The 72,089-nt window shown below is 50.5% G+C and overlaps 1 protein-coding gene across 1 annotated transcript; it reads left to right on the top strand.

Moving 5' to 3' along the window:
- Positions 1 to 12,581: 12,581 nt before the first annotated feature.
- On the top strand, positions 12,582 to 64,977 carry LOC123768273 (protein PIF-like). Its single transcript, XM_069307150.1, has 2 exons — positions 12,582 to 12,605; positions 63,790 to 64,977. Exons 1-2 carry the CDS (start codon positions 12,582 to 12,584, stop codon positions 64,975 to 64,977), a joined length of 1,212 nt encoding a protein of 403 aa, XP_069163251.1.
- Positions 64,978 to 72,089: the final 7,112 nt, after the last annotated feature.

Raw genomic sequence — 72,089 nt, 5'->3', positions numbered from 1 at the left:
ATTCAGAGAAAACCTTGTGGATTCTCACTGAACACTCATATTTTCTTCTATCACCCCTATTCCTTTTTATAATATATATATATTATATATATTAATATATATATATTATATATATCAATATCCATTGTTTCGTGTTCTGTCTTGTGTTGATGAAATTAATACCCTATTAATACTCTTGTTCTGTCTTGTGTTGATGAAATTAATACCCTATTAATACCACATCTTGTTCTGTCTTGTGTTAATGCCACATCACCCCTTCCACCTCACTCAAATGTAGATATAATATCGGAGATGCGTAAGTTCTATTCAGTTGTGTATTTGTGAACTAAAGTCTTTGAAAATGTTATAAGTTTTACGAAACGCGCTCGTGTCGCGTCAGACTAGAAATAAAAATGAATTTTGGAGAATTGATTTTTGATTTACCTCCAACAGTGAAACGAAATGTACGAAAGATTGAGAAAATTCGTGTTAGAATTATTAATCTTACTTTTTTGGTCATATTTAATAATATATGTCTACAGGAAAGACTGCTACCAAAATATACTAATATATATATATATATATATATATATATATATATATATATATATATATATATATATATATATATATATATATATATATATATATATATATATGTATATATATATATATATTGTTGGGGGTATCACAGTTCTCTCTCTCTACTCGGTGAGCAACCTTAACTGTACTTTATCCTGGCAAGGTCGCCAATGTTGGGGTTATCACCTTTACCTGTTGTTCCTCGGTAAGCAACAGTTATGCTCAAGGTCACTCACCGTAGCCCTGCGGGTCTTCACTCTATTCCTCTCGGCGCCACTGCACGCCCGGAGAGTATCCCAGTCAATCCCAACCGGCCTCTGATTGAGAAGGAGTGGGAACACACTTCTTGTTCACTTAACTGTTGTGTGGCCCGCCCCAACAATAGGGCTTTACTATTAACCACAAGGTCGCCAACTGGTGTTTTCTGTGTCCAGTAACACGTCAGTGGACTGGTTGAATTAGTGGTAACCTTGGCAAGGTCACACTCAATAGATCAGGAATCAGGCAGGTACTTACTTTTATCACTCTTTGCTTTCCAGTATAATATAGCCACAAGATAAATGGAGGGGATGATATAAACACAAAAGTATTTTGTATTTTACTTAAAATTCATGAAAGATGTCACAAGGTCATATCAATAAATAAATCAGCTGATCCTGGCAGGAGTCGCTCGTTCCCATGTATATTATGCACTCACTAAGTGGCAACACCTCCCCCCTCTCGTCAATGTCACGATCAGCTGAGCGCCTGGCTCCGCGCGAAAGTTTATTGCTTGTTTATCTGGCGTCACGCGCGCTGTTTCTTTAAGTTCTCAAAGATCACTAGAAGCTCGCACACTCGATATTTGCAACAATAGCACGTATTACTTCGCTACACTGTTCTCGGGCTTAAACAATCGTTTCTATAATAAATGCAACAATAATTCACTGTAACGGTTTTACACTGCCCTTCATTCAATGATATCTTATGAAGTATTTAACACTGGAGTTCTCAGTACTTCCTTTCGTGGGCGATAACACAATAAATCACTGCACTCGCAAATGAATATTCAATGCATGAACATAGATATATATAATATAGATAAATCAGACATCAATAAATGGTAAATAAATAGTTACTGGGCACATAGCCTAACTTCCAAATACTGGCATAATATTATATATAATTTCTCACTATATGTTCACATTAAAGTCTCCTGTAAGACATACAAAACACAGTAAATTTATCACTTGTTCCGGGTGCCTGTACACACCAATAATAAACATGAATATTATAAGTACTCTTGATAGTACTATTCTGCACACTGGTGCCTTACTGTGACATGGGTGAGACTTGCTCACGACATATAAAATCCTCAGGCTAGATAATATAGCCGAATAGTATAGCTGACTAAAGGGGAATGGGGAGGGAAACTAGAAACACCTACTTCCACCTATCCTCCGATGAGAGTTGAGTTGTAGCTCCTGGTCCTGGTGTCGGGAACACCCCCACACACACACGTCGTCGTGTCCTCCAGGAACTACTCGCCGTCCCACCGTTTAGCGCGTCGTCTCCGTGCCTTCTTCCCTGCAGGTCCGTGCTCCTCCTCGACTTCTTGTAGGGTTGGAGTCGGTCTCCTGACCGTCGACTTCTCCCAACTACGGCTGCCCGCCTACTTCTCGGCTGCAGTTATCCGGATTCCCAGCTAGTCCTCTTCTTCCTCTGCTACCCAGTGGCTCTGGTCAGCCACTACGCCATCACGAATGGGTGAACTGTCTCAGACGTCGCCTACGTCACTGCACAGACTTCACTTCCTCTTGCACAGTACCTGTCCTGGAGCACTTGTTGCTCAATAACCGTTGATTCCCTCTCTGGTTCAACACATGAACTAGGGAAGACCTCACAGAGTACTGGCAGACTTCAGGTGACGCGTAAATCCACGGGAGCGGGAAACAACTGTCAAACTGACAGGACCAATCGTCGCACGTCCAACCTCCTTGACGTGTCGTGTCTGACTGATGGCGCCAACGCGGCGCGCTGCCCGGACCCCCCTTCCTTCGTGACGTCACTTTTACCACGGGGGGTTTTCATTGGCTCCCTGTGCCACATTGCTGTCGGTGACCAATCCGGTGCCACTGACGTCACACAGTTTTGGCGGGGAAACAGGAGAGCCAGCGCCATCTTGGCTTCCTAAAGGGCCTAAACCACAGGCCAAAATATTATTGTTTCACAAGTTTCTCGGCTCTCCGAGAACACTCCACTCTCCCACATATATCAAATTGATGCCTGCGACGTAGAGAACGCTTGGGTAAAGTGGACATGACTCTTACTGCAGGCGTGGGAGAAATATAAGGGGGGGAACACCGTCACATAATATATATATATATATATATATTGTGACGATAATCTCCTTCAAGAGATTGAGCCTGCTCTTCCCTCCATAATTACGTCTTCACAATTATATAAAAGACTATGGAAGAAATGTCCAACAACGACAACAACACCAGCAAGGCTTGCCAGGGTGAGCAAAAACGTATGCAGCCAGCCACCTGTTCGGACCCAAATCACCAAACTACATGTTGATCGCTGCCGGCTGCGCTGATTGGTCGCCGGTCTGGCTGCACCTGCACTCGCCCCCCATACTACCTGATGTCTGGGGTCGCCCCAACATCAGTCCTCAGAATGTTCAGTGCTTTCGTGGCCATCACACCTCACAGCTAGACGTTAGCGTGTACTGAGAGAGGTGGTGGCTTTAAGCCAATATTCCAGCACTTCCCACTTACCTTTGTGTTGCACTTCTTGTTATTTTGCCTTAACGTAACTTTTCATTGTGTCATTTAAGTATTCTTATTATTTTGATTCATTGATTTTATTATAAGAATTTGTTTGTGCATTATTTTCATGTTTTGATTTATTTAACGTAATTAAAATTTCATTGTTAAAGTTTTACTTGTGTTTTGTGTGTCTTCTCCTTACCTTACCACAGACGAAGTTCCAGTTTTTCTATTTTTTTTTATAACTATGTGACGAGGCCATACCCCTAGCCTTAAACAGCCGAACACCAACGCGTTACCGTCACAAGTTATATGGGGGCCTGTCCTAGGAGCTTCACTCAGGTACTGGTGCCAAGTGGTAATTGATGGTAAGCGTATTTAACTTTGTTAACGTAGCTTTACTATTTTTCATTCAATTTCATTTTTATAAGGTGCGGTGTATTGTGCATTACGAGAGTAACATTAGTGAAGGTGAGACAACTTTGGATTACGTGGTGACTGTAGGCCGCAGTCATACTCTTAATTGGTCATCTCTCCCTCCTTGTTATTACTCGTGTTTACCATCTATGTCCCTTGAATATTTCTCATTCTGACAGATCATCATATTGGTACCCTGGTACTGTGGTCTGCCCCGGGTCAAGAGTACCCAATCTTCTGCAATCTGACTGTAGGAGGACAAAGAGGGCCATAGTTCCTCTAGCTCGAACTTTAGTTGCTGAATTGGGACCTCAGCAGCAGTTCTCGTCACCAGTTGACACCTCGCACCCCTACACGTCAGTCAGAGATGATGATACATACAACGGTAGGGAATTAGCTTATTTTTTCAGAGCACAAAAGTTCGCTAATTCTGTAAGTATCATATTAAATTCAGTAGGAAAAACTTGCTTTATGTCCTATAGAGACTTGGCAAGGTATGCCTACATCCTTGGACTACCAATTTTACTTTTGAAGCATTTAACTGTTTCATTTGTTTTCGAAACTTTGTTTCATTTGTTAGTAGGATATTCTTGCCCTTATTCTCTTACATGAGTACCGGGTACAAGATTTCCTGCGCCCTTGATTTAATTTAATCATTTAATATCTTTCACTTAACGTTAATTGTTAAAGATCACACAGGATAGGTGCCAGTTGCCACGTTGTCCTGTTTCTGACATTTCATTATTGAATATTCGTGTACCTTTATTTGCTAATTTCACCATGTTTCGTCTCCAAACTTTCCGTGCAAATCCAGCAGGTGAAATAGGGACTTTAAGTCGTGCCAAGAGGACTGAACTACAAACTCTTGCACATGAGTATCAACTAGAAGTTCCCTACCAAGCCAACAAAAATGACATACACAACCTGTTGCTGGATTACTATTTAGAGCAAGGTAAGATAGACTCTGAAACTCATGAAACTTATTATATTGCAGATAAAACTGATTTGGCAACGCTGAAACTCAAACTAGAGCTGGCCAAGATTGAACGTGAGCAGCAAAGGGAAGCCCTCGAACAACAAGAACGAGCAGCTGCCATACGAAGGGAAGAACAAGAACGTGAGGCTGCCTTAAGAAGGGAAGAAATCGCCCTCAAGGAACGTGAGTTTGCAATGCTCCGTGAACGTGAACGAGTACAGCTTGAAACACTCCAGGAGCGGGAACGCTTACAGCTTGAAACCAAACAACGCGAGTTGGAAATACAACGCGAACATGACAAGCAACAAGCGACTCTGGCTCTTGAGTGTCGTCAACGGGAATACACGTTGGAAACTTCACACCTCGCTCAACGCCAGCAAGCTACTGCCAATCTTCCCATCAGTTTTAATATATCACATGCAAGTAAGTTAATGCCATCCTTTGTAGAAGCAGAAGTTGATGTGTTCTTTACCACCTTTGAAACCCTTGCTAATCAACTCAGTTGGCCTGTCGACCAATGGGCCACACTTCTCAGAGTCCATCTTACAGGTAGAGCTGCAGTCACACTCAGTACTTTGGCGTCTGAGAATGACTACTACACTCTGAAACAAGCAGTGTTGGACGCCTACCTCCTCTCTACTGAAAGTTATAGAAGGAAATTCCGTGACCACCTGAAGGCAAGTACCACTACCTTCCTCGAGTTTGCTAACACGAAACGGAGGTATTTCATGAAATGGCTGGAAGCAGCACATGTCTCTACTTTTACAGAACTCGTCAACCTGATGCTTGTTGAAGAATTCTTGAGACGTGTGCCACCTCCTGTCCGCCTCTACTTAGCAGATAAAGAAGAAACCGACTACCTGAAGTGTGCTAAGTCGGCTGACACTTACAGCCTCATCCACCGGCTGACACCTGAACCATCCTCCAGTAAGAAGTCGTGGTACAGTTACGAGAAGGTGAGCCCCGATCAAGCTGGTTCACAACTGTACTGCAAGTATTGTAGACTCTATGGACATACCATAGACAAGTGTGGTAAGTCTCAATACAAGGGAACCACTGACCAACAGAGACCCAAACCAACTCCTCCTAAGTCCGGTAAGCCTGTGATGAATGTTGGTGTTGATGTTAATGATCTTTCTCTTTTCAGTAACCACCTGTATACTGGAACTGTCTCTGCCAACGGTTCAAATCCGGAGGGACGTTTCAAATTGAAGATCTTGAGGGACACAGCGGCTCTACAATCGATCATCTTGAAGTCGGCTGTGCCCAACATAGTCTACACCGGGGAAACAGTCTTCATCACTGACCTCACTGCTACCACTCCATACCCTCTCGCCAGAGTCCACCTGGATTGTCCCTACGTGAACGGGGAAGTCCAAGTCGCCGTCAGGGAAAAGCCTTTTCCCATGCCTGGAGTGCAACTTCTCCTAGGCAACGACTTGGCAGAAGACCTGCAACCGACCAACCTGATCGTCATGGACAAACCCCAGGTGTGTAACTCTGTGCCAATAAATCCTATTCTTGAGTATGTTCCAGCAGAGGTTCAAGAGAGTGATGAAGTTTCTCCTCCGGTTCTCGTGACCACCCGTGCACAAGCCGCACGTCCACAGCCAGCTGACTCTACTGCTACCGCTGTCCCTCAAGACCCTCAGAAACTACCCCCGCATCTGACCAAGTTGGAGTTCCGTAAGTTGCAGAGGGAAGATCTTACTTTAACACCATTGTTTTTCCAGGCTGAGACTCAACCCGACAGTATTCCTGGGTTCTTCCTAGAGAACGACTTGCTCTACCGCAGATATAGACCCAGTAAACTGAAGGAGGAGGACGATTGGGCCAACACCGAACAACTTGTGATTCCCACCAGCCTGCGGCCCACTATTCTACACCTGGCCCACGGAGCATTCTCCCACTACGGCTTCAACAAGACTTACCATGGGATTCGTCAAGACTACTACTGGCCAGGTATGGTAAACAACGTCAAACAGTACGTAAAACAGTGTCATACATGTCAGATGGCAGGCAAACCGAACGTCTCCATTCCCAGAGCACCACTGATTCCCATACAGGTGCCTGCGGAACCTTTCCACAGACTCATAATAGACTGTGTTGGTCCTTTACCTCGGACCAGTTCAGGTAACGCCTACATCCTAACCATCCTGTGTCCTACCACCAGATTTCCCATAGCAGTTCCAGTGAAGAACATCACGGCTGCTACGGTTATCAAACATCTATTGAAGATCTTCACTCAATACGGATTTCCCAGGGAGATTCAAAGTGACTGTGGCACCAACTTCACCAGTGATCTCTTCAAAAGGACACTGGAGGAGTTCAACATCAAACAGGTATTGTCCAGCCCCTATCATCCTGCTTCACAGGGTTCTCTTGAACGTAGTCATCAGACCATCAAAGCACTCTTGAAAAAGTTTTGTAGTGAAACCTCAAAGGATTGGGATAAGCAGATTGACCTAATAATGTGTATTTTCAGAAGTCTCCCCAATGAGTCCCTAGGAGTATCTCCTTATGAGATGCTCTACGGCCGTAAGTGCCGTACTCCCCTTAAGGCTTTCAAAGACTCTCTCAGAGATGCCACCTTCAGTGAGCATCAGAATGTGCCCCAGTTTCTTCAAAACCTTCAACACATTCTAGAGAGAGTCCACCGCTTTGCTCATGATAATCTATTGAAAGCCCAGGTGAGAATGAAGACTCATTACGACCAGACCAGCAAAGTAAGAAAATTCAAGCCGGGAGACTTCGTCCTTGCTTATTTCCCTATCCCAGGTTCACCTTTACAAAACAGATTTTCAGGACCCTACTGCGTCAAAGAGTGCAGGAATAATAATAATTATGTGATAGAGACTCCAGATAGGCGGCGGAAGACCCAGCTGTGCCACGTCAACCTCCTGAAGCAATATAATGGTACTCCTCCCACTGTCTTGACTAACTATTCCACATTCACAGAACCCTACATCCACAGTGAGACCTTCCCAGCTTCTCCTCCCGAAAGCACTGACAAGGAGTCGGCGCTTTCTAATTCCAAAATCCTTAATGATCTTCCCAAATGCTTTCAGGATAATACTCGTGCTCCTATGCCCTCTTCTAATTCCACTCTCATCTCGTCAGATAAGCCCTACATCCTCCATGTCGACGCCAATGGTACCGACGATGGTGGTGTCGTGATGCAGCAACGAGGCGAGAAGAATACACCTGTCAGCGACTACTGCTACAAGGAACGACGGAACAATTGGCAAGGAGCTACTCTTCCTCATCCTGAAGCTTCAGCACTTCACTCCACACCTGAAAAGTGCTCGGTCCACCATCAATACGGACCACACCACCCTACACCTCCTGCAGCACGCCCACTTCTCATCTCAACGTCTTCTACTATGGGCTTGCTAACTGCAGAAATTCAACCTGGAGACACGCTATACCAAGAGTCTGACAACATCTTAGCCCATGATCTCTCCAGAGTTTATGAAGTAGAAGCAACTCCATCTAATACTCCACCACATAACGACGTACTTCTTCCAGAACCGCAGGCTTCGGGGGAGAGTTGTGACGATAATCTCCTTCAAGAGATTGAGCCTGCTCTTCCCTCCATAATTACGTCTTCACAATTATATAAAAGACTATGGAAGAAATGTCCAACAACGACAACAACACCAGCAAGGCTTGCCAGGGTGAGCAAAAACGTATGCAGCCAGCCACCTGTTCGGACCCAAATCACCAAACTACATGTTGATCGCTGCCGGCTGCGCTGATTGGTCGCCGGTCTGGCTGCACCTGCACTCGCCCCCCATACTACCTGATGTCTGGGGTCGCCCCAACATCAGTCCTCAGAATGTTCAGTGCTTTCGTGGCCATCACACCTCACAGCTAGACGTTAGCGTGTACTGAGAGAGGTGGTGGCTTTAAGCCAATATTCCAGCACCTCCCACTTACCTTTGTGTTGCACTTCTTGTTATTTTGCCTTAACGTAACTTTTCATTGTGTCATTTAAGTATTCTTATTATTTTGATTCATTGATTTTATTATAAGAATTTGTTTGTGCATTATTTTCATGTTTTGATTTATTTAACGTAATTAAAATTTCATTGTTAAAGTTTTACTTGTGTTTTGTGTGTCTTCTCCTTACCTTACCACAGACGAAGTTCCAGTTTTTCTATTTTTTTTTATAACTATGTGACGAGGCCATACCCCTAGCCTTAAACAGCCGAACACCAACGCGTTACCGTCACAATATATATATATATATATATATATATATATATATATATATATATATATATATATATATATTTAAACTTTATTACAAAAAAGGAGTTACATAAAGGTACAAAGATGATTGTCATAAGTTGTCGAGTTCATTGACATTGACCATACGTTCAAAGAGTTCGCAAACGCAACTCGTGAGGGCAATGCGGGGGGGGGGGAGGGGAGTCCTTAGGGGTTGTCCCTAGAGACCCTGGTCCCCGAATAGGAAGAACCACCGCTTGGAGCCAGTCCTCAGGGACTGACGACGACTCCCAAATACGATTATATAGATTCAGTAAATACCGAGATGCGCATGGAGGAAATGGCGAAGCATCTCCTAATGAATGTCATCTGAGCCCACTGTTGTAGAACTGCAGAGGGCCAGAGCAGACAGAAGTTTGGAGAGAGAGAAGGGATCATAATAGGGAAGCCGGAGATGAGTGCATAAATCTAAGAATAGGATTCAAGAATGAGCTTACGATTAAGGAAAGGTGGAGGAAGATGAGAACCTGAGCTAACAGTCGAATCCAGTTTGGTCGCGACCGCCACTGGATCCGCCACAATTGTACTAAGGAGGTGAAGGACTGGTGCGACATCTGGAATAAACTTACCCGCTATCTTGCGGATTTTCTTCCAGATCTGCGGCAGAGAAGTATCGGACGTAATGGTGGAGACAAAAGATTTCCAACTCTCACGTTTAGCTACACGGATGGTCCTATGGGCCTCCACACTCGCCTTCCGAAACAAAATATAAGAATCAGCCATCTGCCTGCATTGGTGCTTCTTTCAGGCTGCCCCCTTACAGCGGACAGCCCGAGCACAGTCTGCATTCTACAGGGGAATGCACTTCCGGTTGCCCCAGGAAGTAGAGCAAGGAAAAGAGCGGAGGGCACCGTCGAATATGGTCTCATGAAAAAGGAGGAGGGCTCGAGAGAGAGGCAGAGGGGAGTGGTCGGAAAGAGAAGCATGGAGGGTGAATAGATTCCAGTCAGTCTTGGCAAATTGCCACCTAGGGAAGGAGAGGGAAGAGTGAAAAGTGAAAAAGGTGGCAAGGGTGGGGAAATGGTCACTGTTATGGAGGTCACCAAGAACCCGCCACGTGAATTCTAAGTAAAGAGAAGGCAAGCTGAGAGAAAGATCAAGACAGGAGAGGGTGCGAGTGCAGGAGTATACATGAGTGGGTTCACCAGAAGATAGGACAAATGGTTTTAGAAGGGAGCCCCGGGTGTTTGTCAGAGCATCACCCCAGATGGTATGCCGACAATTGAAATCACCCATTAGGAGCACAGGCTCTGTTAAGGAGCCCAACAGGTGCTTAAGATCAGGAAGAGAATGTGGGACATTTGGGGAGAGATAAATGGAACAGACTGTTTACCATTTACACACAAAGATACGGGCTGCAGAACATTTGGCATAAAATCCACAAATATTCCATTGAAGAATAAACATTGTCGAAAAGAGAGAGAACAGCAATAGAGAACAATGAAGAAACAAAGGCAAAGAAGAACACACTATACTAAGTAAGATCAGGATCAGGCTCAGTGAAATTGGGGGTTACGGGTCATAGGTAAAGCTAGCAAGGACGACGGAGTCAAGGGAGTCAGAGGACGGACTAGAGGCGGACAGAGTCTGGAGTAAACAGTGGAGAGGGGCAGCCAAGGGGGATCAGGGGGAGGGGGACAGAAACAGGGAAGCCCACCTCATCAAGGGCAGCAACCGAGAGAGAATCGATGACCAAGGGAACTTCCATAGTTGGGACATGGGGCCCGACCCCCGAAATGGGAAATGCAGTGATAGTCGGAGGTGGAGGTTGGAGAAGAAAGTGATGCCTTCTTACCTGTCAGGGAGGACGAAGGAGAGTAGCCAGGCTTACGTTTCTGACTTAAAGAGACTGGTGTGCCAGAAACAACTTACTGGGCGACAGCCTCCATAGTCTCAACAGGAGAACGAGAATAGGAGTGATCAACGTGAAGATTGCAGGGAGGAGGATGAACAACAGCCTGGGCAGACAGGCAGCGTGGAGGGCCAAGAGACAGGGAAGAGGGCTTGAAAGAAGGATGTGGGGAGGCAGGGGAAGGAAAAGAGGACACAGGAGACAGAGCAAACTGGGAAGGAAGGACGGAAACACCAGACGGAGAGCCAGGAGGAGGACCTTCTGGTTCAGAACGTAAAGGAGCAGAGGAGGTGGTGATGGGCGTGTCCAGGTCCAAGGCCTGGACACGGTTGTGAGACTGAGAAAGGAGGGGAAGGGCGAGGAGAGGTGGAATGCAACACACGAGCATAATTATGCTAGCAAAAGAGGGGAGATGGTGTACTTGGCGTCTTGCCTCAGGAAAAGACAAACGATCGCGGGGTTTCAAATCGAGGATGGCTTCCTCAAATTTGTAGTGCATACACGCATGGGAGAAGGTAGAGTGGTCGTCATCGCAATTGATGTGGTGATTTTGGGGAGAAGAGTACTCTGTCGTACTCTGTAATGGTCCTGAGTCCCCACATAAGGAGCATAGAGACACTGCACTTGTGCATTTGAGGGGACCATGCCCAAATTTCCAACACCTATTGCAGAGTCTAGGAGAGGGAATGTACTCCTGAACAGAGCATCTGGCACCAGCAAGAATTAAAAAGGGTGGAAGGGATCTACTATGAAAAGTGATCTTCACAACTCGAAGAGGTAGACGACGAGCACTAGGGGGTCGAGTGAACATATCAACCTGGAGGATAAAATGGCCTTGGGCTTCAAGGATATGTTGAATATCTTCGTGGTAGTCTTTCAGGTCTCAAACACTAGTTGCAACATGGTGTGGGAGAATAACTGTGCCAATGCTGGCATTTAACGATGCACCTTTGAAGATCCAAACAGGGGTCTCCCAATGCCGGACAACGAGGCTAAGTGGACAGTTGCTTCCTGAAAAGGAGCAACAACGACCTGTTTACCAGTACGGGTGGGGTTAAAAGTGACAAAGATATCCACTGAATCAACGCGGTGTTTATGGACGAAGAAATCGTCAGGACGTGTAGAATCGACATGGTTAAGATCAAAGTACTTAGTCCATGTAACAGGACCAAACATGGCTTGGAACATAGTAGAACTGGAAAGAATTGTGTGAGTGCGTCTGCGAAGGGAATGGTGCTGAGCACCTCCAGTAAGATTGTTTGTAAAAGGTGCAGTTGCCACAATGAGAGAAGGAGCTGCTCCAGGTGATGAGGTAGTCATCACTAGGGGCTTGGGGCTCGACCCTGCCACAGAGGTGAGAGGGGAGCGGAGAGGGGTAGTCGGGAGGGTCATGGAAGCAGCTTGGTCTGGGCCCAATGTAGTGGGGGCTACAGAGCTTGGCCTTCCATCACAGCCCGACTCGAGGCTCTGGTCGCCAACCCCAAGAGTCTGTGAAGTTAAAAGAGGATCAGTCATCGGTATATAAATGAACAGGTAATAATTTCATCCATGAATAAGCGCCCATGCCCCCCAAAGAGTCCCAATTAGAGGATAGGCCAAGGCAGGGACCCTCCAGGGGTGCACTATGGGTATACGCCCCGCAATCGCCACCTTAAGAACCGTCAGTCCGTCGAGATCGTGTTCAATAATGAAGGCAAGGATTGACAATAAAAGTGTCCCCTCGCTCGAAATGTCGGGTACCACAGTCTTACAGGTGAGAGAGTGTGCCTCCACAAACACCCGGGCGTCAAAACAGAAGAAGATGTTTGAAAGAATAATCAAGAATGACAAAAAGTCGCCGGGAAATGACAATCACAAAGGAGAAGAGGGGGGAGGGGGGGAGGAAAAACGAAACATAAGAAAGAGGAAAAGGCTTCCAGCACAATTTCTGAAGATGGCAGTGTTACGAACCCGGATCCAGCGTCCGAGCCCGGAGCAGTGATGACCGCGCCATCTGTGGGTCAGCTCCCGAAACCCCCTCCAAACGGACGACGACACCTGGTGAGGACGACGTATACTGACTACGAGGGCCAGTTTCCAGTCCCGTTCAGCGCTCAACACCGCCGCTGCTGACCTCTGGTGAGGTGAAGCTCAGACAACTGCGCCATCTATGGAGTGGATAGGTGGGCGTTTGTACCTGAGCCTGTAAGTGAGATGTTTTAGTGTCCCTGTTATTGATGACGTGTCTGCTTACAGAGTCGACCTGGGACTGCTGTGATGGGAGTTGAGTCAGTCTACCTGAGGCAGCCATCTCCATACCTTGTGCTTTGCTGCAGCAGCTGTGAAGTCGCTTCCCGGAAGAACACTGTGGTGTTACCCTGTCAGTGGAGTGACAGTAGAAGGATTACCCGGGGCCGACTGTAGGAGACGATTATCCACTGGGGTACTGAGGACAGGAGAGTGATTTGTGATATCACACGAGACTCCTGTCTAGGGCGTTACCCTAATATCGTTCGTGGAGTGGCCTGATCAGCGTTGCGGGTCCGGAACCTGCCAGCAGACCGGCTGGATTTGTGGTTGACGGCCTCCACGGCGGTGCCCCCAGTGGACCTGTGTTTTGGCTGACCTGTGGCCAGGGTAGGCTCAACTTCTCAGAAGAATTCGTTGTGTGGCCACGAAGAAGCACCGAGGACTCAGCTCCGAGAGTTTTGCACCAGAGTCTTCAGCAGAAGACAACAATTGTGTATTTTCCCCTGTACAGTGTTAATACCCCTCCCCCTGTGCACTTTTATATACTATTTATTTGGTGATGGGAATAATTATAGTCTTAAGTTCTTAACTTTTTTTCCCTACCCCCTTTAAGTTACTTGCGTCACGGATCACATCCCTTGAAAGCCACTACTGGCTTGGGGTCGGATACAACTTCCTCTAACAACATCAGAGTAAGAACCCCGTTGCGTCCCGAGAGGGCCGTAACAGGCAGTAGGAGCATATAAGGCTACAAAAGGACAGAGGACTGTCCCGTGGAGCATCACACCCCGGCAGCCGCCCACCAAGCTCTTCACAACGACAATGGCCTGGAAAGGGAGGGGTATTATCGCAGTAACTGTAACGTGGATGACTGCAGAAAACAGGGAACTATTTACTGAAAATCAAATTTTTGGGATTCAAATGATTTTGCACGAGTAGACACATTAGACGAAGAGGGAGAGTAATTTTTTGGACGAGTTCCAAAAAACTTATTTTGATAGATTAATGAGTTTTTTGGTAAGTAGAGACTGGAGAGACATGGGAGGAGGCTGTCCTTGGGACGAGAGCTGAGCCAACCTCTCCACGTTTTGCCCGAATCACTTTGCGTAATAGTGGCTTCATAGATTGTGTAACTCTTGTCCGTACAATTTGTACATTACTCCTTTGTTCTTTGTACACACATTCTTTTAAATAAAATTGTATTGTATTGTAACCTGGCAGTGGCTGACGTCACAATGATCTGGAGGGTATAAATAGCCTAACCCTCCAAACACACACCGAAACTACGACGTTGGTACAACGTTCGAACAAGTTTTAACACCTCCTAACCAGTTATAACAACCAATATAGCAAGTTGTAACAACGTTCTAATACGTCATAAACACGTTAAGCCAAGATGTAAGAACTTTATTACAAGTTGTAACAAGCGGAAAATAGAGTCAGTTTCGGTTTGTGTTTCCAGGGAAGCTACTCTATCTTTTGCGATATATTTAATTTTCTTAATAAACTAACTTGAACTTGAACGTGACAATGATTATGACGTAGATTCAAATATTAAAAAATTTAAAAATATTCGTAGTATTCTGAGCGCACACACCCACCCTCCTGGACGCACACACATATATACACACTTGCGGGCGCACACAAGCCAAAAGGAAACACGTTAACCGTCCAGCGACTTTAAGTTAATTAAGCGAATATTTCCTTAATTATGGAGGCGTGTGGGGGGCGGGCGTGGCGGCCGGCCCTACACCAGCAGGCTCCCTGGAGGTCAATAATTAGCTTGTCACCGCCTCGCCTCTGCCCGCCCCGCCGCCGTACCTTACAGCCATGCTGCTGCGTCTGCGAATATGTTTGCCTATGTTGCCGATAGTGTAGAGAAAGTCTGTTTATCTTGTCTTGAGTTTATCTTGAGATGATTTCGGGGCTTTAGTGTCCCCGCGGCCCGGTCCTCGACCAGGCCTCCACCCCCAGGAAGCAGCCCGTGACAGCTGACTAACTCCCAGGTACCTATTTACTGCTAGGTAACAGGGGCATTCAGGGTGAAAGAAACTTTGCCCATTTGTTTCTGCCTTGTGCGGGAATCGAACCCGCGCCACAGAATTACGAGTCCTGCGCGCTATCCACCAGGCTACGAGGCCCCTGTATCTCACCTTTTAATACAAATAAAGGTTGGAAGGATTTACAATAACATTTTAATTTGTATTTTATTTTATTTATATATACAGGAGTTCTTACATACTTGTACAGCCATTAGCGTGCATAGCGTTTCGGAAAAGTCCTTAATCTTAATTTTCCATGAATACGACCCGGCAAATCATTTAACAACCAGGGGCCAGATTCACGAAACAGTTACGCAAGCACTTACGAACCTGTACATCTTTTCTCAATCTTTGGCGGCTTTGTTTACAATTATTAAGCAGTTAATGAGCTCCGAAGCACCAGGAGGCTGTTTATAACAATACCAACAGTTGATTGAGAAGTTTTCATGCTTATAAACTGTTTAATAAATGTAACCAAAGCCGTCAAAGATTGAGGAAAGATGTACACGTTCGTAAGTGCTTGCGTAACTGCTTCGTGAATCTAGCCTCAGGTACCCATTCACTACTGGGTGAACAGAGGCGAACAGTTGAGGATTGGCACCTAGTCAATCCTTCCCGGGTAGGATACGAACCCAGGTTAAATCGCTGGCGAAGTGCGGGGAAAGTGTGTTACCACTGCGCCGTGCCACGGGGACTGCAATTCATTAAATTTAAATTAGATGTTTATCAATCAGAATGTTCGGTAATATGCTTATTGTTTGTTTTGTGTATATATATATATTTTATATATATATATATAAAATATATATATATATATATATATATATATATATATATATATATATATATATATATATATATATATATATATATATATATATATATATATATATATATATATATATTCCCTCTAATGCGTTATGCGTGGTTTCCTCCGAGGCTATGGGTCCCCCTTCTTCCAGCTAGAGGTGGTACTCCCTCCCTATATATATATATATATATATATATATATATATATATAAGCCTATACTTGCATAAACCACAAGTGAAGATAAACAATCTTTGGACAACACCCACCAGTGGGACTCGAACCCAGAAAGCACAACTACCTTCCAGTAGCTGGCATAACTAGTATGCTTTAACCCACTACGCCATCAGACCTTACAAAAGAAGTAGATAGTTCGAGATATATATATCTCAAACATCTCTACCTCCCGAAGGCACCAGATGAGTGAGGGGTCAGTCTGCAATTTTCGTCAAGCCACTGTCAATGTGAGAGAACTCGTGTCCAGCTTATAAGCCTATACTTGCATAAACCATATATATATATATATATATATATGTGTATGTATATTAGTATATTTTGGTAGCAGTCTTTCCTGTAGACATATATTGTTAAATATGACCGAAAAAGTAAGATTAATAATTCTAACACGAATTTTCTCAATATTTCTTATGGTTCTTTTCACTGTCGATGGTAATTGAAAAATCAGTTCTCCAAAATTCCTTTTTATTTCTAGTCTGACGTGGCACTTGAACGCGTTTCGTAATAACTTATTACATTTTCAAAGACTTTAGTTTACACACACACAACTATAACCTGCAAACACTAAAACAGATTTCTTACTATGCTATATTTCAAACGGTTTTTCATTTTATATACCTGCATTTGGGTGAGGTGATATGTTACAACAGTTTTGGATGAGGTGAGAACAAACTTTGAACACAAGATAGAACACGAAATATTGGGTAATAATGGGTAAAGTTAAAGGGGAAGAATGGAAGTAAATGCAAAGGGCCTAGTGGCCCATATTTCTTGATGCTTCTATATTGGTGTGGAGTCTTGAAGTGGGTAGAATTCTACCCACTTCAAGACTCCAAAGCTTAAAAAATTCAGTTTCTGACCAATTCTCACCATTTTTACATATAGTGTGCGCAGCTGTCTGTTCTACAATACACTTAGAATGGATTTTTCCTAATCCCTAAACGTTTTGAGCTATAATTTTTGTCTGAATTTGGTGCATATTTCAAATGCCATATTGACGATTTTTTTACAGTAAACTAAACTGAAAATCCATATTTTAAATCTATTAAAATGAAGATCATGTACTATTCTGAGAGCATAATAACACTTAATGAACAATTGGTGATATTTAATATTTTTGCAGCTGATCTGAAAATCTGAAATTTTCAATACTAAATGTTATAATTATTTTCATTTTTCTTGTTTTTCAAGTTACGTTCGTGATCATTTAGACAAAATTGGAGCGTTTTTTTAGTAGATTATACACTAAAAATTGGAAAGCGTTAGAGCAAGTTTGAGAAATTTAACCTATGGTGCATCGGGTCCTGTCGTATACAGTATATATATACGCCATACGTATATATATACGTATATATATACGTTTAAGCGTTATCTTGAGATGATTTCGGGACTTTAGTGTCCCCGCGGCCCGGTCCTCGACCAGGTCTCCACCCCCAGGAAGCAGCCCGTGACAGCTGACTAACACTCAGGTACCTATTTTACTGCTAGGTAACAGGAGCATTTGGTGAAAGAAACGCTGCCCATTGTTTCTCGCCAGCGCCCGGGATTGAACCCGGGACCACAGGATCACAAGTCCAACGTGCTGTCCGCTCGGCCAGCCGGCTCCCATGGGTATGGGCAATTACAACGTAATTGCCAATTGAAACCATACTGACCGCTTGTTATACTGGTGTTGACCTCGGGAGTCAGCGACAGTTGTGGAGGTCAACACACCTGGTTAACACCCCAGACGCTCCCAGGACTAATGACTGTACCATCATCCCGCACTACACAAACTCTCCATTGAAGACACCAGCTGGAAGAAGCTGGTGAAAGGAACACACTGATGCACCAGCTTCCTGTAGCATATTCCTTAAGCTAACGCATCTAGTCTTAATGATGGGGTGTGTGAAGGTAACTCAATTTCTTACCTTATTATGCACCCCATACCCATCCCGTGGAGGGTGGGGTGGAAAGGGTTACTGAGGAAAATAATAGGTTCAGGAACTGAACCTCATAATTCCTTTAGCTAAGCAAGTGACAATCTTTTGAAGCTAGTTACACTGTTCTTAATGTTACATACGCTTGTACATATTATACAATCATTTACACAAATACATATACATATCAATAATCTTTTTATATCACAAGTGATTCAACAAGACTCACAACAGTCACTATACAAGGCACTTTACATCTATGGTGAGTCGCACAATTACTAGTCTTGCTCCACACCCACCCAACTGGGCGGCAGTTTTAGTCATGTGCAGGCTGCACCTACAGTCATGTGCAGGCTGCACCTACAGTCATGTGCAGGCTGCACCTACAGTCATGTGCAGGCTGCACCTACAGTCATGTGCAGGCTGCACCTACAGTCATGTGCAGGCTGCACCTACTGCCATGTGCAGGCTGCACCTACTGCCATTTGCAGGCGGCCTGGTTCAACCTCATGTTAGTTAGCCTTCGGTTACTTAACAAATGAAGTTCTTCCCAACCTTACTTTTAATTGTGCAATTATTGTATATTGATTCAGAATTTAATTTATATCTTAACTCTGGGTCACTTCTACTTTTGAGAACCATGGCGGTTGTGCCGTGATATGTTAATTTGGATAAGACCTTCATTTGGCTATATGAATTATCCACAGATAGAATTATCCTTAGCGTTTTCAGTTTTTATATTTAACCCTTTTATGTTCCAGATTTGTTATGGTAAACATCGTGGAACAAAGGAACTAAATTTTATGCACAGTTACTTATAAACAAGATAAACAAGATTTTATCAATTCTTAATCTATTGCAAAATTGGTATAATCTATATAAATACAATTGGAAATGTTCGTTTGTTCAAAATCGCTAATCTCCGAAAGTTCTTCACCGATTGCTTTGAAATTTTCACACAATGTTCCATTCGCATCCGAGCGGGTTTATATATACATACTATATTGATGTCACGTCTGTGACGGAGAAAAACATGTTTTTTTTTTAAACTGTGTTTTTCATGTGAGAGAAATCTTCGAAACCTCTTTACCGATTACTTTGAAATTTTGACACAACGTTGCATTCGAATAGGCGCGTGTTTTTATATACTTACTATATATATGCCTCACCTGTGATAGGAAAAACATGCTTTTTTTAACAGCGCCATCTGTTGGACGAAAGAGCAACACACGCTGTTATCTCCCAAAGTTCTTCACTGATTGCTTTGAAATTCGAACACAACGTTCCATTAGACTATGTGTGTTTTTTTATGTACCTACTATATAAATGCCACACCTGAGACAGGTAAAAACATTTTTTTTTTTTTAAACAGTGCCATCTGCTGCACGTAATAGCAACACACATGCTATACTAAATATGTTACTAATTCCATTTGTGTTTCCGATTGCATTGATAAATTTAATTTATATAAATTTCGATTTATTTGAATTTTTATTAAATTATTTTGTGTGACTTTGTGTTGGAATTGAGCTGTGTTCTTTACTATACCATTCATTTTGTAAGTATAAGTATAGATACCACACCTGTGACAGGTAAAAACTTTTTTTTAAAAAAACAGCACCATCTGTTGCACATTAGAGCAACACACACACACACTATACTAAATATGTTATGATTCCATTTCAATGTTTTCGATTGCATTGACAAATTAAATTTTCATATATTTCAATTTATTTTAACTTATTTTAATTTTTGATTTAATTATTTTTTGTGACATTGTGTTGGAACTGAGCCATGTTGTTTACCATACCATTTATTTTGAAAGTATAAGTATAGATGCAACACCTGTGACAGGTAAAAACATTTTTTTTAAGAATAGCGCCATCTGTTGCATGTAAGAGCAACACATGCTATACTAAATATGTTACGATTAAATTTCAGTGAATGAATTTTCATAGATTTCGAATCATTTTGATTTTGATTTTATTAATTTGTGTTATGTTGCATTGGAATTTAGCTGTGTTGTTTATCATACCATTCATTTCGTGAGTATAGTTTATTTATTTATTTTTTTATTGTTTTTCATTTCGTTTTTTTTCAACTATTTTTCTTATATTTCAGTGATGGGAACATCAGATCATTTGGGAATGCATCAGACGAGGAAGTGGGGAATGGTGGGGAGGACGAGGTGATGGGAGGGGGGGATGATGAGGAAGATGAGTGGACAGGGGAGGGAGTAATGATGGGAAGTACGAGGGGACAGTGGAATTGGGGACAGTGGGGACGAGGGGACAGGGGAATGAAGAACGGTGGAGAGGACAAGGGAATGGAGGGAAGACGAGGGGATGGGGGAGTGAGGAATGGTTGGGAGGACGAGGGGACAGGGGAGGCGGGAATGATGAGGACTGGGAGACTGGGGCGTTGCTGAGCCACAGCAATGCGTGGCCGGGTACAGCTAGTTCTTATATAAATCATAGGAAATTTCTGTATTTTTCCTGTATGTTGGAAGGAGACCCGAATTCAGCCCTTCAGTAATTCAATATAGATATTTTTAAATGTAGTTATAAAATGGTATAAAATTTATCCATTTATGTATGTAATACAGAATTTTTTTCAGCTCAGACAGGCGCGCCATAGTTGTGGGATTTTGTTTTTTATAGTCACACATTGTTTTCTCCAGAGTAATGATTTCGTTCTCACGGTGACATACACCGTGTGAGCAGCTGCCCTCTGTGACATACACCGTGTGAACAGCTGCCGTCTGTGACACACACCGTGTGAACAGCTGCCGTCTGTGACACACACCGTGTGAACAGCTGCCGTCTGTGACACACACCGTGTGAACAGCTGCCGTCTGTGACACACACCGTGTGAACAGCTGCCGTCTGTGACACACACCGTGTGAACAGCTGCCGTCTGTGACATACACCGTGTGAACAGCTGCCGTCTGTGACACACACCGTGTGAACAGTGACCACTCACAACTTAGCGCACCCCAGCAACATGTTGGTCAGATATCAACTTCACCAATAGCGTGGTCAGTTCCCCCTCTGAATCACATTAACAAAAATCTTCACCTTCTCTCATTTTTAATCCGCTCTTCGTGTTCGGTTCTTCTCAATGGGTTGAGAGGAAGAGACCCAATGTTTAACTGTGGGTCCTCCTTAACCACTCCTTGCGCTTGCGCAGCCCAGGTTACCTTGAGGTTATCTTGAGATGATTTCGGGGCTTTAGTGGCCCCGCGACCCGGTCCTCGACCAGGCCTCCACCCCCAGGAAGCAGCCCGTGACAGCTGACTAACACCCAGGTACCTATTTTACTGCTAGGTAACAGGGGCATAGGGTGAAAGAAACTCTGCCCATTGTTTCTCGCCGGCGCTTGGGATAGAACCGAGGACCACAGGATCACAAGTCCAGCGCGCTGTCCGCTCGGCCGACCGGCTCCCAGGTTAGGTTAAGGTTTGCATCTGTTTGAGTCCTGTTAGGGGCCTCGCTCAGTTAGGTTAGATTTAAAGTCTTGTTAGGGCCTTGCTTCGTTAGGTCTCGTGTCGCTCGGCCACCGGTCTCCTGACGAGAGGTTAGGTTAGGTTAGGTTGGGTTGTCTACTGATTCCTATGTCAGGCTCGCTCTTACTAAGTGGTCTCTTAGAGATTTTCCTCTCCTCCACGCTCTCATGGGTGGGGTTTCTGGGAGTCTGCTGCATGCCAGGGGGTCTCCGTAGGTCGATTTAAGCCAATCCCAAAATCCTGCCAACTTTTCTTTCAGGGGGCCGGCTAGGCCAGGGAAGAACAGCGTGGGTTCTTGTCCTGTCCAGGTTGTCTTTTTACGGGCTGGAGTAGCTGGTGTCTTCCTAGGGTCTGCTGTCATCTGCGGCCTTCTCCATAATCCTGCCCAGATAACCTCTCTCTGTGAAAAGTTTCCATAGGTTCTCCAACTGTGGGAGTAGGTCATCCTCTCTGCTCTTTATCCTTTTCAGTCTTATTCCCAGAGTATGGTAGATATTCCTTCAGTGCCTGCGGGTGGCTTGAGTCATACCTCAAGTACGTGTGCAGGTTTGTTGGTTTATAATAGGTTGGGGTTTGTAGAGTCCAGTGGGTCTTACCTATGTACACCCTGGTGTCTAGGAAAGCGATTGATGAATCGCTTTTCTCCAAGGTGAACTTGAGGGGTCCTTGGACCGTGTTGGCTCAGGTGAAGAACGGCTGTAGCAATCCTTCCCTTTCTTCCATTACTCCAAATATGTCGTCAATGTTTCTGAAGTAGAATCTTGGCGAGTCTTCTCTTTTCACCTTCTGTTGCTCGAAGGTGATATGGACGAAGATTTCTGCGATCACCGTCACACTGTTCGAAGCCCCTTGTCGCCGTTCCTTCAGTTGGTCTATATGTTCTTCCGTCGAACTTCAATATTGTGTCCCTCATGACATGCAAGATGGCGTCTTCCAGAGTCTGCCTTGAGGGTGTCCTCCAAACCCCTGCTTCTCTCAGCTTCCCCATTATTCTGTACCTATTGTCCTCGAAGAATTTTGCTACATCTATTGTACCTCCCCTCGTGGCATGCTCGGGCTGAGCAAAACCACATCCATGGAAAACAGCAGAGCTCCTCTCAGGACCGGGCCGCTTATCTCTGCTATCCTGTTTAAGAAATCAGTTGTATCCTTGAGCCTTTCAGTAAGGAGTTGTACGAGTGGGCTCAGAAGGGCTGTGCACACCCAGCCCACCTGTCTTGTAGGTGCCCTGGTGTGGAGTACCTGGAGGTCCCCAGGACCCACTAGTACTAACCGTCACTATTCAGACCTGTTTGTAACCGTTCATGACAAAAACACATAACAAAAATTACTAGAGAGCACAATATATAAACCTGAACATTCTCCAAATTCCTTTTATTTAAGAAATATTAAGCCAACAAGGAAACGAACAATCACATCACTGTTTAAGTTTCATCAAATTCGACCCTGGAGGGAGTTCATCTCGTCAAGAACACCCACAGGAGCCCTGGGGGCCCTGCTGGTGGCTGGGCCGGGGGAGCCCGCCCCAGGGGACGACACACACACACGAAGAGATTAATTTAAACACTCACAGAATCTCCTTAACCTTCAACGCTATGAGATGAGCTGCAGTTTTTTCCTTTCCCAGACGCGAGAGGTGAGGCGGAGAAGCAAAAAGTCCGCTTTTTTGTTACAATCTTCAGAGGAGCCTTTGATGCTAAGTTTCATTCTCCTTTTTATTTCTTTTTGGATAAAGGTATGAAAACAAGGCAAGTTTTATGGTAACTTAATCCTCGCTTATTCTTAGATGGGGTCTGTCATAGTCCTAGCTCGTCTGTCATAGTCCCAGCTGGTCTGTCATAGCCCCAGCTGGTCTGTCATAGTCCCAGCTGGTCTGTCATAGTCCCAGCTCGTCTGTCATAGTCCCAGCTGGTCTGTCATAGCCCCAGCTGGTCTGTCATAGTCCCAGCTGGTCTGTCATAGTCCCAGCTGGTCTGTCATAGTCCCAGCTGGTCTGTCATAGTCCCAGCTGGTCTGTCATAGTCCCAGCTGGTCTGTCATAGTCCCAGCTGGTCTGTCATAGTCCCAGCTGGTCTGTCATAGTCCCAGCTCGTCTGTCATAGTCCCAGCTCGTCTGTCATAGTCCCAGCTGGTCTGTCATAGTCCCAGCTGGTCTGTCATAGTCCCAGCTGGTCTGTCATAGTCCCAGCTGGTCTGTCATAGTCCCAGCTGGTCTGTCATAGTCCCAGCTGGTCTGTCATAGTCCCAGCTGGTCTGTCATAGTCCCAGCTGGTCTGTCATAGTCCCAGCTCGTCTGTCATAGTCCCAGCTGGTCTGTCATAGTCCCAGCTGGTCTGTCATAGTCCCAGCTGGTCTGTCATAGTCCCAGCTGGTCTGTCATAATCCCAGCTGGTCTGCCATAGTCCCAGCTGGTCTGTCATAGTCCCAGCTGGTCTGTCATAGTCCCAGCTGGTCTGTCATAGTCCCAGCTGGTCTGTCATAGTCCCAGCTGGTCTGTCATAGTCCCAGCTGGTCTGTCATAGTCCCAGATGGTCTGTCATAGCCCCAGCTGGTCTGTCATAGTCCCAGCTGGTCTGTCATAGTCCCAGCTGGTCTGTCATAGCCCCAGCTGGTCTGTCATAGTCCCAGCTGGTCTGTCATAGTCCCAGCTCGTCTGTCACCAACCACCCAAGCACAGCGCCACCAACCACCCAAGCAGAGCGCCACCAACCACCCAAGCACAGCGCCACAAACCACCCAAGCACAGCGCCACCCACCACCCAAGCACAGCGCCACCAACCACCCAAGCACAGCGCCACCAACCACCCAAGCACAGCGCCACAAACCACTCAAGCACAACGTCACCAACCACCCAAGCACAGCGCCACCCACCACCCAAGCACAGCGCCACCAACCACCCAAGCACAGCGCCACGAACCACCCAAGCACAGCACCACGAACCACCCAAGCACAGCACCACAAACCACCCAAGCACAACGTCACCAACACCCCAAGCACAGCGCCACCAACCACCCAAGCACAGCGCCACCAACCACCCAAGCACAGCGCCACCAATCACCTAAGCACAGCGCCACCAACCACCCAAGCACAGCGCCACGAACCACCCAAGCACAGCACCAGGAACCACCCAAGCACAGCGCCACAAACCACCCAAGCACAACGTCACCAACACCCCAAGCACAGCGCCACCAACCACCCAAGCACAGCACCACCAACCACCCAAGCACAGCACCACCAACCACCCAAGCACAGCACCACCAACCACCCAAGCACAGCGCCACCAACCACCCAAGCACAGCACCACCAACCACCCAAGCACAGCGCCACCAACCACCCAAGCACAGCACCACCAACCACCCAAGCACAGCACCACCAACCACCCAAGCACAGCACCACCAACCACCCAAGCACAGCGCCACCAACCACCCAAGCACAGCACCACCAACCACCCAAGCACAGCGCCACCAACCACCCAAGCACAGCGCCACGAACCACCCAAGCACAGCACCACGAACCACCCAAGCACAGCACCACAAACCACCCAAGCACAACGTCACCAACACCCCAAGCACAGCGCCACCAACCACCCAAGCACAGCGCCACCAACCACCCAAGCACAGCGCCACCAATCACCTAAGCACAGCGCCACCAACCACCCAAGCACAGCGCCACGAACCACCCAAGCACAGCACCAGGAACCACCCAAGCACAGCGCCACAAACCACCCAAGCACAACGTCACCAACACCCCAAGCACAGCGCCACCAACCACCCAAGCACAGCACCACCAACCACCCAAGCACAGCACCACCAACCACCCAAGCACAGCACCACCAACCACCCAAGCACAGCGCCACCAACCACCCAAGCACAGCACCACCAACCACCCAAGCACAGCGCCACCAACCACCCAAGCACAGCACCACCAACCACCCAAGCACAGCGCCACCAACCACCCAAGCACAGCACCACCAACCACCCAAGCACAGCACCACCAACCACCCAAGCACAGCACCACCAACCACCCAAACACAGCGCCACCAACCACCCAAAAACAGCCCCACCAAACCACCCAAGAACAGCCCCACCAACCACCCAAGCACAGCGCCACCAACCACCCAAGCACAGCACAACCAACTACGCAAGCACAGCACAACCAACCACCCAAGCACAGCGCCACCAACCACCCAAGCACAGCGCCACCAACCACCCAAGCACAGCACCACCAACCATCCAAGCACAGCCCCAACAACCACCCAAGCACAGCGCCACCAACCATCCGAGCACAGCCCCACCAACCACCCAAGCACATCGCCACCAACCATCCAAGCACAGCGCCACCAACCATCCAAGTACAGCCCCACCAACCACCTAAGCACAGCGGCACCAACCATCCAAGCACAGCGCCACCAACCACCAAAGTACAGCGCCACCAACCACCCAAGCACAGCGCTACCAACAACCCAAGTACAACGCCACCAACCACACAAGCTCAGCGCCACCAACCACCCAAGTACAGCGCCACCAACCACCCAAGCACAGCGCCACGAACCATCCAAGCACAGCGCCACCAACCATCCAAGCACAGCGGCACCAACCATCCAAGTACAGCGCCACCAACCACCCAAGCACAGCGCCACCAACCATCCAAGCACAGCGCCACCAACCATCCAAGCACAGCGGCACCAACCATCCAAGTACAGCGCCACCAACCACACAAGCACAGCGCCACCAATCACACAAGCACAGCCCCACCAACCATTCAAGCACAGCGCCACCAACCACCCAACCACAGCGCCACCAACCACCAAAGCACAGCGCCACCAACCATCCAAGCACAGCGGCACCAACCATGCAAGGTCATCGCCACCAACCATCCAAGCTCAGCGCCACCAACCATCCAAGCACAGCGGCACCAAAGCACAGCGCCACCAACCATCCAAACACAGCGCCACCAACCATCCAAGCACAGCGCTACCAAGCATCCAAGCACAGCGCCATCAACCATCCAAGCACAGCGGCACCAAAGCACAGCGCCACCAATCATCCAAGCACAGCCCCACAAAACACCCAAGCACAGCCCCACAAACCACCCAACCACAGCGCCAACAACCACCCAAGCACAGCACCACCAACCTTCCAAGCATAGCGCCAACAACCACCCAAGCACAGCACCACCAACCTTCCAAGCATAGCGCCGCCAACCACCCAATTACAGCGCCACCAACCATCCAAGCACAGCACCACCAACCACCCAAGCACAGCGCCACCAACCATCCAAGCACAGCCCCACCAACCACCCAAGCACAGCGCCACCAACCACCCAAGCACAGCGCCACCAACCATCCAAGCACAGCGCCACCAACCATCCAAGCACAGCTCCACCAACCACCGAAGCACAGCACCACCAACCACCCAAGCACAGCACCACCAACCACCCAAGCACAGCACCACCAACCACCCAAGCACAGCGCCACCAACCATCCAAGCACAGCGCCACCAACCATCCAAGCACAGCGCCACCAACCACCCAAGCACAGCGCCACCAACCACCCAAGCACAGCACCACCAACCTTCCAAGCATAGCGCCACCAACCACCCAATTACAGCGCCACCAACCATCCAAGCACAGCACCACCAACCACCCAAGCACAGCGCCACCAACCATCCAAGCACAGCCCCACCAACCACCCAAGCACAGCGCCACCAACCACCCAAGCACAGCGCCACTAACCATCCAAGCACAGCGCCACCAACCATCCAAGCACAGCTCCACCAACCACCCAAGCATAGCACCACCAACCACCCAAGCACAGCACCACCAACCACCCAAGCACAGCGCCACCAACCACCGAAGCACAGCGCCACCAACCACCCAAGCACAGCTATACCAACCATCCAAGCACAGCGCCACCAACCACCCAAGCACAGCGCAACCAACCACCCAAGCACAGCGCCACCAACCACCGAAGCACAGCACCACCAACCACCCAAGCACAGCGCCACCAACCACCCAAGCACAGCACCACCAACCACCCAAGTACAGCGTCACCAACCACCCAAGCACAGCGCCGTCAACCACACAAGCACAGCGCCACCAACCACCCAAGCACAGCGCCACCAAATATCCAATCACAGCACAATAAACCACCCAACCACTCAAGCACACCACCACCAACCATCCAAGCACAGCGCCACCCAAGCACAGCACCACCAACCACCCAAGCACAGCGCCACCAACCACCCAACCACAGCGCCACCAACCACCAAAGCACAGCGCCACCAACCATCCAAGCACAGCGGCACCAACCATGCAAGGTCATCGCCACCAACCATCCAAGCTCAGCGCCACCAACCATCCAAGCACAGCGGCACCAAAGCACAGCGCCACCAACCATCCAAACACAGCGCCACCAACCATCCAAGCACAGCGCTACCAAGCATCCAAGCACAGCGCCATCAACCATCCAAGCACAGCGGCACCAAAGCACAGCGCCACCAATCATCCAAGCACAGCCCCACAAAACACCCAAGCACAGCCCCACAAACCACCCAACCACAGCGCCAACAACCACCCAAGCACAGCACCACCAACCTTCCAAGCATAGCGCCAACAACCACCCAAGCACAGCACCACCAACCTTCCAAGCATAGCGCCGCCAACCACCCAATTACAGCGCCACCAACCATCCAAGCACAGCACCACCAACCACCCAAGCACAGCGCCACCAACCATCCAAGCACAGCCCCACCAACCACCCAAGCACAGCGCCACCAACCACCCAAGCACAGCGCCACCAACCATCCAAGCACAGCGCCACCAACCATCCAAGCACAGCACCACCAACCACCGAAGCACAGCACCACCAACCACCCAAGCACAGCACCACCAACCACCCAAGCACAGCACCACCAACCACCCAAGCACAGCGCCACCAACCATCCAAGCACAGCGCCACCAACCATCCAAGCACAGCGCCACCAACCACCCAAGCACAGCGCCACCAACCACCCAAGCACAGCACCACCAACCTTCCAAGCATAGCGCCACCAACCACCCAATTACAGCGCCACCAACCATCCAAGCACAGCACCACCAACCACCCAAGCACAGCGCCACCAACCATCCAAGCACAGCGCCACCAACCACCCAAGCACAGCGCCACCAACCACCCAAGCACAGCGCCACTAACCATCCAAGCACAGCGCCACCAACCATCCAAGCACAGCTCCACCAACCACCCAAGCATAGCACCACCAACCACCCAAGCACAGCACCACCAACCACCCAAGCACAGCGCCACCATCCACCGAAGCACAGCGCCACCAACCACCCAAGCACAGCTATACCAACCATCCAAGCACAGCGCCACCAACCACCCAAGCACAGCGCAACCAACCACCCAAGCACAGCGCCACCAACCACCGAAGCACAGCACCACCAACCACCCAAGCACAGCGCCACCAACCACCTAAGCACAGCACCACCAACCACCCAAGTACAGCGTCACCAACCACCCAAGCACAGCGCCGTCAACCACACAAGCACAGCGCCACCAACCACCCAAGCACAGCGCCACCAAATATCCAATCACAGCACAATAAACCACCCAACCACTCAAGCACACCACCACCAACCATCCAAGCACAGCGCCATCCAAGCACAGCGCCATCCAAGCACAGCGCAACAAACCACCCAAGCACAACACCACCAACCACCCAAGCACAGCGCCATCAATTACCCAAGCACAGCACCACCAACCACCCAAGCACAGCACCACCAATTACCCAAGCACAGCACCACCAACCACCCAAGTACAGCGTCACCAACCACCCAAGCACAGCGCCGTCAACCACACAAGCACAGCGCCACCAACCACCCAAGCCCCACGCCACCAAATATCCAATCACAGCACAATAAACCACCCAAGCACTACGCCACAAACCACCCAATCACAGCCCAATGAATCACCCAAGTACAGCGCCACCAACCACTTAAGCACAGCGCCACCAACCACTTAAGCACAGCGCCACCAACCACCCAAGTACAGCGCCACCAACCATCCAAGCACAGCACCACCAACCACTCAAGCACAGCGCCACCAACCACCCAAGCACAGCGCCACCAACCACCCAAGCACAGCGCAACCACCCATCCAAGCACAGCGCCACCAACTACCCAAGCACAGCGCCACCAACCACCCAAGCACAACGCCCACCAACCACCCAAGCACAGCACCACTAACCATCCAAGCACAGCGCAACCAACCACCCAAGCACAGCACAACCAACCACCCAAGCACAGCGCCACCAACAACCCGAGCACAGCACAATAAACCACCCAAGCACAGCGCCACTAACCACCCAAGCACAGCGCAACAAACCACCCAAGCACAGCGCAACAAACCACCCAAGCACAGCGCCACTAACCACCCAAGCACAGCGCAACAAACCACCCAAGCACAGCGCAACCAACCACCCAAGCACAGCCCTACCAACCACCCAAGCACAGCACCACCAACCACCCAAGCACAGCGCCACTAACCACCCAAGCACAGCGCAACAAACCACCCAAGCACAGCGCCACCAACCATCCAAGCACAGCGCCACCAACCACACAAGCACAGCCCCGCCAACCACACAAGCACAGCACCACCAACCACCCAAGCACAGCGCTACCGACTACCCAACCACAGCGTCACTAACGACCCAAGCACAGCGCCACCAACCACTCAAGCACAGTACCACCAACCATCCAAGCACAGCGCCACCAACCACCCAAGCACAGCACCACCAACCACGCAAGCACAGCACCACCAACCACCAAAGCACAGCGCCACCAACCACTAAAGCACAGCACCACCAACCATTGAAGCACAGCACCACCACCCACCAAAGCACAGCGCCACCAACCACTAAAGCACAGCGCCACCAACCACTAAAGCACAGCCCCACCAACCACCCAAGCACAGCGCCACCAACCACCCAAGCACAGCACCACCAACCACCCAAGCACAGCGCAACAAACCACCCAAGCACATCGCCACCAACCATCCAAGCACAGCGCCACCAACCACACAAGCACAGCCCCGCCAACCACAGAAGCACAGCACCACCAACCACCCAAGCACAGCGCCACCAACCACCCAAGCACAGCACCACCAACCACCCAAGCACAGCGCCACCAATTACCCAAGCACAGCACCAACCACCCAAGTACAGCGCCACCAACCACTTAAGCACAGCGTCACCAACCACCCAAGCACAGCACCACCAACCACCCAAGCACAGCCCCACCAACCACCCAAGCACAGCGCCACCAATTACCCAAGTACAGCACCACCAACCACCCAAGTACAGCGCCACCAACCACTTAAGCACAGCGTCACCAACCACCCAAGCACAGCGCCGTCAACCACACAAGCACAGCGCCACCAACCACCCAAGCACAGCGCCATCAACCATCCAATCACAGCACAATAAACCACCCAAGCACTACGCCACAAACCACCCAATCACAGCCCAATGAATCACCCAAGTACAGCGCCACCAACCATCCAAGCACAGCGCCACCAACCACTTAAGCACAGCGCCACCAACCACCCAAGTACAGCGCCACCAACCATCCAAGCACAGCACCACCAACCACTCAAGCACAGCGCCACCAACCACCCAAGCACAGCGCCACCAACCACCCAAGCACAGCGCAACCACCCATCCAAGCATAGCGCCACCAACTACCCAAGCACAGCGCCACCAACCACCCAAGCACAGCGCCCACCAACCACCCAAGCACAGCACCACTAACCATCCAAGCACAGCGCAACCAACCACCCAAGCACAGCGCAACCAACCACCCAAGCACAGCGCCACCAATAACCCGAGCACATCACAATAAACCACCCAAGCACAGCGCCACTAACCACCCAAGCACAGCGCAACAAACCACCCAAGCATAGCGCAACAAACCACCCAAGCACAGCGCCACTAACCACATAAGCACAGCGCAACAAACCACCCAAGCACAGCGCAACCAACCACCCAAGCATAGCCCTACCAACCACCCAAGCACAGCGCCACCAACCACCCAAGCACAGCGCCACTAACCACCCAAGCACAGCGCAACAAACCACCCAAGCACAGCGCCACCAACCATCCAAGCACAGCGCCACCAACCATCCAAGCACAGCGCTACCAACTACCCAACCACAGCGTCACTAACGACCCAAGCACAGCGCCACCAACCACTCAAGCACAGTACCACCAACCATCCAAGCACAGCGCCACCAACCACTCAAGCACAGCGCCACCAACCGCTCAAGCACAGCGCCACCAACCATTGAAGCACAGCACCACCAACCACCCAAGCACAGCGCCACTAACCACCCAAGCACAGCGCAACAAACCACCCAAGCACAGCGCCACCAACCATCCAAGCACAGCCCCGCCAACCACCCAAGCACAGCACCACCAACCACACAAGCACAGCCCCGCCAACCACACAAGCACAGCACCACCAACCACCCAAGCACAGCGCTACCAACTACCCAACCACAGCGTCACTAACGACCCAAGCACAGCGCCACCAACCACTCAAGCACAGTACCACCAACCATCCAAGCACAGCGCCACCAACCACTCAAGCACAGCGCCACCAACCATTGAAGCACAGCACCACCAACCACACAAGCACAGCCCCGCCAACCACACAAGCACAGCACCACCAACCACCCAAGCACAGCGCTACCAACTACCCAACCACAGCGTCACTAACGACCCAAGCACAGCGCCACCAACCACTCAAGCACAGTACCACCAACCATCCAAGCACAGCGCCACCAACAATCCAAGCACAGCGCCACCAACCACCAAAGCACAGCGCCACCAACCACTAAAGCACAGCACCACCAACCACCCAAGCACAGCGCCACCAACCACCCAAGCACAGCACCACCAACCACCCAAGCACAGCGCCACCAACCACTAAAGCACAGCACCACCAACCACCCAAGCACAGCGCCACCAACCACCCAAGCACAGCACCACCAACCACCCAAGCACAGCACCACCAACCACCAAAGCACAGCGCCACCAACCACTAAAGCACAGCACCACCAACCATTGAAGCACAGCACCACCAACCACCAAAGCACAGCGCCACCAACCACTAAAGCACAGCGCCACCAACCACTAAAGCACAGCCCCACCAACCACCCAAACACAGCGCCACCAACCACCCAAGCACAGCACCACCAACCACCCAAGCACAGCGCAACAAACCACCCAAGCACATCGCCACCAACCATCCAAGCACAGCGCCACCAACCACACAAGCACAGCCCCGCCAACCACACAAGCACAGCACCACCAATCACCCAAACACAGCGCCACCAACAACCCAAGCACAGCACCACCAACCACTCAAGCACAGCGCCACCAACAACCCAAGCACAGCACCACCAACCACTCAAGCACAGCGCCACCAACAACCCAAGCACAGCACCACCAACCACTCAAGCACAGCACCACCAATCACACAAGCACAGCACCACCAATCACCCAAACACATCGCCACCAACCATCCAAGCACAGCGCCACCAACCACACAAGCACAGCCCCGCCAACCACACAAGCACAGCACCACCAATCACCCAAACACAGCGCCACCAACAACCCAAGCACAGCACCACCAACCACTCAAGCACAGCGCCACCAACAACCCAAGCACAGCACCACCAACCACTCAAGCACAGCGCCACCAACAACCCAAGCACAGCACCACCAACCACTCAAGCACAGCGCCACCAACCACCCAAGCACAGCACCTATAATGTGTTTTCTAGTCTCCGTCTGCTTCACGCTCAAAACATTGTTCAATGTCTAAGCTGCTTCGCTTACAGCCCAGCCGTCTGTCACCAGGACCTGGCGCCCTGGAACTCCTCGTCTGTCTCATTTAAAGAACTTGCTAGAGCAACCTCCACATGACGTACTTAACATACATACATAACATATATGACGATAATTGAGCCCAAACTAACAAAACTTACCAACACTAGTCAGTAACACGGTACAACACTTACCAACACTGGTCAGTAACACCGTACAACACTTACCAACACTGGTCAGTAACACCGTACAACACTTACCAACACTGGTCAGTAACACCGTACAACACTTACCAACACTGGTCAGTAACACCGTACAACACTTACCAACACTGGTCAGTAACACCGTACAACACTTACCAACACCGGTCAGAGACACCTTACAACACTTACCAACACCGGTCAGTAACACCGTACAACACTTACCAACACCGGTCAGAGACACCTTACAACACTTACCAACACCGGTCAGAGACACCTTACAACACTTACCAACACCGGTCAGAGACACCTTACAACACTTACCAACACTGGTCAGAGACACCTTACAACACTTACCAACACCGGTCAGAGACACCTTACAACACTTACCAACACTGGTCAGAGACACCTTACAACACTTACCAACACTGGTCAGAGACACCTTACAACACTTACCAACACTGGTCAGAGACACCTTACAACACTTACCAACACCGGTCAGAGTAACATCTAAACACAAACTCAGCTCACAAAGTGTGTCCTGCCACCTGAGCCTTTTAATAAACTTGTCTAGCTGGAGTGTAACATGTTCTAACAAGAGTCAGGATTACATGTCCCAGTCACCACTCTGGGATGATGCGACCAACAATAGTAGCGCTGTTTCTCTCACTTACATTAAGAGTTACAGAAGTAAGAGTCGTTACTGTCGGTTGAAGACAAGACATTAGATAGCGGCTAACGCTTTCCCTGTGGTGATGCTGTATGGGTCAACATCGCAGCAACACTGGTGATGTTGACCAAAATATCCCAGCAACACTAGTGATGATGACATAATAACATATTACACAAACACAACATCAGAAAACGACCAGGTACGACACACCAAATGATCTAACATAACGTTACAGCCACAAGCTGGGAGAGTCAGAGGATCGAGCGAGCCGTGGAAGATCTGGTCAGCTGGAGGACTGCTGGTATCCTCATCCCAGATGGTGGGGACCTGACCCCAGAACAAACACACACACCAAGTCTGAAAATCTTGAAGGGGAGACTTTTGCTTAGCTGGGGGCAGGTATAAATATGTTTGGAGTTATAGTAAAGAGACGCCAGCTCAGCCAAGGGATCTTTGTGTGGGATCTTGTAGAACAGAGATAATGGAGGCGGGAATACTCGCTGATTTGTATTTCTCAAGGCTGTGTATTATTAATACATGCACAATGTATGTCTCTAAGAAAGTATGTCTGTCTGTATGTTCGTAGGTAAAGGCGAGACAGTTGGGGTTAGTCTCACTGAACTTTCCAGTAAGACACGTGTAGTGGACAGTAGCCAGTAACACATGTGTAGTGGACAGTAGCCAGTAACACATGTGTAGTGGACAGTGGCCAGTAACACATGTGTAGTGGACAGTAGCCAGTAACACATGTGTAGTGGACAGTAGCCAGTAACACATGTGTAGTGGACAGTAGCCGGTAACACATGTGTAGTGGACAGTGGCCAGTAACACATGTGTAGTGGACAGTAGTTAGTAACACATATGTAGTGGACAGTAGCCAGTAACACATGTGTAGTGGACAGTAGCCAGTAACACATGTGTAGTGGACAGTGGCCAGTAACACATGTGTAGTACACAGTAGCCAGTAACACATGTGTAGTGGACAGTAGCCAGTAACACATGTGTAGTGGACAGTGGCCAGTAACACATGTGTAGTACACAGTAGCCAGTAACACATGTGTAGTGGACAGTGGCCAGTAACACATGTGTAGTGGACAGTAGCCAGTAACACATGTGTAGTGGACAGTAGCCAGTAACACATGTGTAGTGGACAGTAGCCAGTAACACATGTGTAGTGGACAGTGGCCAGTAACACATGTGTAGTGGACAGTGGCCAGTAACACATGTGTAGTACACAGTAGCCAGTAACACATGTGTAGTGGACAGTGGCCAGTAACACATGTGTAGTACACAGTAGCCAGTAACACATGTGTAGTGGACAGTGGCCAGTAACACATGTGTAGTACACAGTAGCCAGTAACACATGTGTAGTGGACAGTGGCCAGTAACACGTGTAGTAGACAGAGCATCATGCAATAACATTGCACTATTGCAAGAACGTAGTTTACAATAAACTTTCGGAAATGCCTTTGTGCGTGGTGCAGCTCTACGAGCACATCCCTAACAACGATGGGGTATATTAGGGAAGTATACTCTACGTCAGACCAATAAGTTCATTTCCTTCGCGTATTATATCGTTCCAACAACCTTCAGATATATCAATAATTATTTGTCAAGTTCACATGTTCAAGTTCAAGTTCAAGCATGTACCTCCTTCACGACCAACATATACCTCCTTCACCTCCTACACTATACCCTCTCATCAATTAATATACTCCAATCATGTCACCCCTTACTCTTCGCCTTTTTAGAGAATGTAAATTAATCTTTCTCATTTTTTTAATTTCTAATTCCTGGGATTAACTGTAGCCGTTGTCTGTACATTTTATATATAATGTGACCATTGTAGAGTCGGGTGACCAAACCTGAGCTGCATAATCTTAGTGGGGCCTCACATGGGTAAGAAAAAGCTGAATATTAGGTATTATATTACTAACACATTTTGTTATGAATACCAGGATCCTATTTGCTTTATTTCGAACATTACGAATTGATATCAAGGCTTGAGATCCATACCAAGTATGGCACTCAGATCTCTTTTACATTTAGATTTGGCAATTTCAACATTGATTGTCCACCAATTTCAACACTGATTGACTGATTGAAAAAACAATTTCAACATTGATTGATATTTAGCATATTAAATGTTTTCCTTTCCTTAGAAAGGACGTGACAAAAAACTCTAAAAAAAAAATAATGAAAATATACCAAGAAATGTGAAATTATCTTGAACATTACAATAATAATAATAATAATAACTGACTTTGGCAGTATTCTTCCAATAACTGTTTGCCGTGACCGTGTTAAGCCCAGGAGCTACAGTCCTTCACACAAGGGCAAGTGTACCCCAATTCCCTCACTGATCCGCCACCCTCTCATATTCACCACAATCCCGCCAATTTTCCTAACAATGTGTGTGTGCTGGGAACAATAGCTCGGTATCTGGTCAGCCTTCCTCAGTGGCTGTGCTCGGCCCCACACCACCCATCTCCCGGGCGGGGACCAGAAGACCCCCCCCACACCACCCATCTCCCGGGCGGGGACCAGAAGACCCCCCCCACACCACCCATCTCCCGGGCGGGGACCAGAAGACACCCCCCATCTCCCGGGTGGGGACCAGAAGACCCCCCCTCCACACCACCCATCTCCCGGGCGGGGACCAGAAGACCCCCCCCCACACCACCCATCTCCCGGGCGGGGACCAGAAGACCCCCCCCCACACCACCCATCTCCCGGGCGGGGACCAGAAGACCCCCCCCCCCACACCACCCATCTCCCGGGCAGGGACCAGAAGACCCCCCCCCCACACCACCCATCTCCCGGGCGGGGACCAGAAGACCCCCCCCACACCACCCATCTCCAGGGCGGGGACCAGAAGACCCCCCCCCCCACACCACCCATCTCCCGGGCGGGGACCAGAAGACCCCCCCCCCACACCACCCACTCCCGGGCAGGGACCAGAAGACCCCCCCACACCACCCATCTCCTGGGCGGGGACCAGAAGACCCCCCCCCACACCACCCATCTCCCGGGCAGGGACCAGAAGACCCCCCCCCACACCACCCATCTCCCGGGCGGGGACCAGAAGACCCCCCCTCCACACCACCCATCTCCCGGGCGGGGACCAGAAGACCCCCCCCCACACCACCCATCTCCCGGGCGGGGACCAGAAGACCCCCCCACACCACCCATCTCCCGGGCGGGGACCAGAAGACCCCCCCCCCACACCACCCATCTCCCGGGCAGGGACCAGAAGACCACCCCCCCACACCACCCATCTCCCGGGCGGGGACCAGAAGACCCCCCCCCCACACCACCCATCTCCCGGGCGGGGACCAGAAGACCCCCCCCACACCACCCATCTCCCGGGCAGGGACCAGAAGACCCCCCCACACCACCCATCTCCTGGGCGGGGACCAGAAGACCCCCCCCACACCACCCATCTCCCGGGCAGGGACCAGAAGACCCCCCCCCACACCACCCATCTCCCGGGCGGGGACCAGAAGACCCTCCCCCACACCACCCATCTCCCGGGCAGGGACCAGAAGACCCCCCCCACACCACCCATCTCCCGGGCGGGGACCAGAAGACCCCCCCCCACACCACCCATCTCCCGGGCGGGGACCAGAAGACCCCCCCCCCCACACCACCCATCTTCTGGGCGGGGACCAGAAGGCTCCCCCCCCACACCACCCATCTCCCGGGCGGGGACCAGAAGACCCCCCCACACCACCCATCTCCTGGGCGGGGACCAGAAGACCCCCCCCCACACCACCCATCTCCCGGGCGGGGACCAGAAGACCCCCCCCCACACCACCCATCTCCCGGGCGGGGACCAGAAGACCCCCCCCCCCACACCACCCATCTTCTGGGCGGGGACCCGAAGGCCCCCCCCCACACCACCCATCTCCCGGGCGGGGACCAGAAGACCCCCCCCACACCACCCATCTCCCGGGCAGGGACCAGAAGACCCCCCCACACCACCCATCTCCCGGGCGGGGACCAGAAGACCCCCCCCACACCACCCATCTCCCGGGCGGGGACCAGAAGACCACCCCCCCACACCACCCATCTCCCGGGCGGGGACCAGAAGACCCCCCCCACGCCACCCATCTCCCGGGCGGGGACCAGAAGACCCCCCATCTCCTGGGCGGGGACCTGAAGGCCCCCCAACACCACCCATCTCCCGGGCAGGGACCAGAAGACCCCCCCCCCCACACCACCCATCTCCCGGGCGGGGACCAGAAGACCCCCCCCCACACCACCCATCTCCCGGGCGGGGACCAGAAGACCCCCCCACACCACCCATCTCCCGGGCGGGGACCAGAAGACCCCCCCCCCCCACACCACCCATCTCCCGGGCGGGGACCAGAAGACCCCCCCCCCACACCACCCATCTCCCGGGCGGGGACCAGAAGACCCCCCCCCCACACCACCCATCTCCCGGGCGGGGACCAGAAGACCCCCCCCCCCACACCACCCATCTCCCGGGCGGGGACCAGAAGACCCCCCCCCACACCACCCATCTCCCGGGCGGGGACCAGAAGACCCCCCCCACACCACCCATCTCCCGGGCGGGGACCAGAAGACCCCCCCCCACACCACCCATCTCCCGGGCAGGGACCAGAAGACCCCCCCCCACACCACCCATCTCCCGGGCGGGGACCAGAAGACCCACCCCCACACCACCCATCTCCCGGGCGGGGACCAGAAGACCCCCCCCACACCACCCATCTCCCGGGCGGGGACCAGAAGACCCCCCCCCCACACCACCCACTCCTGGGCAGGGACCAGAAGACCCCCCCCACACCACCCATCTCCTGGGCGGGGACCAGAAGACCCCCCCCACACCACCCATCTCCCGGGCAGGGACCAGAAGACCCCCCCCACACCACCCATCTCCCGGGCGGGGACCAGAAGACCCCCCCTCCACACCACCCATCTCCCGGGCGGGGACCAGAAGACCCCCCCACACCACCCATCTCCCGGGCGGGGACCAGAAGACCCCCCCCCCACACCACCCATCTCCCGGGCGGGGACCAGAAGACCCCCCCCCACACCACCCATCTCCCGGGCAGGGACCAGAAGACCCCCCCCACACCACCCATCTCCCGGGCGGGGACCAGAAGACCCCCCCCCCACACCACCCATCTCCCGGGCGGGGACCAGAAGACCCCCCCCCCACACCACCCATCTCCCGGGCAGGGACCAGAAGACCCCCCCCACACCACCCATCTCCTGGGCGGGGACCAGAAGACCCCCCCCACACCACCCATCTCCCGGGCAGGGACCAGAAGACCCCCCCCACACCACCCATCTCCCGGGCGGGGACCAGAAGACCCTCCCCCACACCACCCATCTCCCGGGCAGGGACCAGAAGACCCCCCCCCACACCACCCATCTCCCGGGCGGGGACCAGAAGACCCCCCCACACCACCCATCTTCTGGGCGGGGACCAGAAGACCCCCCCCCCACACCACCCATCTCCCGGGCGGGGACCAGAAGACCCCCCCCCACACCACCCATCTTCTGGGCGGGGACCTGAAGGCCCCCCCACACCACCCATCTCCCGGGCGGGGACCAGAAGACCCCCCCCACACCACCCATCTCCTGGGCGGGGACCAGAAGACCCCCCCCCACACCACCCATCTCCCGGGCGGGGACCAGAAGACCCCCCCCACACCACCCATCTCCCGGGCGGGGACCAGAAGACCCCCCCCACACCACCCATCTCCCGGGCAGGGACCAGAAGACCCCCCCACACCACCCATCTCCCGGGCGGGGACCAGAAGACCCCCCCCACACCACCCATCTCCCGGGCGGGGACCAGAAGACCACCCCCCCACACCACCCATCTCCCGGGCGGGGACCAGAAGACCCCCCCCCCCACACCACCCATCTCCCGGGCGGGGACCAGAAGACCCCCCATCTCCTGGGCGGGGACCTGAAGGCCCCCCAACACCACCCATCTCCCGGGCAGGGACCAGAAGACCCCCCCCCCCACACCACCCATCTCCCGGGCGGGGACCAGAAGACCCCCCCCCACACCACCCATCTCCCGGGCGGGGACCAGAAGACCCCCCCACACCACCCATCTCCCGGGCGGGGACCAGAAGACCCCCCCCCCCACACCACCCATCTCCCGGGCGGGGACCAGAAGACCCCCCCCCCACACCACCCATCTCCCGGGCGGGGACCAGAAGACCCCCCCCCCACACCACCCATCTCCCGGGCGGGGACCAGAAGACCCCCCCCCCCACACCACCCATCTCCCGGGCGGGGACCAGAAGACCCCCCCCCACACCACCCATCTCCCGGGCGGGGACCAGAAGACCCCCCCCACACCACCCATCTCCCGGGCGGGGACCAGAAGACCCCCCCCACACCACCCATCTCCCGGGCAGGGACCAGAAGACCCCCCCCCACACCACCCATCTCCCGGGCGGGGACCAGAAGACCCACCCCCACACCACCCATCTCCCGGGCGGGGACCAGAAGACCCCCCCCACACCACCCATCTCCCGGGCGGGGACCAGAAGACCCCCCCCCCCACACCACCCACTCCTGGGCAGGGACCAGAAGACCCCCCCCACACCACCCATCTCCTGGGCGGGGACCAGAAGACCCCCCCCACACCACCCATCTCCCGGGCAGGGACCAGAAGACCCCCCCCACACCACCCATCTCCCGGGCGGGGACCAGAAGACCCCCCCTCCACACCACCCATCTCCCGGGCGGGGACCAGAAGACCCCCCCACACCACCCATCTCCCGGGCGGGGACCAGAAGACCCCCCCCCCACACCACCCATCTCCCGGGCGGGGACCAGAAGACCCCCCCCCACACCACCCATCTCCCGGGCAGGGACCAGAAGACCCCCCCCCACACCACCCATCTCCCGGGCGGGGACCAGAAGACCCCCCCCCCCACACCACCCATCTCCCGGGCGGGGACCAGAAGACCCCCCCCCCACACCACCCATCTCCCGGGCAGGGACCAGAAGACCCCCCCCACACCACCCATCTCCTGGGCGGGGACCAGAAGACCCCCCCCACACCACCCATCTCCCGGGCAGGGACCAGAAGACCCCCCCCACACCACCCATCTCCCGGGCGGGGACCAGAAGACCCTCCCCCACACCACCCATCTCCCGGGCAGGGACCAGAAGACCCCCCCCCACACCACCCATCTCCCGGGCGGGGACCAGAAGACCCCCCCACACCACCCATCTTCTGGGCGGGGACCAGAAGACCCCCCCCCCACACCACCCATCTCCCGGGCGGGGACCAGAAGACCCCCCCCCACACCACCCATCTTCTGGGCGGGGACCTGAAGGCCCCCCCACACCACCCATCTCCCGGGCGGGGACCAGAAGACCCCCCCCACACCACCCATCTCCTGGGCGGGGACCAGAAGACCCCCCCCCACACCACCCATCTCCCGGGCGGGGGACCAGAAGACCCCCCCCACACCACCCATCTCCCGGGCGGGGACCAGAAGACCCCCCCCACACCACCCATCTCCCGGGCAGGGACCAGAAGACCCCCCCACACCACCCATCTCCCGGGCGGGGACCAGAAGACCCCCCCACACCACCCATCTCCCGGGCGGGGACCAGAAGACCACCCCCCCACACCACCCATCTCCCGGGCGGGGACCAGAAGACCCCCCCCCCACACCACCCATCTCCCGGGCGGGGACCAGAAGACCCCCCATCTCCTGGGCGGGGACCTGAAGGCCCCCCAACACCACCCATCTCCCGGGCAGGGACCAGAAGACCCCCCCCCCCACACCACCCATCTCCCGGGCGGGGACCAGAAGACCCCCCCCCCACACCACCCATCTCCCGGGCGGGGACCAGAAGACCCCCCCCCAGACCACCCATCTCCCGGGCGGGGACCAGAAGACCCCCCCCCACACCACCCATCTCCCGGGCGGGGACCAGAAGACCCCCCCCACACCACCCATCTCCCGGGCGGGGACCAGAAGACCCCCCCCCACACCACCCATCTCCCGGGCGGGGACCAGAAGACCCCCCCCCCACACCACCCATCTCCCGGGCGGGGACCAGAAGACCCCCCCCACACCACCCATCTCCCGGGCAGGGACCAGAAGACCCCCCCCCACACCACCCATCTCCCGGGCGGGGACCAGAAGACCCCCCCCACACCACCCATCTCCCGGGCGGGGACCAGAAGACCCCCCCCCCACACCACCCATCTCCCGGGCGGGGACCAGAAGACCCCCCCCCCACACCACCCACTCCTGGGCAGGGACCAGAAGACCCCCCCCACACCACCCATCTCCTGGGCGGGGACCAGAAGACCCCTCCCACACCACCCATCTCCCGGGCAGGGACCAGAAGACCCCCCCCCACACCACCCATCTCCCGGGCGGGGACCAAAAGACCCCCCCTCCACACCACCCATCTCCCGGGCGGGGACCAGAAGACCCCCCCCACACCACCCATCTCCCGGGCGGGGACCAGAAGACCCCCCCCCACACCACCCATCTTCTGGGCGGGGACCAGAAGACCCCCCCCCACACCACCCATCTCCCGGGCGGGGACCAGAAGACCCCCCCCCCCACACCACCCATCTTCTGGGCGGGGACCTGAAGGCCCCCCCCCACACCACCCATCTCTTGGGCGGGGACCAGAAGACCCCTCCCACACCACCCATCTCCCGGGCAGGGACCAGAAGACCCCCCCCCACACCACCCATCTCCCGGGCGGGGACCAGAAGACCCCCCCTCCACACCACCCATCTTCTGGGCGGGGACCAGAAGACCCCCCCCACACCACCCATCTCCCGGGCGGGGACCAGAAGACCCCCCCCACACCACCCATCTCCCGGGCGGGGACCAGAAGACCCCCCCCCCCCCACACCACCCATCTTCTGGGCGGGGACCCGAAGGCCCCCCCCCCACACCACCCATCTCCCGGGCGGGGACCAGAAGACCCCCCCCACACCACCCATCTCCCGGGCAGGGACCAGAAGACCCCCCCACACCACCCATCTCCCGGGCGGGGACCAGAAGACCCCCCCCACACCACCCATCTCCCGGGCGGGGACCAGAAGACCACCCCCCCACACCACCCATCTCCCGGGCGGGGACCAGAAGACCCCCCCCCACGCCACCCATCTCCCGGGCGGGGACCAGAAGACCCCCCATCTCCTGGGCGGGGACCTGAAGGCCCCCCAACACCACCCATCTCCCGGGCAGGGACCAGAAGACCCCCCCCCACACCACCCATCTCCCGGGCGGGGACCAGAAGACCCCCCCCCCACACCACCCATCTCCCGGGCGGGGAGCAGAAGACCCCCCCACACCACCCATCTCCCGGGCGGGGACCAGAAGACCCCCCCCCCACACCACCCATCTCCCGGGCGGGGACCAGAAGACCCCCCCCCCACACCACCCATCTCCCGGGCGGGGACCAGAAGACCCCCCCCCCCCACACCACCCATCTCCCGGGCGGGGACCAGAAGACCCCCCCCCCACACCACCCATCTCCCGGGCGGGGACCAGAAGACCCCCCCCCCACACCACCCATCTCCCGGGCGGGGACCAGAAGACCCCCCCCCACACCACCCATCTCCCGGGCGGGGACCAGAAGACCCCCCCCCCACACCACCCATCTCCCGGGCAGGGACCAGAAGACCCCCCCCCCCACACCACCCATCTCCCGGGCGGGGACCAGAAGACCCCCCCACACCACCCATCTCCCGGGCGGGGACCAGAAGACCCCCCCCCACACCACCCATCTCCCGGGCGGGGACCAGAAGACCCCCCCCCACACCACCCACTCCTGGGCAGGGACCAGAAGACCCCCCCCACACCACCCATCTCCTGGGCGGGGACCAGAAGACCCCCCCACACCACCCATCTCCCGGGCAGGGACCAGAAGACCCCCCCCACACCACCCATCTCCCGGGCGGGGACCAGAAGACCCCCCCTCCACACCACCCATCTCCCGGGCGGGGACCAGAAGACCCCCCCACACCACCCATCTCCCGGGCGGGGACCAGAAGACCCCCCCCCCCCACACCACCCATCTCCCGGGCGGGGACCAGAAGACCCCCCCCCCCACACCACCCATCTCCCGGGCAGGGACCAGAAGACCCCCCCCCACACCACCCATCTCCCGGGCGGGGACCAGAAGACCCCCCCCCCACACCACCCATCTCCCGGGCGGGGACCAGAAGACCCCCCCCCCCACACCACCCATCTCCCGGGCAGGGACCAGAAGACCCCCCCCACACCACCCATCTCCTGGGCGGGGACCAGAAGACCCCCCCCACACCACCCATCTCCCGGGCAGGGACCAGAAGACCCCCCCCACACCACCCATCTCCCGGGCGGGGACCAGAAGACCCTCCCCCACACCACCCATCTCCCGGGCAGGGACCAGAAGACCCCCCCCCACACCACCCATCTCCCGGGCGGGGACCAGAAGACCCCCCCCCACACCACCCATCTTCTGGGCGGGGACCAGAAGACCCCCCCCCACACCACCCATCTCCCGGGCGGGGACCAGAAGACCCCCCCCCCCCCACACCACCCATCTTCTGGGCGGGGACCTGAAGGCCCCCCCCCACACCACCCATCTCCCGGGCGGGGACCAGAAGACCCCCCCCACACCACCCATCTCCTGGGCGGGGACCAGAAGACCCCCCCCCACACCACCCATCTCCCGGGCGGGGACCAGAAGACCCCCCCCACACCACCCATCTCCCGGGCGGGGACCAGAAGACCCCCCCACACCACCCATCTCCCGGGCAGGGACCAGAAGACCCCCCCACACCACCCATCTCCCGGGCGGGGACCAGAAGACCCCCCCCCCACACCACCCATCTCCCGGGCGGGGACCAGAAGACCACCCCCCCACACCACCCATCTCCCGGGCGGGGACCAGAAGACCCCCCTCCCACACCACCCATCTCCCGGGCGGGGACCAGAAGACCCCCCATCTCCTGGGCGGGGACCTGAAGGCCCCCCAACACCACCCATCTCCCGGGCAGGGACCAGAAGACCCCCCCCCCACACCACCCATCTCCCGGGCGGGGACCAGAAGACCCCCCCCCCACACCACCCATCTCCCGGGCGGGGACCAGAAGACCCCCCCCCCACACCACCCATCTCCCGGGCGGGGACCAGAAGACCCCCCCCCCCACACCACCCATCTCCCGGGCGGGGACCAGAAGACCCCCCCCACACCACCCATCTCCCGGGCGGGGACCAGAAGACCCCCCCCCCACACCACCCATCTCCCGGGCGGGGACCAGAAGACCCCCCCCCCACACCACCCATCTCCCGGGCGGGGACCAGAAGACCCCCCCCCCCACACCACCCATCTCCCGGGCAGGGACCAGAAGACCCCCCCCCCCACACCACCCATCTTCTGGGCGGGGACCCGAAGGCCCCCCCCCCACACCACCCATCTCCCGGGCGGGGACCAGAAGACCCCCCCCACACCACCCATCTCCCGGGCAGGGACCAGAAGACCCCCCCACACCACCCATCTCCCGGGCGGGGACCAGAAGACCCCCCCCACACCACCCATCTCCCGGGCGGGGACCAGAAGACCACCCCCCCACACCACCCATCTCCCGGGCGGGGACCAGAAGACCCCCCCCCACGCCACCCATCTCCCGGGCGGGGACCAGAAGACCCCCCATCTCCTGGGCGGGGACCTGAAGGCCCCCCAACACCACCCATCTCCCGGGCAGGGACCAGAAGACCCCCCCACACCACCCATCTCCCGGGCGGGGACCAGAAGACCCCCCCCCCACACCACCCATCTCCCGGGCGGGGAGCAGAAGACCCCCCCCACACCACCCATCTCCCGGGCGGGGACCAGAAGACCCCCCCCCCACACCACCCATCTCCCGGGCGGGGACCAGAAGACCCCCCCCCCACACCACCCATCTCCCGGGCGGGGACCAGAAGACCCCCCCCCCCACACCACCCATCTCCCGGGCGGGGACCAGAAGACCCCCCCCCCACACCACCCATCTCCCGGGCGGGGACCAGAAGACCCCCCCCCACACCACCCATCTCCCGGGCGGGGACCAGAAGACCCCCCCCCACACCACCCATCTCCCGGGCGGGGACCAGAAGACCCCCCCCCCACACCACCCATCTCCCGGGCAGGGACCAGAAGACCCCCCCCCCCACACCACCCATCTCCCGGGCGGGGACCAGAAGACCCCCCCACACCACCCATCTCCCGGGCGGGGACCAGAAGACCCCCCCCACACCACCCATCTCCCGGGCGGGGACCAGAAGACCCCCCCCCACACCACCCACTCCTGGGCAGGGACCAGAAGACCCCCCCCACACCACCCATCTCCTGGGCGGGGACCAGAAGACCCCCCCCACACCACCCATCTCCCGGGCAGGGACCAGAAGACCCCCCCCACACCACCCATCTCCCGGGCGGGGACCAGAAGACCCCCCCTCCACACCACCCATCTCCCGGGCGGGGACCAGAAGACCCCCCCACACCACCCATCTCCCGGGCGGGGACCAGAAGACCCCCCCCCCCACACCACCCATCTCCCGGGCGGGGACCAGAAGACCCCCCCCCCACACCACCCATCTCCCGGGCAGGGACCAGAAGACCCCCCCCCACACCACCCATCTCCCGGGCGGGGACCAGAAGACCCCCCCCCCACACCACCCATCTCCCGGGCGGGGACCAGAAGACCCCCCCCCCACACCACCCATCTCCCGGGCAGGGACCAGAAGACCCCCCCCACACCACCCATCTCCTGGGCGGGGACCAGAAGACCCCCCCCACACCACCCATCTCCCGGGCAGGGACCAGAAGACCCCCCCCACACCACCCATCTCCCGGGCGGGGACCAGAAGACCCTCCCCCACACCACCCATCTCCCGGGCAGGGACCAGAAGACCCCCCCCCACACCACCCATCTCCCGGGCGGGGACCAGAAGACCCCCCCCCCACACCACCCATCTTCTGGGCGGGGACCAGAAGACCCCCCCCCCACACCACCCATCTCCCGGGCGGGGACCAGAAGACCCCCCCCCCCCACACCACCCATCTTCTGGGCGGGGACCTGAAGGCCCCCCCCCACACCACCCATCTCCCGGGCGGGGACCAGAAGACCCCCCCCACACCACCCATCTCCTGGGCGGGGACCAGAAGACCCCCCCCCACACCACCCATCTCCCGGGCGGGGACCAGAAGACCCCCCCCACACCACCCATCTCCCGGGCGGGGACCAGAAGACCCCCCCACACCACCCATCTCCCGGGCAGGGACCAGAAGACCCCCCCACACCACCCATCTCCCGGGCGGGGACCAGAAGACCCCCCCCCCACACCACCCATCTCCCGGGCGGGGACCAGAAGACCACCCCCCCACACCACCCATCTCCCGGGCGGGGACCAGAAGACCCCCCCCCCACACCACCCATCTCCCGGGCGGGGACCAGAAGACCCCCCATCTCCTGGGCGGGGACCTGAAGGCCCCCCAACACCACCCATCTCCCGGGCAGGGACCAGAAGACCCCCCCCCCCACACCACCCATCTCCCGGGCGGGGACCAGAAGACCCCCCCCCCCACACCACCCATCTCCCGGGCGGGGACCAGAAGACCCCCCCCCCACACCACCCATCTCCCGGGCGGGGACCAGAAGACCCCCCCCCCCACACCACCCATCTCCCGGGCGGGGACCAGAAGACCCCCCCCACACCACCCATCTCCCGGGCGGGGACCAGAAGACCCCCCCCCACACCACCCATCTCCCGGGCGGGGACCAGAAGACCCCCCCCCCCACACCACCCATCTCCCGGGCGGGGACCAGAAGACCCCCCCCCCCACACCACCCATCTCCCGGGCAGGGACCAGAAGACCCCCCCCCCACACCACCCATCTCCCGGGCGGGGACCAGAAGACCCCCCCCCACACCACCCATCTCCCGGGCGGGGACCAGAAGACCCCCCCCCCACACCACCCATCTCCCGGGCGGGGACCAGAAGACCCCCCCCCCACACCACCCACTCCTGGGCAGGGACCAGAAGACCCCCCCCACACCACCCATCTCCTGGGCGGGGACCAGAAGACCCCTCCCACACCACCCATCTCCCGGGCAGGGACCAGAAGACCCCCCCCCCCACACCACCCATCTCCCGGGCGGGGACCAGAAGACCCCCCCTCCACACCACCCATCTCCCGGGCGGGGACCAGAAGACCCCCCCCACACCACCCATCTCCCGGGCGGGGACCAGAAGACCCCCCCCACACCACCCATCTTCTGGGCGGGGACCAGAAGACCCCCCCCACACCACCCATCTCCCGGGCGGGGACCAGAAGACCCCCCCCCCCCACACCACCCATCTTCTGGGCGGGGACCTGAAGGCCCCCCCCCCCACACCACCCATCTCCTGGGCGGGGACCAGAAGACCCCTCCCACACCACCCATCTCCCGGGCAGGGACCAGAAGACCCCCCCCCACACCACCCATCTCCCGGGCGGGGACCAGAAGACCCCCCCTCCACACCACCCATCTTCTGGGCGGGGACCAGAAGACCCCCCCCACACCACCCATCTCCCGGGCGGGGACCAGAAGACCCCCCCCCCACACCACCCATCTTCTGGGCGGGGACCAGAAGACCCCCCCCCCCCACACCACCCATCTCCCGGGCGGGGACCAGAAGACCCCCCCCCCCACACCACCCATCTTCTGGGCGGGGACCTGAAGGCCCCCCCCCCCCCACACCACCCATCTCCCGGGCGGGGACCAGAAGACCCCCCCCCACACCACCCATCTCCTGGGCGGGGTCCAGAAGACCCCCCCCCCACACCACCCATCTCCCGGGCGGGGACCAGAAGACCCCCCCACACCACCCATCTCCCGGGCGGGGACCAGAAGACCCCCCCCCCACACCACCCATCTCCCGGGCGGGGACCAGAAGACCCCCCCACACCACCCATCTCCCGGGCGGGGACCAGAAGACCCCCCCACACCACCCATCTTCTGGGCGGGGACCCGAAGGCCCCCCCCACACCACCCATCTCCCGGGCGGGGACCAGAAGACCCCCCCCACACCACCCATCTCCCGGGCAGGGACCAGAAGACCCCCCCACACCACCCATCTCCCGGGCGGGGACCAGAAGACCCCCCCCACACCACCCATCTCCCGGGCGGGGACCAGAAGACCACCCCCCCACACCACCCATCTCCCGGGCGGGGACCAGAAGACCCCCCCCCACACCACCCATCTCCCGGGCGGGGACCAGAAGACCCCCCATCTCCTGGGCGGGGACCTGAAGGCCCCCCAACACCACCCATCTCCCGGGCAGGGACCAGAAGACCCCCCCCCCCCACACCACCCATCTCCCGGGCGGGGACCAGAAGACCCCCCCCCCCACACCACCCATCTCCCGGGCGGGGACCAGAAGACCCCCCCCCCACACCACCCATCTCCCGGGCGGGGACCAGAAGACCCCCCCCCCCCCCCACACCACCCATCTCCCGGGCGGGGACCAGAAGACCCCCCCCCCCCACACCACCCATCTCCCGGGCGGGGACCAGAAGACCCCCCCCCCCCCACACCACCCATCTCCCGGGCGGTTACCAGAAGACCCCCCCCCCCCACACCACCCATCTCCCAGGCGGGGACCAGAAGACCCCCCATCTCCCGGGCGGGGACCGGAAGACCCCCAACACCACCCATCTCCCGGGCGGGGACCAGAAGACCCACCACACCACCCATCTCCTGGGCGGGGACCTGAAGGCCCCCCAACACCACCCATCTCCCGGGCGGGGACCAGCAGGTCCCCTTCACTCTTCCATCCCTGACTATTCCAACGAAGCCATCGTTATTGTGACGGTTGCGGCTTACCAGATCTCTCGATTAGTAATTTAGCGATAACGCGAGCTTTCCGTGGTGTTCGAGCGTGCTGCTGCCTGCAGTTACGTCCAGCAATTGGTGCCAGCAGCAACACATATGATCCTTCCACTTGCCAAGGTAACGTCTCTGGTTATCTCCGGGATAACATGCATCGTTCACAGTTGCAATACAAACATGGTATCGAGAGCCTAACCCTGCCCTTATGAAACAAGTATTCAGTTTGTTTCGCTGTTAAGTAGAATATCCCAGTTATTTAAAGAGAATGTGATGTTAGTAATCCCAGTTATGTCACCAGTAACCATTGTATATTTATACAGAGTAGTAGTAAACCGAGAAATATCTACAATAAGCAACACGTTTTCGCTATAACATATTGGCCATCAGCACCAGTGACGCTCACCACCAGGTTGGGTATGGGGTTCACTACCACCCGTAGAATAATTATAAATTCACTAATATTGTGTTAATACACTCAAAATTTTAAATGTTTTTAACCATTATTAACTCGATATATCAGTTTCAAAAATAAATAATTTTTATTTTATCTTTTTTTTATTTAGAGTTTTTATACAAAATTTTAAAGTATTTTGAGTAATTTTAAAATTTATGGAAAGGTTTTAGTTTTATTTTATAATTTAATAAAATTTAATATTATTTTAGCAATAGGTTAAGCAATGATTGTAATTAAGAAGCAATAAATGCTATTTACATGCTCGTTTTCCCACACTCCCAATGTCGTCTGTAGTCGTGGTTTTCTATACAGATTTTTTGGGAAACTCTAATATTCACAATATGTTTTGAAATTCTTTGTTCCGAGAGAGGTGCAATGCAGACAGATCACCTTTTGTGAATGTTTCCTCGATCGCCTTTTGTGGATGATGCAACTTCGAGGACCAGTACGGCGTTTGCTTCGTAGACGAGGCCAGGACAGGTTTTATAGTTTTCACCCACCGAGAATTTCACCTCAATTTATATACAAGAAGTTAAATAGGGGATTAAGAGAGAGAGGGAATTATCAGGGGGGGGAAAAGCGCCAAGCCATTACGACTATATAGCACTGGGAAGAGGGCAGGATAAAGATTTGGGATGTGACGGGGTAGGTTAGAGAGTAATATACTCTCTCTCTCAAGGTTAGAGAGTAATATACTCTCTCTCGCAAGGTTAGAGAGTAATATACTCTCTCTCTCAAGGTTAGAGAGTAATATACTCTCTCTCTCAAGGTTAGAGAGTAATATACTCTCTCTCTCAAGGTTAGAGAGTAATATACTCTCTCTCTCAAGGTTAGAGAGTAATATACTCTCTCTCTCAAGGTTAGAGAGTAATATACTCTCTCTCTCAAGGTTAGAGAGTAATATACTCTCTCTCTCAAGGTTAGAGAGTAATATACTCTCTCTCTCAAGGTTAGAGAGTAATATACTCTCTCTCTCAAGGTTAGAGAGTAATATACTCTCTCTCAAGGTTAGAGAGTAATATACTCTCTCTCAAGGTTAGAGAGTATATAAAATGATGATTTTCCATTCTTGTAAAGCCATTAGCCCTCATAACGTTTCGGGCAGGTCCTTAATCTAACATAATTTTAAGTAGGTAATTTCCAGCAAAATTGAAAATAAATGTTTACAGGTACATTGTAAGAAAATTTGTCACAATACACAAAGATTAGATTAATACACAATAATGACAATATGCAATAATGACAAAGATTAGTAGGTACATTAGGGTAAAATTTGAGGGTTATCAACTGGTTCATTGTAGCACAATTTGAGGATCATTACAAGGAATAATGCAGTAAAAATGCACTCAATATAACAACCATGATATACGGTGATAGCAATGATGACAGAGGTAACAATTGTACGGCTTGGGTATATATATTGGGGGATTGGGTTGCACTAGATACAGTGCAAGTATAAAGCACTAGGTAGGAAACTATGAAGATGAAACTAGGTACTTTTTGGTTTTATTTTTAAATAAGGCAAAAGTTGGACAACTTTTCAATTCGTTAGGGAGTGAGTTTCATAAACAAGGCCTCTTTATTTATATAGAATGTTTATATAGAATAAGTTTGACTCTGGGGATATCAAAGATATATTTATTTCTGGTGTGGTGATTATGGGTTCAATTACATGTGTCCATGAAAAGTTTTAGAACAGGGTTTGCATTTAAGAACAATGTTTTGTAAATGTAAATGGTACAAGAGAATGTGTGGAGTGTATGTTTAGAATGTTTAGGTATTTATACAGGGGTCTAAGTGTTGTCTGAAAACAGAGTTTGTTATTATTCTGAAAGCAATTTTTTTTTTGGGTCATGATGGACTTGAGGTAGTTTGCAATGGTTGAACCCCATGTATAGAAACCATATTTAAGATTGGGATAGATTAGTACAAAGTATAGTGAGAGAAGAGCAGAGCTTGAAACATAATATCTGATTTTATAGAGTATACCAATCGTTTTTTAGACACTCTTGGCTATGTGTTGTATGTGGGTGCTGAAGGTAAGTCTTTTGTCTAAGTATAGGCCAAGAAACTTTCCATCAATTTTACTGCTGATGTTAACATTGTCTATCTGAAGCTGAATGGCATTTGTTGATTTGCTTCCAAATAAGATGTAATAGGTCTTTTTTATGTTTAGTGCGAATTTGTCAGTTTACATCCATAAGTGGACTTTTTATTAAATTCAGTATTTACAACATTATTTAATGTGTGTGTGGGTTGGGGTCTGAGTAGATGAGGGTAGTATCGTCAGTAAACAATATAGGTTTAAAGATATTAGAGACATTAGGCAGATCATTGGTGTATATAAGAAATAGGAGAGGTCCCAGGACGCTGCCCTGTGGCACTCCTACGGTTAATGGTAGAGTGGGAGAGGTTACATCAGTGATGGCTACATACTGGTGTCTGTCACTAAGATAGGCGCGAATATAGTTCAGGGCAATGCCTCAGATTGCATAAAGCTGTAGTTTAAGCAAGAGTAGTTCTGGTTAACAGTATCAAAAGCCTTTCTCCCGTCAATGAAGAGTCCAATCGGAAACTCATTTTTGTCAAGGGTTGAGTCGATTATATCAAGCAGACTAATAATTTCATCATTGGTACTCTTTTCGGGAGCAGAAGCCAAACTGACAGGGACTTTTAATTTTACGAGATAGGAGTAGAGCTGTTTGTAAATAATTTTTTCAAATATTTTTGATAATATAGGTAGATTTCATATTTGGTTTTAATTGTTTATATCTGCCGGATTGCCTCCTTTATGAATAGGCGTTACTCGTGTTTTTTTAAGGATATCAGGGAAGGTATAAAGTTTTAATTTAATTTATATTAGTCATTTATTAGACTTCATTTATTGAGTGCATTAATATTTTCTTTAGTTCTTATTATTTATAGGATCATAACTAAACTATTTATAGTTAATAATCATTAGATTAAATTTGCCTATGTTTATTATTCAACTTTTTTCTTTGCTTTCATTATTACCTAGGTTGCCTAGCCTCGCCATACTCCCTTACTCCATTGTACTCCTGGCTTTGCCTGTCTCAAAATGCAAATTATTAATTACAATGTACCTGAGAGTACTTGTAAGCAATACCCTCATTTTTCTTTTTTGCTCATTTCGTGTTTGTCTTGTATAGTCTTGCTTATATATATATATATATATATATATATACAACTTTAGAACACTTTCCCACCAGGAGACTCGAACCCTAGCCAGCACAGAAGCCTTCCAGCAACTGGCATAACAGGTACAACATATATATATATATATATATATATATATATATATATAACAGGCATAACATATATATATATATATATATATATATATATATATATATATATATATATATATATATATATATATATATATATATATATATATATATATATATATTGGTGTATACTGGCAGCAGGTTTTCTTTCAAACATGTTTCACTGAATATGACCGCATATTCTGTATTTATTATTTTCTGGTTTAGGGCTTCTATCCCTCTAACTATTTTCTTAGCATCAGGGCTTAATTGAAATAGGAGTTCTCCAAAACTCATTTTCGTACTTTTAAGGTGAAGAAAAGAAGTGATTTACTATAGAGTGTATTACACTTATTTGTATAATTTGCACGACGTTTCGAACCTCCATGGTTAATTCTCAAGTGAACAGATCTTACAATACTAGTTATATTTATACCCGCATTAGGTCAGGTGATGATACAATGAAGGTGAAAACATGGGGGGATACATAAGGGATAAATGTGAGGTGAAACATAGAGGCTGCAGAAGGCTTATTGGCCCATACGAGGCATCTCCTATCTAAACACAAAGATTAATCCAGTGTAATTGGCCTGTTATGTTGGACATTGTCTTCTGTGTTGGCATCGATATGTTCTTGTCTTGTCCTTACTCTCATGGTGGGTAGAGTAAATAGTTCCGTGATTTGGGTGTTCATGGTAGGTCGCTCTATTCTTATGTGAATTGCCTCAAGAATTTGTAATCTTCTTGAATCTTGGGTTTTGTCTATTATGCAAGTATTCTTGTTCAACATTTCTCTTGTTAGAGTAATGTCATGGGCTTGTCTCATGTGATTCCTAGGGGCACCAGATTGAAGATGGCATGTCAAACGCCTCGTCAGCTTGGTCGACGTCATACCTATGTACTTACATTGAAGGTTACATCCTTCGTGGGGGCAAGTGTACATGTATACAACGCTTGACTGCTGTAGAGGGTTCTCCGTCGGCTTCGGGCTGTTTTTGATAAGGAGTTCGGAAGTCTTCTTGGTTTTGTAGAATATTATCAGGTTTATGTTTTGGTTAGGAGTAGTGCTTTTTACTCCTTTACGGATTATTTCTTTCATTATTCTTTCCTCTTTTATATGTTCACTGTGCATGGTTGATTTGTAATATAATTTTATTGGGGGTGTTGTGGTTTCTGTTCTAGGTTCTGAATTATACCAACGGTCCAAATGTCTTCTTATAGCAGCGTTTATTTCCGCGTTGCTATATCCGTTGTTCACCAATACCTGAGTTACTCTTTCAAACTCTCTACTCACGTTGCTCCATTCAGAGCAGTGGGTAAGCGCTCGACGAATATAAGCATTGAGAACACTGGCTTTGTATCTTTGGGGGCACTCACTTCTACCGTTCAGGCATAATCCTATGTTGGTGGGCTTGGTATATACGTTGGTGCTTAAAGAGGTTCCTGTTTTTGTTATTAGTACATCCAAGAATGGCAGACTGTTATTTTCACTATTTTCATGTGTAAATCGGAGTACTGACTCTCTCTCTAGGTGTCTTTTTAGGTCAATTAGTTCATCTGAGTCTTTTACTATTACGAATATGTCATCTACATAACGGCAGTATACAGTTGGTTTTTGTCTGCTACTGAAGACCCTATCTTCGATGGTTCCCATATAAAAATTAGCAAATAAAACTCCTAAGGGGGAGCCCATTGCTACTCCGTCTATTTGTAAATACATGTCTCCTTGTGGACTGATGAAAGGGGCTTCCTTTGTACATGCTTCGAGAAGACTTTTCAAGTGTGGCTCAGGTATGTCTAATTTGGGGGTGCTCTCGTCTCTGTATACTCTGTCCAGTATCATTCCTATGGTTGTGTCGACTGGGACGTTGGTAAATAGGGATTCAACGTCCAGGGAAGCGATGATTCCATCGGGCTGGGTAGATTTGATCAATTCTAGGAAATCTGCTGATGATTGTAGACTAAACTTACTTGGAGTGTATGGAGTTAGGAGTTCATTGAGTTTCTTTGCCAGGTGATAAGTTGGGGTTGGTATTTGGCTGATTATAGGGCGTAGTAGGTTACCTGGTTTATGCGTCTTAACATTGCCGTAGGCATATCCTAAGCCATAGTCGCCTTGAAGTTTATTGAAATGCACACTACCTTTCTTTGCGTTGATTGCTGTAATTGTTTTGTTTACTTTCCGCTTAAGGTCTTCTACGGGGTTCCTCGTGATTCGTTGAAATTTGGAGTCGTCACTTAGGATGTCGCTAATTTTGTTCATGTAACGACTCAAGTGACGACTCCAAATTTCAACGAATCACGAGGAACCCCGTAGAAGACCTTAAGCGGAAAGTAAACAAAACAATTACAGCAATCAACGCAAAGAAAGGTAGTGTGCATTTCAATAAACTTCAAGGCGACTATGGCTTAGGATATGCCTACGGCAATGTTAAGACGCATAAACCAGGTAACCTACTACGCCCTATAATCAGCCAAATACCAACCCCAACTTATCACCTGGCAAAGAAACTCAATGAACTCCTAACTCCATACACTCCAAGTAAGTTTAGTCTACAATCATCAGCAGATTTCCTAGAATTGATCAAATCTACCCAGCCCGATGGAATCATCGCTTCCCTGGACGTTGAATCCCTATTTACCAACGTCCCAGTCGACACAACCATAGGAATGATACTGGACAGAGTATACAGAGACGAGAGCACCCCCAAATTAGACATACCTGAGCCACACTTGAAAAGTCTTCTCGAAGCATGTACAAAGGAAGCCCCTTTCATCAGTCCACAAGGAGACATGTATTTACAAATAGACGGAGTAGCAATGGGCTCCCCCTTAGGAGTTTTATTTGCTAATTTTTATATGGGAACCATCGAAGATAGGGTCTTCAGTAGCAGACAAAAACCAACTGTATACTGCCGTTATGTAGATGACATATTCGTAATAGTAAAAGACTCAGATGAACTAATTGACCTAAAAAGACACCTAGAGAGAGAGTCAGTACTCCGATTTACACATGAAAATAGTGAAAATAACAGTCTGCCATTCTTGGATGTACTAATAACAAAAACAGGAACCTCTTTAAGCACCAACGTATATACCAAGCCCACCAACATAGGATTATGCCTGAACGGTAGAAGTGAGTGCCCCCAAAGATACAAAGCCAGTGTTCTCAATGCTTATATTCGTCGAGCGCTTACCCACTGCTCTGAATGGAGCAACGTGAGTAGAGAGTTTGAAAGAGTAACTCAGGTATTAGTGAACAACGGATATAGCAACGCGGAAATAAACGCTGCTATAAGAAGACATTTGGACCGTTGGTATAATTCAGAACCTAGAACAGAAACCACAACACCCCCAATAAAATTATATTACAAATCAACCATGCACAGTGAACATATAAAAGAGGAAAGAATAATGAAAGAAATAATCCGTAAAGGAGTAAAGAGCACTACTCCTAACCAAAACATAAACCTGATAATATTCTACAAAACCAAGAAGACTTCCGAACTCCTTATCAAAAACAGCCCGAAGCCGACGGAGAACCCTCTACAGCAGTCAAGCGTTGTATACATGTACACTTGCCCCCACGAAGGATGTAACCTTCAATGTAAGTACATAGGTATGACGTCGACCAAGCTGACGAGGCGTTTGACATGCCATCTTCAATCTGGTGCCCCTAGGAATCACATGAGACAAGCCCATGACATTACTCTAACAAGAGAAATGTTGAACAAGAATACTTGCATAATAGACAAAACCCAAGATTCAAGAAGATTACAAATTCTTTTGGCAATTCACATAAGAATAGAGCGACCTACCATGAACACCCAAATCACGGAACTATTTACTCTACCCACCATGAGAGTAAGGACAAGACAAGAACATATCGATGCCAACACAGAAGACAATGTCCAACATAACAGGCCAATTACACTGGATTAATCTTTGTGTTTAGATAGGAGATGCCTCGTATGGGCCAATAAGCCTTCTGCAGCCTCTATGTTTCACCTCACATTTATCCCTTATGTATCCCCCCATATTTTCACCTTCATTGTATCATCACCTGACCTAATGCGGGTATAAATATAACTAGTATTGTAAGATCTGTTCACTTGAGAATGAACCATGGAGGTTCGAAACGTCGTGCAAATTATACAAATAAGTGTAATACACTCTATAGTAAATCACTTCTTTTCTTCACCTTAAAAGTACGAAAATGAGTTTTGGAGAACTCCTATTTCAATTAAGCCCTGATGCTAAGAAAATAGTTAGAGGGATAGAAGCCCTAAACCAGAAAATAATAAATACAGAATATGCGGTCATATATATATATATATATATATATATATATATATATATATATATATATATATATATATATATATATATATATATATATATATATATATATATATATGTCGTACCTAGTAGCCAGAACGCACTTCTCTGCAAAGCCCGATTTGCCTAATAAGCCAAGTTTTCATGAATTAATTGTTTTTCGACTACCTAACCTACCTAACCTAACCTAACCTAACTTTTTCGGCTACCTAACCTAACCTAACCTATAAAGATAGGTTAGGTTAGGTTAGGTAGGGTTGGTTAGGTTCGGTCATATATCTACGTTAATTTTAACTCCAATAAAACAAATTGACCTCATACATAATGAAATGGGTAGCGTTATCATTTCATAAGAAAAAAATAGAGAAAATATATAAATTCAGGAAAACTTGGCTTATTAGGCAAATCGGGCCTTGCACAGTAGGCCGAGAAATGCGTTCTGGCTACTAAGTACGACATATATATATATATATATATATATATATATATATATATATATATATATATATATATATATATATATATATATATATATATATATATATATATATATATATATATATATATATATATATATTGTGACGATAATCTCTTTCAAGAGAGATTGAGCCTGCTCTTCCCTATATCATTCATGTCATACAAGTACAAGATACTATAATGAAGATACGTCCACCAGTATCGCCAAACGTTTTGCCCAGGAAGCAAAGCGTACCTTGCACCACCCGACACGCCGGCTCTGCCGTCAACGAGCAAACTACCCATTCTCCGCCTGCCTGCTCCTGATTGACTGGTGTATCGCCGACCGCACCTGCACCTGCACTCACGCCCCCTACCTGAGTCGACGTCTGGGCCAGCTCATGCCGTATTCCTCAGAATATCTCTGTGCTCTTAGAAGTTGACATCTCTCTCTGGTAGACTAAGCCCTGGTTGTCGTGTACTAAGGGAGGCGGCAGGTTTAGCCAGTATTCTCAGCCCCTGATTATTATTATTATTGTCTTGCACTTCATTTTATTTTAGAGTAAATTTTCATATCTAGTAATTATTCATGTTGTTTTGTTTGTTGACTTGTTTTGAATTTTACGTAAGCCAAGGGATTGTCTTTGTTCATATCTTGTTTTCTAAAGTAATTAAAATTTCATTGTTTATATTTTGTGTTTTGCATGTCTTCCCATTACCTTACCACAGACAAACAGGCAAGCAGTCTCTTTTTTTTTTGTAAGTGTGACCAGGCATTGACACCTGCCATTGGAGGACTGCCGAACATCAACACTCCAACACTTTACCGTCACAATATATATATATATATATATATATATATATATATATATATATATATATATATATATATATATATATATATATATATATATATATATATATATATAGGGGGTACCACCACTGATGCAATTATAGGGACCCACAGCCTCAGAGAAGGGAACACAGAGCATTCAGGGAAAAACTTGCCATTTAACTCTGAATACGTAAGAGTGTTCACTTCTCCTACCACCCCCCTTTTTTATGGTGTACACTTTATTATGCAAGGTTATACAGTTACATATCTGATTTTATACAAAAAATTAACATTAAGAGGACACAAAAAAAGTATATATATATATATAAAAGAGTATATATATATATATATATATATATATATATATATATATATATATATATATATATATATATATATATATACTCTTTTATATATATAAGGAAACGAACATAGGAATGTGCCTAAATGCCAACAGCGACTGCCCAGACAGGTACAAGAGGAGTGTTGTTAACGCTTATGTCGACCGTGCTCTCAGCCACAGCTCAGAATGGAAGCAAGTCGACGAAGAACTCTGTAGGGTAAGGCAGGTCCTAATCAACAACGGCTTCTCCAATGGTTTCGTCGAAGACATCATAAGAAGGAAAGTGAAACGCCATGCAACCACACTGAAGAGACAACTAACACAACACCTATACCCCCTATTAGACTATTTTACAGGAACTTCTTTTCCACAGCTCATAAAACGGAGGAAAGGGTCCTGAAAGATATTGTTAATAGAAACGTTATCCCTACAGACAAAAATCAGAGGATACAACTGACGATTTACTATAAAACCAGAAAAACGGCCAGCCTACTCATGAGAAACTCTCCAGACACAAAACAGAACGCTTTAAAAGAGACTAACGTCGTCTATGCCTACAAATGCCCTTTTGGGGACTGTAAGCTCCAAAAAACCCAGTATATAGGCAAGACAACAACATCTCTGTCTAGGCGTTTAACGATGCATAAGCAACAGGGCTCCATTAAGGAACATATAATCTCTTCCCACAACCAAACCATCGCCAGAGAAATCCTAGTAAACAACACAGAAATCATCGATAGATACAGCGATAGCAGGCGGCTTGACGTTTGCGAGGCACTACACATTAAGAAGTCAACACCAGCAATCAACAGCCAATTAATGCACAACTATATTCTACCCACCTCAAGACTCCGCTCCAATATAGAAGCATCAAGAAATATGGACCAATAGGCTTTCTACAATCACTTCCATCCAATACCCATTGTTTAGTGTTCTGTCTTGTGTTTAGGAATTTAATACCCTATTAATACCACCTCACTCAAATGTAGATATAAACAAATCGAAGATGTGTAAGTTCTATTCAGTTGTGTATGTGTAAACTAAAGTCTTTGAAAATGTAATACGTTTTACGAAACGCGCTCAAGTGTCGCATCAGACTAGAAATAAAAATGAATTTTGGAGAATTGATTTTTGAATTACCACCAACAGTGAAAAGAAACGTACGAAAGATCGAAAAAATTCGTGTTAGAATGATTAATCTTACTTTTTCGGGCATATTTAATAATATATATATATATATATATATGAGAACAAGCCTGAATGGTCCCCAGGACAATATGCAACTGAAAACTCACACCCCAGAAGTGACTCGAACCCATACTCCCAGGAGCAATGCAACTGGTATGTACAAGACGCCTTAATCCACTTGACCATCATGACCGGACAAAATGAGGTGATAGCCGAAGCTATTTGAACCACCCCACCGCCGGCACTCGGATGGTAATCTTGGGCATAGCATTTTACCAAATCACCTCATTCTTTGGGGCACACGTGAGGAACACAAATGCGAACAAGCCTGAATGGTCCCCAGGACAATATGCAACTGAAAACTCACACCCCAGAAGTGACTCGAACCCATACTCCCAGGAGCAATGCAACTGGTATGTACAAGACGCCTTAATCTTGTCGCCCCAAAGAATGAGGTGATTTGGTAAAATGCTATGCCCAAGATTACCATCCGAGTGCCGGCGGTGGGGTGGTTCAAATAGCTTCGGCTATCACCTCATTTTGTCCGGTCATGATGGTCAAGTGGATTAAGGCGTCTTGTACATACCAGTTGCATTGCTCCTGGGAGTATGGGTTCGAGTCACTTCTGGGGTGTGAGTTTTCAGTTGCATATTGTCCTGGGGACCATTCAGGCTTGTTCGCATTTGTGTTCCTCACGTGTGCCCCAAAGAATGAGGTGATTTGGTAAAATGCTATGCCCAAGATTACCATCCGAGTGCCGGCGGTGGGGTGGTTCAAATAGCTTCGGCTATCACCTCATTTTGTCCGGTCATGATGGTCAAGTGGATTAAGGCGTCTTGTACATACCAGTTGCATTGCTCCTGGGAGTATGGGTTCGAGTCACTTCTGGGGTGTGAGTTTTCAGTTGCATATTGTCCTGGGGACCATTCAGGCTTGTTCGCATTTGTGTTCCTCACGTGTGCCCCAAAGAATGAGGTGATTTGGTAAAATGCTATGCCCAAGATTACCATCCGAGTGCCGGCGGTGGGGTGGTTCAAATAGCTTCGGCTATCACCTCATTTTGTCCGGTCATGATGGTCAAGTGGATTAAGGCGTCTTGTACATACCAGTTGCATTGCTCCTGGGAGTATGGGTTCGAGTCACTTCTGGGGTGTGAGTTTTCAGTTATATATATATATATATATATATATATATATATATATATATATATATATATATATATATATATATATATATATATATATATATATATGTCGTACCTAGTAGCCAGAACTCACTTCTCAGCCTACTATGCAAGGCCCGATTTGCCTAATAAGCCAAGTTTTCATGAATTAATGTTTTTTCGTCTACCTAACCTAACCTAGCTTTTTTTGGCTACCTAACCTAACCTTACCTATATATATAGGTTAGGTTAGGTTAGGTAGGGTTGGTTAGGTTCGGTCATATATCTACGTTAATTTTAACTCCAATAAAAAAAAATTGACCTCATACATAGTGAAAAGGGTAGCTTTATCATTTCATAAGAAAAAAATTAGAGAAAATATATTAATTCAGGAAAACTTGGCTTATTAGGCAAATCGGGCCTTGCATAGTAGGCCAAAAAGTGCGTTCTGGCTACTAGGTACAACATATATATATATATATATATATATATATATATATATATATATATATATATATATATATATATATATATATATATATATATATATATATATATCAAATACGATTGACGATACTAACGTATTGTTTAATTAAAATATTTATTTTTCAATTAAAATCCACAACAATTCGAATACTCATTAGTTTTCATCACCAGTTCTAAAATACGGTAAAACTTAATTAAAGTTAACAAATAACTTTTGCTGAAAACGTGATTGCATTCTTAAGAGACAAAAACGACATTAGTTATTAAATAAAGAAAATACGGAGAGGAAAAAATCTAAAGCCACCTTACGCAATAATCAATCAATAAAAAGATTTTATAACTTACAACATTGACAAAAAAGGTCTAAATAAAAAAAAATAAAAATCCTAAAGTTTCAAAGATTCTATGCAAGAACAAATCAATTGTTATCGCATTACCAATGTCACACATCATAAAAACAAAACAAAAATATTATAAAATAATAGACACGTAACTGGTATTGTCAGAATCACAATAAAAAAGAAAATTATGAAACCCATCCTATTTCAAAAAAGAGCACCAAAACACAAATCAAGGGAAACTAAACAATTAAAGAATATAATAACGCGTTCATAAAACAGAGGCGGGTCAAACACTTGGTGACATTTGACATAGTATACAATTGGCCAGATGACGCGTTATTGTTTAACAGAGGCCACAGCTCCCTAATGTATAAAGACTCCATAATTCACACACCAATACCACAATATGTACCACCCCGTGTACCATCCAGCGTACCACCCAGTGAACCACCCTGTGTACCACCAGTATTACAAAGTGTACCATCGGTATACCCAGTGCACCACTCAGTGTACCACCCAGTGTACCATCAGTGTACCTGTCCACCTGGCAGGTCAGATAGGAGGCGGGGAATGAAAAAGTACGAGGATTTCCCCAGGTTTCTTCATATCAATTTTGATGACTGACATGGAGGTGACAGCACACTGATTACTTCCTGTGTGACGACCAGTGTAACGACCAGCGTGAAGACCAGCGTGTTGACCCGTGTAACAACCCGCGTGACGACCCGCGTGACGACAAGTGTAACGACCCGCGAGATGACCAGTGTAACGACCCGCGTGACGACCAGCGTGACGACCAGTGTAACGACCAGTGTGACGACAAGTGTAACGACCCGCGAGATGACCAGTGTAACGACCCGCGTGACGACCAGCGTAACAACCCGCGTAACAACCAGCGTGACGACCCGCGTGTTGACCCGCGTAACAACCCGCGTGTTGACCCGCGTGACAACCAGCGTGACGACCAGCGTGACGACCCGCGTGACGACCAGTGTAACGACCAGCGTGACGACCAGTGTAACGACCAGCGTGACGACCAGCGTGACGACCCGCGTGACGACCAGTGTAACGACCAGCGTGACGACCAGTGTAACGACCAGCGTGACGACCAGTGTAACGACCAGCGTGACGACCAGCGTGACGACCCGCGTGACGACCAGTGTAACGACCAGCGTGACGACCCGCGTGACGACCAGTGTAACGACCAGTGTAACGACCCGCGAGACGACCAGCGTGACGACCAGTGTAACGACCAGTGTAACGACCCGCGAGACGACCAGTGTGACGACCAGTGTAACGACCAGCGTGACGACCAGTGTAACGACCAGTGTAACGACCAGTGTAACGACCAGCGTGACGACCAGTGTAACGACCAGTGTAACAACCAGTGTAACGACCAGTGTGACGACCAGTGTAACAACCAGCGTGACGACCAGTGTGACGACCAGCGTGACGACCAACATGACGACCAGCGTGACGACCCGCGTGACAACCAGCGTGACGACCCGCGTGACAACCAGCGTGACGACCAGCATAACGACCAGCATAACGACCAGCGTGACGACCAACATGACGACCAGCGTGTCGACCCGCGTGACAACCAGCGTGACGACCAGCATAACGACCAGCGTGACGACCAGCGTGACGACCAGCATGACGACCAGCGTGTCGACCAGCGTGACGACCAGCGTGACGACCAGCATGACGACCAGCGTGACGACCAGCGTGACGACCAGTGTGACGACCAGCGTGACGACCAGCGTGACGACCAGTGTGACGACCAGCGTGACGACCAGCGTGTCGACCAGCGTGACGACCAGCGTGACGACCAGCGTGACGACCAGCGTGACGACTAGTGTGACGACCAGCGTGACGACCAGCGTGACGACCAGTGTGACGACCAGCGTGACGACCAGCGTGACGACCACTGGCACACTTCATCAACATAGCAACATCACCTCCAACCTGACAGATTTAACTTCTAAATTGTTTAGTGTATAACACAATATTAGTGAAAGGAATTGATAGGGAAGATAAAGACAGACTAACCCAAAAGACACGCACTAGGAGACACAGGTGGAAATTGAGTGCCCAAATGAGCCACAGAGATATTAGAAAGAACTTTTTCAGTGTCAGAGTAGTTAATAAATGGAATGCATTAGGCAGTGATGTGGTGGAGGCTGACTCCATACACAGCTTCAAGTGTAGATATGATAGAGCCCAATAGGCTCAGGAATCTGTACACCTGTTGATTGACGGTTGAGAGGCGGGACCAAACAGCCAGAGCCCAACCCCTCCAAGCACAAATAGGTGAGTACCTGTACACGTCCCAAAACAACGGACAATATTGGACATAACATTGCACCGCTGTAACAACCGTTCATTATACGCCCTGTTATAGCGGCGTCACAGAATCTACACTAAGCCCGTTAGTGACAGATTCAGTTAGAATAGTTAGTGACAGTTAGTGACTAGTTAGTTAGCTAGTGACGACTAACTCGTTAGTCGTCACGTCTAACTCCCAGACTCGTTAGCCCAACAGCAACGTACATATTCAATGCTTTTAAGCATCATACAGGCATTTTGATCTATACCCATATACACCTAGCATAAATGATGTAGTGTTAAGATGCAGTATACGCAGGTGCGTATGCTCACATATTCTCATTAATATACTTATAAATTATTCATTAATTTGCCAAATTACAATATATTGTATTGCCAGCCAAACATCCTAAAAGAACGCCACTGTACTATACAAAATACAAAAATAAAAATAACAGTAGAACAATTAATGATCACTGGATGGTCAGGCCTCAAAGGACAATACATTGAACATAACTTTATCGTTTACAATTGTATTATCCACACACATTTACAATGTTCATCGAACCCATTTTTGTTTGCGTCAGTTGCGTCATCATAACAAGGCCATTGTGCGTCCTGTGTCATGGTGTACCACAACAGAGGTTGGTTTATACATAAAGTATTTTCCCGTTATAATATTTATCTATCTTGTCAAGGCTCACGTTTGAGGCCAATTGGATGGGAAGAAATATAAGAGAACACGATGTTATGTTATGTTATGTTATGTTATGTTATGTTATGATATGTTATGTTATGTTATGTTATGTTATGTTATGTTATGATATGTTATGTTATGTTATGTTATGTTATGTTATGTTATGATATGATATGTTATGTTATGTTATGTTATGATATGTTATGTTATGTTATGTTATGTTATGTTATGTTATGTTATGATATGTTATGATATGTTATGTTATGTTATGTTATGTTATGTTATGATATGTTATGATATGTTATGTTATGTTATGTTATGTTATGATATGATATGTTATGTTATGTTATGATATGTTATGTTATGTTATGTTATGTTATGATATGTTATGATATGTTATGTTATGTTATGTTATGTTATGATATGTTATGTTATGTTATGTTATGTTATGTTATGATATGTTATGATATGTTATGTTATGTTATGTTATGTTATGTTTTGTTATGATATGTTATGTTATGATATGTTATGTTATGTTATGTTATGTTATGTTATGATATGTTATGTTATGTTATGTTATGATATGTTATGTTATGTTATGTTATGTTATGTTATGTTATGTTATGATATGTTATGTTATGTTATGTTATGATATGTTATGTTATGTTATGTTATGTTATGATATGTTATGTTATGTTATGCTATGTTATGTTATGTTATGTTATGTTATGTTATGTCACATTATGTTATGTTATGTTATGTTATGTTATGATATGTTATGTTATGTTATGATATGTTATGTTATGTTATGTTATGTTATGTTATGTTATGATATGTTATGTTATGTTATGTTATGTTATGTCACGTTATGTTATGTTATGTTATGTTATGTTATGTTATGTTATGATATGTTATGTTATGTTATGTTATGTCACGTTATGTTATGTTATGTTATGTTATGTTATGTTATGATATGTTATGTTATGTTATGTTATGATATGTTATGATATGTTATGTTATGATATGTTATGTTATGATATGTTATGTTATGTTATGTTATGTTATGTTATGTTATGTTATGTTATGTTATGATATGTTATGTTATGTTATGTTATGTTATGTTATGTTATGATATGTTATGTTATGTTATGTTATGTTATGTTATGTTATGATATGTTATGTTATGTTATGTTATGTTATGTTATGTTATGTTATGTTATGTTATGATATGTTATGTTATGTTATGTTATGATATGTTATGTTATGATATGTTATGTTATGTTATGCTATGTTATGTTATGATATGTTATGTTATGTTATGTTATGTCACATTATGTTATGTTATGTTATGTTATGTTATGATATGTTATGCAGTAGTAACCAGACGCCGGTAGTAGTAACCGGCGTGACTCGGGTGCCAGAGACCAGGCCTCCACTACACTTGCACGACCTTGGAAACAGTGACCCACCACAACCACACAACAGTGACCCCCAAAACCACACAACAGTGACCCCCAACAACCACACAACATTGACCTACTACAACCACACAACAGTGACCTACTACAACCACACAACAGTGACCCCAACAACCACACAACAGTGACCCCAACAACCACACAACAATGACCTACTACAACCACACAACAGTGACCCACTACAACCACACAACAGTGACCACTTACAACCACACAACAGTGACCACTTACAACCACACAACAGTGACCACTTACAACCACACAACAGTGACCCCAACAACCACACAACAGTGACCCCAACAACCACACAACAGTGACCCCCAACAACCACACAACAGTGACCCCAACAACCACACAACAGTGACCCCAACAACCACACAACAGTAACCCACTACAACCACACAACAGTGACCTACTACAACCACACAACAGTTACCCCAACAACCACACAACAGTGACCCCAACAACCACACAACAGTGACCCCAACAACCACACAACAGTGACCCACTACAACCACACAACAGTGACCTACTATAACCACACAACAGTGACCCCAACAACCACACAACAGTGACCCCAACAACCACACAACAGTGACCCCAACAACCACACAACAGTGACCCCAACAACCACACAACAGTGACCCCAACAACCACACAACAGTGACCACCAACAACCACACAACAGTGACCCCAACAACCACACAACAGTGACCCACTACAACCACACAACAGTGACCACTTACAACCACACAACAGTGACCACTTACAACCACACAACAGTGACCTCAACAACCACACAACAGTGACCCCAACAACCACACAACAGTGACCCCCAACAACCACACAACAGTGACCTACTACAACCACACAACAGTGACCCCCAACAACCACACAACAGTGACCCCCAAAACCACACAACAGTGACCCCCAACAACCACACAACAGTGACCCCCAAAACCACACAACAGTGACCCCCAACAACCACACAACAGTGACCCTCAACAAGTACACAACAGTGACCCCAACAACCACACAACAGTGACCCCAACAACCACACAACAGTGACCACCAACAACCACACAACAGTGACCCCAACAACCACACAACAGTGACCCACTACAACCACACAACAGTGACCACTTACAACCACACAACAGTGACCACTTACAACCACACAACAGTGACCTCAACAACCACACAACAGTGACCCCAACAACCACACAACAGTGACCCCCAACAACCACACAACAGTGACCTACTACAACCACACAACAGTGACCCCAACAACCACACAACAGTGACCCCCAACAACCACACAACAGTGACCCCAAAAACCACACAACAGTGACCCCCAACAACCACACAACAGTGACCCCCAACAACCACACAACAGTGACCCCAACAACCACACAACAGTGACCCACTACAACCACACAACAGTGACCCAAACAACCACACAACAGCGACCCCCAACAACCACACAACAGTGACCACCAACAACCACACAACAGTGACCACCAACAACCACACAACAGTGACCCCCAACAACCACACAACAGTGACCCCCAAAACCACACAACAGTGACCCCCAACAACCACACAACAGTGACCCCCAACAACCACACAACAGTGACCACCAACAACCTCACAACAGTGACCCCAACAACCACACAACAGTGACCCCCAACAACCACACAACAGTGACCCCCAACAACCACACAACAGTGACCCCCAACAACCATTCAACAGTGACCAACAAAACCATACAACATTGACTACCACAACCACTACAACACAACATTGACTACCACAACCACACAACACAACATTGACTACCACAACCACCACAACACAACAGTGACCAACAAAACCATACAACATTGACTACCACAACCACTACAACACAACATTGACTACCACAACCACTACAACACAACATTGACTACCACAACCACTACAACACAACATTGACTACCACAACCACTACAACACAACATTGACTACCACAACCACACAACACAACAGTGACCAACAAAACCATACAACATTGACTACCACAACCACTACAACACAACATTGACTACCACAACCACACAACACAACAGTGACCAACAAAACCATACAACATTGACTACCACAACCACTACAACACAACATTGACTACCACAACCACCACAACACAACATTGACTACCACAACCACACAACACAACATTGACTACCACAACCACCACAACACAACATTGACTACCACAACCACACAACACAACATTGACTACCACAACCACACAACACAACATTGACTACCACAACCACCACAACACAACCTCGACAACAAAGGCTTCCACCAAACGACAGTTCCATGCTGGGTAATTCAGGTGAGCTTTGTAAGATTAAACTATTTAACTGGTGTTTCCTTTACAGGAGATATTTGCATACTCTGATTGATAGACAAATTGATTCCCACTTCCACACACGAACCTAACAATCCTGTTTCTGCCTACAGCCCGTGTTGTATGGTTTAGATGTGGGGGCTGGGGCTGGGTGAGGGTGTGGGGGCTGGGTGAGGGTGTGGGGGCTGGGTGGGGGTGTGGGGCTGGGTGAGGGTGTGGGGGCTGGGTGAGGGTGTGGGGGCTGGGTGGGGGTGTGGGGCTGGGTGAGGGTGTGGGTCTGGGTGAGGGTGTGGGGGGGGGCTGGGTGAGGGTGTGGGGGCTAGGTGAGGGTATGGGGGCTGGGTGAGGGTGTGGGGGGCTGGGTGAGGGTGTAGGGGGGCTAGATGAGGGTGTGGGGGCTAGGTGAGGGTATGGGGGCTGGGTGAGGGTGTGGGGGGCTGGGTGAGGGTATGGGAGCTGGGTGAGGCTGTGGGGGGCTGGGTGAGAGTATTGGGGGGGGGCTGGGTGAGGGTGTGGGGGGGCTGGGAGAGGGTGTTGGGCTGGGTGAGGGTGTGGGGGCTGGGTGAGGGTGTGGGGGGCTAGGTTAGGGTGTGGGGGCTGGGTGAGGGTGTGGGGGCTGGGTGAGGGTGTGGGGGCTGGGTGAGGGTGTGGGGGCTGGGTGAGGTTGTGGGGAGGCTGGGTGAGTGTGTGGGGCTGGGTGAGGGTGTGGGGGGGCTGGGTGAGGGTATGGGGGCTGGGTGAGGGTGTGGGGGGCTGGGTTAGGGTGTGGGGGGGCTGGGTGAGGGTGTGGGGGCTGGGTGAGGGTGTGGGGGGGCTGAGTGAGGGTGTGGGGCTGGGTGAGTGAGGGTGTGGGGCTGGGTGAGGGGTGTGGGGGCTGGGCGAGGGTGTGGGGGAGCTGGGTGAGGGTGTGGGGGCTGGGTGAGGGGTGTGGGGGGCTGAGTGAGGGTGTGGGGGCTGGGTGAGGGTGTGGGGGCTGGGTGAGGGTGTGGGGGCTGGGAGAGGGTGGGGGGAATCTGGGTGAGGGTGTGGGGGCTGGGTGAGAGTGTGGGGGCTGGGAGAGGGTGGGGGGAATCTGGGTGAGGGTGTGGGGGCTGGGTGAGGGTGTGGGGGCTGGTTATGTCATTGATGGCTACACACTGGTGTCTATCACTAAGATAGGATTGGATATAGTCCAGTGCATGGCCTCGGATTCCATAATGATGGAGTTTACGTGAGAGGTAGTTGTGATTAACAGATTAACAGAGAAGTGTTAAGTCTGCAGACACTAACAATGCTCTCTTCTGTCATGTGAGGGATTCCAATCGTCCTATTGATTGGTCTTCCTCCAAAATAATCTTTCCTGCCTCTACTCTACACAGACGCCGTCTTGTTGTATCGGCTCTAATACACAATGTACCCAACATGAACTTGAGTCCTGGCTTTGTTGCTGTGGACTCTTCCCTTTCACAGTATATACTTAAATGCTCTAATCTTTCTAACAAACGTGACCTTACATAAGCTTACCCTTCCTTTTATCTTTCTCTCTTCTCTATTTGTTCTGTTCATTGTTTTCTTTACGTTCCCTTACTATCCTCTTCTTATTCCTATTACCATCTCCTTATTATTCGGTGGTTATAATAGGAGCTGCATCGTATGGGCCAATAGGCCCTCTGCAGTTCTTGTTCCTACTACTATCCCCTCTACACACCTTTGCTCCTCACCTCTCTCTTGCCTATTTATTGCCTGCATCTACTTCATCACACTTACGGGCTCACCATAGCCCGTGGTACTGGAACTTATCGTTCTGAGTAGCGAATCTTAAACAACATTCATCACACGAAAGAACTCAGAAGTTAGTGACAGCACAGCTCCTATGCCAGGTAAGTCCACTACGGGCTTACCATAGCCCGTGCTAATTGCCCCGCTCCTGTGCCAGGTAGGTTACGGGCTCACCATAGCCAGTGCTACTTGGAACTTGTTTCGAGTAACTGAATCTATAACAACAACAACTTCATCACATCGACTTGAGAATGGTCCAGGACGGACCGAAACGTCGTCGTCCCTTCACCTTCTAGTGTGTGGTCTGGTCAACAT

Source organism: Procambarus clarkii, chromosome 59 (assembly GCF_040958095.1).
Source record: "Procambarus clarkii isolate CNS0578487 chromosome 59, FALCON_Pclarkii_2.0, whole genome shotgun sequence".
NCBI classification, from domain to species: domain Eukaryota; kingdom Metazoa; phylum Arthropoda; class Malacostraca; order Decapoda; family Cambaridae; genus Procambarus; species Procambarus clarkii.
Note: the sequence above shows the minus strand (reverse complement) of the source record. Positions and strands in the feature narration are given on the sequence as shown.

Excerpts from the sequence above, each read along its gene's own strand:
- LOC123768273 (XM_069307150.1), top strand. The coding sequence starts at position 12,582 with ATGTCGGGTACCACAGTCTTACAG. Across the intron at positions 12,606-63,789 it reads CGGGTACCACAGTCTTACAG|TGTAACGACCAGCGTGAAGA; the intron begins GTGAGAGAGTGT and ends TGTGACGACCAG.